Source organism: Clinocottus analis, unplaced genomic scaffold (assembly GCF_023055335.1).
Source record: "Clinocottus analis isolate CAN_PGR_092001 unplaced genomic scaffold, fCliAna1.0.p SCAF_2, whole genome shotgun sequence".
Classification (NCBI taxonomy): Eukaryota; Metazoa; Chordata; class Actinopteri; order Perciformes; family Cottidae; genus Clinocottus; species Clinocottus analis.
This window is the reverse complement of record NW_027175931.1, coordinates 14,733,768-14,805,856: the sequence shown is the minus strand read 5'-3', so window position 1 is coordinate 14,805,856 and position 72,089 is coordinate 14,733,768. Positions and strand designations below refer to the sequence as shown.

General features: G+C 40.2%; 1 protein-coding gene across 1 annotated transcript; it reads left to right on the top strand.

The window, feature by feature from the left end:
- The first annotated feature begins 13,803 nt into the window (after positions 1-13,803).
- Positions 13,804-40,160, top strand: phf12b (PHD finger protein 12b). Its single transcript, XM_068584398.1, has 15 exons — positions 13,804-14,508; positions 14,822-15,003; positions 19,583-19,655; positions 19,798-20,251; positions 21,201-21,321; positions 21,414-21,546; positions 21,644-21,808; positions 22,013-22,156; positions 22,729-23,470; positions 24,645-24,749; positions 30,562-30,699; positions 31,587-31,682; positions 36,311-36,393; positions 36,539-36,677; positions 39,012-40,160. Exons 1-15 carry the CDS (start codon positions 14,443-14,445, stop codon positions 39,446-39,448), a joined length of 3,078 nt encoding a protein of 1,025 aa, XP_068440499.1. The 5' UTR covers positions 13,804-14,442; the 3' UTR covers positions 39,449-40,160.
- The last annotated feature ends 31,929 nt before the right edge of the window (positions 40,161-72,089 follow it).

Genomic DNA, 72,089 nt, shown 5'->3' with positions numbered 1-72,089 from the left:
TCCAACCTTTATGGTGTGTTCATAAAATATTGCAAAACTAACTTTTTTGCATCTCAATTACACACAATTTGAAGTCAATTCAAAGTGTCGAATAGACGCAAATGTGCGACCAAATGATGATAATTGCGTCATTTTGTCACTTCTCTGGGTGGCGGCATCTCTGAACATTCAAAACAGTCCTGTCGAGCAGTTTTATCTGCCCCCACTTTATCCATTTTTTCTGATGGTTTGGCCCATCTAATTAGCTGCAGGTATGTAATCACCAGGAGCAGATAAATATGGTGGGATTGTCCAAAGTGAGAGGGATTTGTATCTGCTATGATTATTATTATTAATATACAAGCTTTACAAATTTAGGTCTAACCGATCTGAGGATTGGTTGATTATAGTGACCAGATACATACTGTTTACAAAAGTAAACAGTATGAACAAAAACACTGGTGAATTCGCAGAGCAGACAAAATGTTCAACATCTTAGCTTTAGAAATTCTACATCAGGGAAACATTGTCCATCAGCTTTGAATACATTTGCACACCAAGCATCATTGATGTCAACACACAGCTTGCCACTCCTCTTCTTACCAGAGTCCTGTGTTATGTCAGCGTGTTATAAAGTCGGGCCATCAAATTCAATAACTTTATTCAGGATATGATGAAAGCTGCCATAGAAAAACATAATTTCTATTTCCTTCATTGCTTGGCTCAAAGTCACATAAACTGTTCGAGAACAATGTTAGCTAATGAAGCTACGCATTAGCTTCCTAGTAGAGACAGGCTCACAATAACAAGTAAGAACTGGCAAAGGCAATGTTGCACAATTGGTTTGTTTTGAGTGGGCTGCAGACATTTCTTTTTCACTTTGAACAGAGCCTGACTCCCCCTTGATTCCAGTGTTTATATCTAGCAAGGCTACCCACAAGCCCTGACTTTAGCTCTTTGCTGAAGACTAATTGGTATGAATTTTTCCATCTCACTTTCAGAACAAAGGCAATTAGGCATGTTTTTTCAGGATGTTACTGAACCTTAAACAACATCCAATTTCTATGGGGAAGTTTTCATTTATATTTTAGAATGACATGTCATACATTCATGTCACATGCAAAGTTGCAGACGAAAGCATCTTGATTTGTTCTTGGTTTATCAGTATTAGTTTAGTGTAACAATTTTATTTAAACCATTTTTAATGAAATTCCATGCATTAAACTATCTTGGAAGCAAAAGGAAATGTTTTTCAAGGTATTATGACAGTTTGGATAATTCAGTCTAAATTCAGACCATTACCATTGTTTAAACATTTAAACATACAGTATATATTGTCCTATATGTATCCAAGCTGGTTTGATTAAAATAATAATAATTCATCTATTTTTGATTAATGTACATAAAGAAAGTACTTTATGTAAGCTCCTTCACAAAAATCTTCAATAAAAGTTGCTGTTCAAATAAAACGATGGTCACTTTGATACCGTGTCTCATTTTGCTGGATCACTTGTTTGTATTTCATAATTTTTTGGATAAGATAATTGTTGATTGCTTGCAATAGTGCGACAACAGTGGTAAACTTAACCTGTCAAAGTTGCCAATGCCCTGAGAGATAATAAGTATATAGCAATATATTAGCATTACGACTCTTAGAAGTCATACAAATAATACATGAAGCAAATCTGTTGAAAAAAATGATTTTCTCAATTTTCTGAAAGCATACCTCATTCTCTGAACTCTATACACAAATATGAACACACACAAAAGACAAAACTCCACAAATATGAAAAGTGAAATCTGCAATCAAAGTGATGTGGTGTAAAATTGTATGTTGTGTTAAAATGACACACACAAGACACACAAAAATGGCAAAATTCCTCAAATGTCCTGCAAAATTAAACATCAAAAGCAATGCTCTGTTGTCATTTCAACATAAAATAAAATTTTACAAATCATATAAATATACTTTTTTTTTAAACCATTGGAACACTGATGTGCTCAACGTCAAACAATCATTTATGTAAATGATACATGTGAATGTAAACACTGGTGTTTATGTAACGTAGTTGAATAGGTGCATGTTAAATCCAGCTGGGAAACCTATGCCACAAGATGTTCCAAATGTGTACCTGCGCTTGATATAAGACGCAAAGGACTGTGGGAAATCCTCAGAATTACGGAGGATTCTTTCAGAGGTAACGTGTCTATGGAAAAGTTAGTGTTAACTAGTTGCAAAAGTATGTAAGAGTTGAGCTGACTTTATTTGTTTGGAAAGTTATTGTCTAAAAGTATATTCACCTTGTTTTTTATTAAGTTAACTATTCGTTTTTTATGTGTTTTATTGCCAGTAAATCATGTCACTAGAGTTAGCTAGCCAACGCTAACATGATGCCGTCTTTCAAGGCAGAGCAAGTGCTGTCCACAGGAGCTGACTGTTATTCAATTCAATTCCAATGCAGTTTATTTTGTATAGCCCAAAATCACAAATACAAGATTTGCCTCGGAGGGCTTTGCAATCTGTACACATAACATCCCCGTGCCAGGACCTCACGTCGGATCAGGAAAAACTCCCCCAAATAAAGATAGTAAAAACCCTTTCACAGGGAAAAAAGGAAAGAAACCTGAGGGAGAGAAACAGAGGAGGATCCCTCTCTCTGGATAGACAGAAGCAATAGATGTCATGTGACCAGAATGAGCAATGTAAAAGAGTTACAGCATATTACATGAATATGACAAAAACTATTCATATAATTAGCGGTAGGCATGGACCACGATCCAGATAGCCACAGTCCATCGTAGCGTGCAGGACCAGTTCCAGACAGCCATGATCAATGGTGGGGGGCAGGACCAGCTCCAGACAGCCACAGTCCATGGAAACTTGAGGCGAGGAACCACAGAGGCTCCCGGAAAGGAGTAGAGTTAGTAATGTGCATTGAAAGACAATAATTTATCCAGAAGGAGAGAAAAAAGAGGAGAAAGGAGAAGGGAAATGAGAAATAGAAGAGAAAGAAGAAGAGGAGAGGAGGACTTAAGATGCCCCCAGCAGTCTAGGCCTATAGCAGCATATCTCGGTGGAGGGGGAGGAAGCCTTCTGACTGAATCACGGGGTGGATACTCTCGTGAATCTAGAGGAGAGTTGTCTGACCAAACCTCTGAAAGAAAGCTTCCTGGATCAAAGATCGGGCTCAGCCCTAACTATATGGCTAACTCTATGGCAGCGAGCAAGCATTTCACAGTCGTTATGGCAAGGACAGCTTCTGATTGGCGGATGAAATTTGAATCTCTGGGTTCAGAAATGTGCACCCCAGCCAATGACATTGTTTCTTATTTCAACGTGATTGGACTATTTGTCGAATCAGAGAACTTTGTCATTCCCTCACGTGCCATATAGCTCCCACGTATCTACGCGAGCAACATAGCTAGCAGAGACATGGTGACTTAAAACTCTGTGTTACCTCTACGCGAAACACCTCTGAATTGACGATCAGATGTTGATAAGAAGAGGGTGAAAGACTTGGGACACAAACATCCAGATTTAAAAATTCAGCAGCAAAGCACCGACGTACACCCGGGGCTTCTCCTCAAGCCTACATGCTAATCAGAGCTGGTTAGCTGGATGCTAAATAAGCTTGGAAGGATTGCTGCAGAGGTGAGTGTCAAAATCAGCAGATGCCTGTGTTATTGTTTAATGTTTTATCTTTCCCACAGCAGGACATTGTTAGATTTGGGTGGATATCATATCCGACTATAACTTTATCTAAAATACCAATTCAACCCCCAACAAGTTAGTTTGTGTGTGTGTGTGTGTGTGTGTGTGTGTGTGTGTGTGTGTGTGTGTGTGTGTGTGTTCCAGGTTACAGCCATCAAAGTGGCTCTTAGCCTTTTGTCTATGTTGACAAAGACACACTAAACATAATTTTTTGTCAACTCTGATTGTTGTCTTTTGTCTGTAGTATAAAGCCTGTTTGTATTAGATATTTTCCCACAACTTCGTCTGTCTCTGTCTTTTTTTTTTTTAGAATATTCTATTCAAAACCTCTTTTCTTCTCATTGTGGAACCCCCCCCCCCCCTCCTCCAAAAGAAATGTCACCAGCCAACAGTCCCCAGCCACCACACACAGGGCTGAGTAGATTAACACGTTAACGCGAGATTAATCTGGCAATCCTTCAACAGCGTTAACTATTTGATCATGCATTAACTGCATGTTTTGTTTTTTTGCATTGGGAGGTGCTTATTGCTGTTTGCTTTGTTCTCAACAAGTGACGTTGCTCCCGCGAACCACTTCACCTAAAAAAAAAAAAGCGCTCACAGGCCACCGGCAGCCTCCGCGTCTGGATTGAAAGTTAATCGCGCATGCGCAAAACTCCTGACTTTGCGGTCTGATCCACTATGGCAGAGCATTTTAAATCAGTATCACTTCTGGATCTTTACTCTTCTTTCAAAGAGGAGAACTTTCCTCACATTACAAGATGTTCAGTGCACTTGTTCAAGCCAACACAGACTGAACTTTTCTCACTGATTAAGAAAAACTGAACTGAAAAATATGAAAAGCACTAATTGCTTTTGTATAAAGTTAATCAATTGCTGGTCTTTTACATACATCTTTAAGGTAAGCAACAGACTGAAAATGGACAAAAGAAGGAGTGGCTTGTTTCTCACAGGGACCCTTACTACTGAACAGTACCTGTTCAGTAAAAGAATATTTTTTTTAATTAACTATATATGTATGTACGTTAACTTGTTGTTGCTCCAGAGTGCCTGTTATATTGTTCTGATAACATTACTTTAAAATAAAAGCGTACAATACACTAGTTTTTTTTAGGCCAGCAGAGAAGGCTTAGCAGGCCCTGACGGCCCACCACTTATTAAACCCTTCTTTCTTGCATCTTGGTAATGGGACCAGAGTCACTGTCCGAGGAAGACGTTTGCTTAAAATGGCGGCGCCACGTCACTAGTACAGCAAACTAACTGCGTCACTAATACAGCAAACTAACTGCATAACTAGTACAGCAAACTATCAAACATTTACAACACATATATACAAATTACAGTCACATTAATTAACCTATATAGTCTGAATCGAGTTACTAACACATCAAGAATTGATTGATTTCATCATAACATACATTACACAGGGCTAATATCAACCGTGCTAACACTTGACTATAAATCCTTTAAAACAGTTTAGCCAGCAAACAAAACACAAAATAATCTTCTGACAATGTTTTACTAAACATTGATATACAATTCATAGGTTATATGTACTTTACCGACCTGAAAAAAGAGAAATGACACACACAAACGATTTGGCTTCTGCTTTCAGCATCTTCTTAAACTATGAGAGGCTGCTTGTGCACCGACATGTTGAAACCCTAGTGCTGCACTGCCACCCATTGGGCACAGATGGTACTACACACCATAGAAATCAAATCAAATCAACAAAAATGTATTGTGTCAAATGTTGTGTGTTTCCGTTATGGTGCTGATCCATATCCATATTTCCATAATCCATAGTTTTTGTCAACATTTTGGCGAAACTGTGTTCATAAAATGTAACGAAGAACGACACATATTGTAGAAATCTAGTGGAGTGAAAATACAGATAATAGCTGCAAAATGTAACAGAGTAAAAGTCAAAAGTATGCACTATTATTTTTACTTAAGTAAAGTACAGATAGGTACAAATCTACTTAAGTACAATAAGTAGAAAAAAAACCAAGATGTCATTCAGGTACACAAACACATTTAACATGTCGCTCAGTACGTCATTAACCAGGGCCGAAACACAGCTGGGGCATCAGTGGGACCAAAAGGCATGACAAGGTACTCATAGTGGCCACTGGAGGTCTTGAACGCCGTCTTCCACTCGTCCCCCTCCCTGATTCTGACAAAGTGACAGGCGTTTCTTAAATCAAGCTTAGTAAAGATGGAGGCTCCTTGCAATAGTTCAAAAGCAAAGGAAATGACTGAGAGGGGGTACCTATTCTTCACTGTAATATTGTTGAGGCCTCGGTAGTCGATGCAGGGGCGTAGTGACTTGTCCTTCTTGCTCACAAAGAAGAAGAAAGCTCCTGCTGGGGATGAGGAGGGAGGAATGATACCAGTGGCCAAGGAGTGCTTGATGTACTGGTTCATCATCTCTGTTTCTGGGACAGATAACGAGTAGAGGCGTCCCTTGGGCGGAAAGGCCCCTGAGAAGAGGTCAATCGCACAGTCATAGGGACGGTGAGGGGGGAGGCAGGTGGCACGAGTCTTGTCAAACACCTCCCTGAGGTCCTAGTATATGGGGGGAACCCCAGAGATGTCTGCTGCATCTGTGACGAAGCCTGAAGGCTTGGAAGGCATATTAGGAGAGGCAGATCGGAGACATCATGAGTGACATTGGATACTCCACCCCACTATGGACCCCGTAAGCCAATCAATATGTGAGTTATGTTCCAATAACCAGAGGTAACCAAGAATGATGGGTAACTGAGGTGAGTCAATGACATAGAATATGTGCTGTTCAGAGTGGTTACCTGACATGAGGAGGCCTAGGGGTGGAGTTTGGTGAGTCACCCGAAAAACCAGACTTCCTAATGAAATTCAACACCTAATGTGAGTTACGTAAAGTAGGAGGATAGGTAAGACCAAGTAATGAGACAAAAACCAAAAACAATAGGCCACCTGGGAGAAGAATATTGGGATGTTGTGGTCTGTTTAGTGATAATTTAAATATGGTCATTGAATAATACTACCACACCAAAAGGCAAGTGAAGCAATCATTGTATAATACTACCACACCTGAAGGCGAGAGAAGCGGACAAAATAAACTAAACCAACCAGGGGAAAGAAGTACGAGGAGGTTTATACTTTATTTAGTGATAAAGTCATTAGCATTGATAATATGTCAGAAAAGTATCTTTGAACCTTTTGTCATGAAATTCAAGACTAAGTGCTAGACTAAAACAAAGTGGTGTAAATATCATTAAATAATAGTGAAAACGAGGACGCAGATTTAAATGATAAGACAGTCATGAGATAGTAGCCAATCCGAGGGAATGAGAAGATACGTCCAATGGGAGGAATCCAAAGACACAAAAAGAAAATAAACAAATAAAAGGCTTTTTTACTCTGGTGAAACAAAGTAAAAGCAATTTACCCACATAAAGTAAAAGCGCTAAGAGATGAAAAATGAAACATGGGATCTAACGCTCGCAAAGGGGGTAAAAAACAAACTTTGGAAGGAGATGTGAATACCTTTAAACTTTAATAAGACAGATAGAAGATATGAGAACACATTTGGAAAGAAGCATTTAAATAAAATTTAAAAAATGGAGGGAACAGAAAGAACAAGAAAATTACAAGAAATGTGAACAAAACATGACTTACTCTTCTAAAGTGTATCCAAGTGTACATTTTTGTGATAAGACAGATGAAGTGATGTGGGGGAGATGTCCTCTTCCTCCCCAGTATGCTGCCCCTCCTCTCGCTCCCCTTGTTGCAGCAGCCACACCTGCAAATACGCCATTTCACCCTCCTATCCTACCGGCACTGCCCCCGACACGCACAGCTAAAACACAGCTACAGTGATAATATAAATATTAAATTCCAGAAGATGCTTTTCATGTCGAGTCAAGTTCAGGTTAGGTTAGCGAGGTCAGTACAACACAGCTATGCAGCTGTAGTTGTGTCAAGAAATGTCCGGTTCTCAAAGGAACTTTAGTCAGACGCCTCCACTCTTCAACACCCACACCTGTTTATCAGTATATTGACACTAGAGAAGCAGACTAGACGTTGCAACTTCCTTTTCTGTGAGAAAAGATGAGAACACGGGATTCTCCTCCTCTTGACAGATTAGAGCCAATCAAATGTTACTTTGCTTATGATATGTTGATGACGGAAAATCGTGTATTAAAGAGCCAAACTTCTGGCTATTCAGGGTGTTGTTTTGTACGGTCAACTTGTGCGTTGACTCGACGACTCCCTGCTTTTTCAACTGCAGCGCTAGTTACTTTACCTGTGATTGAGGAAATAAATTACGAGAACGAGAGAAGTTATCGAACTGAATTCTTCTGGAGGCTACACCAGGCTTTTAATAATTATACACGCTAACAACGATTCGACGGGGGTGTCGAGGACCCACTTTGGCTGACCCAGGTTGTACACATCAAGTCATGGGCCTGGGGTCACTAAATAAAAAGAGAAATATAAAAGTGTTTTATGCAAGAGGGGAAACCGTTTGTGACTAGGTACAATATAAAATAATATTTTTGGGTAATTCTGGAGTATAGAAATCTGTTATTTTAACCTCAGAATTTCAGACATCACATGAATAAAATGATAAATCAAGTACCCTCAATGCCATAAGACATACAAGTAGTGAGGTTACAATCAGCAACCAGACTATGTTTATAATTTAGCACAGGGACTAAAAAGAAAAATAGAAGTGGCGTCGCCATTTAGAGAACCAACAACAAACGAAGGACAGGCACTGCACGCTGTCCTTTATTCAGGGCAGACAAAAAAAAAAGAGAGCAGATTCTTTAAAGCCTTACAGTAAAAATAAGAATAAAAAACTCTTAACTAGGTTACTGTGGGGAAGGAAACGGTGCACATGTCACCACAGCCTGCATCTATGAGAGACGTTTTCTCCCTCTCCTCAGAGGACGAAGAGGTTTTAGAGAGAATTGATAAGGCTTTATGGTCACAGGGTCCGGCCGACTTTGGGAAAGTATGGGGGGTGGAACCTGTGACGATAACTTAAAACAATAGCTTCATGTCTTTTCAAAGACACTATTCGATAAGAACATAGGCTATTGAGGGGATTACACTGGTAGTTGAATCAATTTTAAAATCAGAGGTAATTAGAGAGTGTCCAGATTTACCATGCAACTCTCCTTTATTAAAAAAGCAGGACCATCCACTGGCTGGACAATGGTGCAAGATTTACAGGCAGTAAATAAAGCGATGATACCGAGGGCCCCCTTATTACCAGATCCACATACTTTATGTAGTGGAGCCATAGAGTAAATATTTTTCGGTAATAGACTTGGCAAATGCGTTTTTCTCAATACCAATAAATGAAGACTGACAGTTCTGGTATGCTTTTCAGTTGAAAGGAAAAAAGTACAATTACACTCGAATTCCTCAGGGGTACTGTGAGAGTCGTGTTTTTACCAAGAACTGATCTAACAGACATTCCATTCAAAAATGTTCACCCCAAAAACATTGCGAAATAATGCGCAAGTAGATTACATGTAAAGTCAATGCACAGACGCAAATGGTGGCAAAAAAGCTGATTTTTCACCGGGCGGTGCAAATGACGCGTAAAAGCGTTGCGAATATTCACTTTTTCGCTCTTTCGCTTTTTTGCAGACACTGAGTTGCGAAAGCCAATCAGCATGGGGAAGCTCCGCCCAACGTCACCGCCATCCTGCCGAAGCGAATATTTGGAACGCTTTTGGTGTGAACACGGCATAAATATTTTTGTTAATAGACTGGACAGGGTGTCCAAACTTTTTTTCAAAATTATGGTAAATAATTGTTCAGAGAAGGCCCAAATTAGACCAGTCACGACTACAAAAGCAACTTTTGAGGATAATGTCACCACTGCTCCGAGCAGTACAGATCTTGATGCTGATGTGGTAAATTATTTCAACATAACTACATTCAAACAGGCTCTAAACATTAAAAAAACAAAAAACAGGTTTACTGATAAAATGTGTGGCTTGAGTGGATGAGGTGCTCTGCTGACAGAATTAACTTGTTTGATTTTGTAAGCTTGTGCCCCATCTCGACCGAGTCTAGGAACAATTCCGCTGCGTCTGTCACCAGGACCCGGCGGGCTTCAAATGCGTCCTGCAACTGTTCTCCTGCCCTGAACTAACAAGAACTCTGGTGGGGACTCTGAGGTGGCGTAATGTGATGTACGACATCACGAGGCATCGTGGTTGCATCCATGGGCTCTGGCAGTGCCTCCTTGCATACTCTCCCGGAAGAAATATGGGTCGGGGAGCAGCAGGGACTGACATCACATTCAAAGGAGTACCGGAATGCAGGGATTTACAACCCCCTTCAACAAAAAACTGGAATTATGGTTTGATTTCCTATCAGGAGAATGAGGAATGGGGCAGCAGAGACTCACTGGGGGACCATCCAGGTCAACCCCCGGATTGTGACAAGGCCAAGACCAAACCAGTTGCATTTTCTGGTCGCACAATTGTCAACTACAGTCCGTGTCACGTGGACAATGTCCCTGTGTGCTTTACTAAAGACTTCTTCCATGTCAAAAGGACAGTGAGCAGAGAGGCAGAGCGACAGGCTCAGGCACAGATTGACAAAGCCATCGTGGCCCTGTCTGAATAAACTGATAACACTGGCCTGTGAAACAATTATGATTTACGCGTCGAAAATCAAGAGACATTCTGGAGTAATGATTGCATCTACATCTGATGAAGAAAAGAACATTCTTTTAATTTGAGGGTATTGTTGCTTGTATAAGGTTTTATCCTACGAAAAGGTTTTTAATCCTAATAAAAAAAAACATCTTTCCCGAATACACAGCTTCATCCAGATATGAAACACTTTTTATTCTAAAATAAGCTTTTTATTTTTGCCCTAAATATAAAGTTTTTGATGTGATGATTTGTTTTGAAACATTTTTCTTTAAATATGGTATGAAAATATTAAAAAGTATAAAAATGGAGGAAATGTTGGAAGAAAAACATTTCACTGTTATATTCAGACTTCTCATTTAATATTACACACAAACTTGGCATGTCTCCTGATAGCCTTGAGATAGGCGAATCTGGATGTCTTTGTCTGAAAGAACGTGCAATTCTTTTGTTATTATATCATGTCGAGGCCAAACTAAAGACGTAATGTGAGATGAAGCCATAAAGACGCCATGGTGGCCTCGGTGTATCGATAACCTTAAGCTATTTAAGAAGGTCGTGCTTCGCTCATTCGGCAAGCAGACTTGAATATGCAATTAGTGAAGTAACATGTTGTATCTCTGTCTCTGTTCCTTCTTCGAAGAATACATGTATTTGTTTTAATGATTTTACTCCAAGGTGTCAAGTGAATTTTTCTAACACACATGCAGACAGATAATAATACAAAGTGCATAAAGAAAAAAACATTTAGACAACATATATTAAGAAAAACTATCATTCTGTTTTTATTTACGGCAGTCAGACAGAGTGTTTAGCATCAGTCAGACATATGAATCTAAAAGAGAGGATGGAATGGGAGAGTGGGGAGAGAGTTCAGCGTTCACACCAAAAGCGTTGTGAATATTCGCAACGCTTTTTCGCGTCATTCGCGCCGCCCAGCAAAAAAAACCTTTTCCGCAACCATTCGCGTCTGTGCACTGACTTCATATGTAATCTACTCGCGCAAATATTTCACAACTCTTTCGGTGTGAATGCACCATAACAGCCTGGTAGACGAAGCTTTTGGAAAGTTGGGTAGCGCGAGCACGGAGGCTCCAGTATCTTCTCCCAGAGGGCAGGAGGCTAAAGAGACAGTGGGAGGGGTGGCAGGAGTCTCTCACGGTCGCTTTGCAGATGAGGCGGGTGTCATATATGTCCTGCAGAGAGGGGACTAAGGCACCAATGATCCTTCCAGCTGTATTCACTATGCGCTGCAGGGGTTTGCTGTTGAAATCCGTGCAGCTCCTGCCCCATACAGTGATGGAGTTGGTCAGGATGCTCTCAATGGTGCCTCGATAAAAAGTGCACATGATGGGTGGGGAGGGGGTTATTTCTTTCTTGAGTTTGCGGAGGAAGTAGAGGCGTCTCTGGGCTATCTTTGCCAGTGATGTTGTGTTGGCTGTCCATGAGAGGACCTCACTGATGTCCACCCCCAGGAATATCAGCACCGTTGACGGTCAGTGGTGTGTGTTAAGTGTGGCCTCTCCGGAATTCAACTACAATCTCCTTAGTCTCGACTTTGTCTCTGGTCACAAGGCTGACCTCCTTCCTATAGTGGGTTTCATCATCCTTGGTGGTGAGACCAACCAAAGTTTTTGTCATCTGCAAACTTGACCATATGATTGGTCCTGTAGATTGTTTTGTGACTGCAAAACATCATACAGCACCAATCACATGGGGAAGTCTGGTGTGTGTCAGCGAGGTGAAGAGCAGTGGACTGAGCACACAGCTTTGCTGGGACCCTGTGCTCACTATAATGTTGCTCAAGGTGTTGTTGCCGACACGTACTACTTGTGGCGTTTTACAGAGAAAGTCCAGCAGCCACAGTCACACAGTCACACAGTGGGGTGTTGAGCACCAACTCAGCTGGTTAAATTTGCAGATATGGTGATAAATGCTGAACTGAAGTCTATGAACAGCATTCTCAAATATGAATCTTTTGTCTCCAAGTGGGAGAGGGCTGGGTGGAGAGTCGAGCAAACTGCATCCTCCATGGACAGTTTGGAATGGTAATTAAGACATCCGTGAAGACATAATTAAGCTCCCTTGCGCTGCGCAGTCCTCCAACACACAACCAGGAATGTTGTCTGGACCTGTTGCCTTACGGATGTTGATAGTGGAGTGTCCTCATCACGCTGGCAGCAAACAGGCACAAAGCCTAATCGTGGAGAGGCGGCGGAGTCTTGTGTGGACATGTGCTGTTCTGTGTTTCAAATCTTGCAAAGAGGCTGTTGGGGTTATTTAGCAGAGAGTTTCTGTCGCAGGTCTGTGGCACGGATTTGTAGTCTGTGATGTTCTGAATGCCCTGCCACAGGCTCTGTGTATCTTTGCTGTCTTTAAAGTGACAGGTTATCTTATTTGTGTATTCCTGTTTTGCTTTACTGATGCCGAGGAACAAGTTAGATTACGCTCTTCTCAGGCCCGTTTCATCCCTGACTCTGAAGGCGTTGTTCCTGGCCCTGTTCCTGGCTTCTAGCCTGAGTGGTGATGGTCTTTATGTATGAAGTAACAGTGTCTGTGTAATTCTCCATGTGAAACTGAGAATTTCCATTTACAGTCTTGATATGTGGTACTACAATACTGTAAAGAGAGATTTACTGTGAACCTGCTCCAGATTGGTTTGCCCAGCATCTCTCATAGTTAAGCCATTATAGACACGGGTGTCCAGAATATATATTCATGAAGATTGTGCTAAATGTTAAAACATTGTGTATAGTGTTTTGTAAAACAAAAACAAAGAAGTCTGCATCTGAATATAAAGCTGTAAATGTGCTTGTATTTAGGCAGACTCAATTCAGAGAGTTTCAGGTTGTGTGGTCTTTGTGTCTCAAATGCAGTGTTGGTGTGAAAATAATAAAGAGCAACTGTAATTAAGGGATCTGCCTTCCTTCATCACTGCCGCTCACACTCTGCATAGGCATACCTATGGTGAATGTATTTAATGACCCAAGATGTAAGACATTGCTATTAGTTGTCATTTTATTTGGTAGTAGTGCCGAAAGTTGGACGGCACTGTCTGTGACAACAGAAATTGTTTGCTTTAGGACCAGTAACACGAGATTGAAATTGCGAATAATAGGCAACAGAAGTAATAATGAAATTGCAAAAGCAGCAGTAACTTAATCCGTATCCATAAAACAGAAACACATAAAAGCAGACTGTGAAAGAGGGGTATCAGTCATTTGTTGGCAAAACGGTTATCAATACAAACAACGGTGTTCACAGAAGCAGCAGTAATAGTAGCAATCTCAGTTAAATAATACTGCGCTAGGAATGGTGGGAATGTAACAGTCTAGTAGCCAGATGCAATGATGCGTGCAATCAATTCGCTCCTTGTTACAGTGTATGCCCGCAATTGTCTATATCCGTTCCGATGCGCATGCGCGTCCGGCGGTTCGCGGTTGCGCCAACTGGTAGAGGATGTTGCTAGCAGCCTGTGTAGATGCACAGCCTTTTTCACAACAATAACATCAACCAAATTTGCATCTCCACATACCCTGATTTAAGGATTAGACGTTACGAACGCTATCGGAAACCGTGCATTGGACCGCGCCACGACGATTATCCTTCAGTTTTTTCGACTTTGTTGACAATGGGAGCGGAGGGGTTTGCAGATTTACAGGGCTCCTTTTTGCCGGAGCAGAAACAAGAATCATGGCTGGCCAGCTAGGCCGCAGATGGATTTTGTAGCTAACAACAACAATCTGTTGATATAAAATACTGCACGCAGGCTTGGCGTGGCTCGGTAAAAGTGGTACTCAGAAGCCCGTGTCACAATTGCACGATTATCGTTGATTACGGTTGTCTTATTGGGCCCACAACACTAGCTAGGGGGACCGTTAGCTACACAACCTTGACCGGTTTGCTTATTGCCTTCGTCGTTGGCTCCTGTAGCCAGCTAACGATAGCCTGCATCTCTTAGCTCGCAATCCCCTGGTTAAAAACATTTGGAAAATACATTTACTCCGGGATTTACTCGAATCGGTTAGTGTTGGGAAGGCATTTGTATTGCAAATTCCTTTAGCAACGTCTGCACCTGGATGAATGTGGGACAAAATGGAGACCCCGACGATTGTGTACGATTTGGATACCTCTGGGGGCTTAATGGAGGTAAGGTCGCTTTGCTCGAAGGCCTTCACAAAGTGAAATACTCCCTTACTGCATTGAAGTGTTTTACCGCCATATTAAGTGTTGTTGTCATTAGACCTAATAAAGTCTGCTGTCAAGCGCCTCCCGGTGAGCTAACTTAATAAAGCGGGTTGATAATGGAGGCCTCAAGGAAACTGTAATGTTAGCGCTCTCCCTAGGCTGCAGCGGTGCATTGGCACCGCTGCCATACAGCTGCTCAGTTTGCAACTCTTTTGACATGGCGTCGGTCGGGCAGCCGTGAATTTTTAAATAAAGACTTGAACAACTTTTACAGCAAATCCAAACACTGCTGGCGCCCCCGAAGTCCGAGGAGGTAGAGAAGAGGAGTCGGAAGTTGGTGAGAGACGTCCGAAGGAGCGGCAGGGCCACCAACCACGACACCTGCGACAGTTGCCGGGAGGGGGGTGACTTGCTGTGTTGTGACCACTGTCCTGCAGCCTTCCACCTCCAGTGCTGGTAAGAAGAGCTATTTAAACAAGAGAGTCCCAACGCAAAGGTATGCGTCATGCACGTAACGATGAGAGCAAACACGGATACGGGTCAGTGCCTTCGTGTCTGCGGTAAACTAACTGCATTCATACACTACAGACTGAACGCTAACTTCAGTTTCCCTGATAAAGTTAGTTGTGCTGCGGAGTCATTGTCATGTGACCAGCCACTGGAAACGTGTAGATTATGTTCTCCCCCTGTTGAGATCGTACTAGTCGTTATAGTCTCTGCTGTCAATGACATTTAAACAGTACACATCTGTGGGTCCTCCCGTATTCACTCTAAAGCCGTGCGATTGAACATATGAGGGCGGTCTCTCTTTGTAAAATTTGAATTTGAATTTACCGTGCTGCCCAGATAATGACTTTTATGCCGAATTCACCAGTAACTATACTAGTATTAAAACGTACACCGAGGTTATGTTTCCGGTAAACCGGCTGGCGAGGGAATTAATAGTGTTGTGTATTCATTTGGGTTTGGCGAGTAAATAACAACAACTGCTCGTTTAATCTATGTCGGTATCTGGTGACTTTATGTGGCTAACATTGCCTCACTCTTAGATAACGTGTGCCGTTCCGCGTAGCTGCTCGTTCAAGCAGAGCGTAATTTCAGTCGTTATTTTCTGAAACAAAAGGTGTGTAAATACGACGTGCATGTGCTGAAGACAGAAGCGGCTACAGTTAGCTCGATGTCAGTCCGCCCTTATATCGCGGCTGCAGCCAGTGGAGCCGCTGCTGCTAACAAATGGAGTCGAGACTGCCTCTGTTTACAATATGGCGACCTCCCTGCTCCTTTTTTTCTATTCCACCGCCATTTTATCAACCTCCAGCTTTGAGAAATGATACAGGCCATTATTTTTTTTTGCCATTTTCTGTGAGGGTGTACGTCAGCGTTATGGCTGTGTTTGCTGTGCGTTAGAAAGCTCGTCCCGGTGTCACGCGTCTCCTCTGTAGCTCTGCATGTCTCCCTGTTAAACGGCTGCATGCAAGATTATTTTACCTGTGGCATTTGGAAAAGTATAGCTGTCACTTGGAAGCAACCAGCAGAAACGTGTTATCCATATACGGTCAGGCCTGTGAATGACTTATTCTTCACAATAGGGAGTTAGTTACACAGGGTAACGTCCTGATAGGGAGGTTTTAAGCTGTAGTTTATAAACCTGGCTTCAGATGGGTCCTTCCTTTTATTGATCAGTCATGACATTGACCTCCTTCATACATAGGAGGCTAAGGTTGTTATTTTATTTTTTAAACTTTACTTTAAATCGAATATGCAGGATATTTTTTTTTGTATATAACACATGCATGTTCCAGTTTTTGTCATACAAATGTAATAATAGAGCTGTGAAAAATAACGCGTTAACGCACTATGATTAAATTACATGATTAATTAGTTAGTCTTTTTTAACGCATGAGCAGAATGAGCTTCCAATATACCTATTCAACTATTTCCGCTCAAATGCAGCAATATATATATAATATATACATCTGACAACTACGTGTATATATGTAGATGTCAGATGTACAATGCGGGAAGACGTGGAAGTTTCACCATAGCACAACCAGCTTAAGTCCCATCTCAACGCGAAGCATGCGTTGGTCGGCGAGGGGAGTTCATGTGGAATGCGTCAAACCAGCCTCACTGAACAACGTAGACCCCTCACTAAGTCTGCCTGTGACAAGCTGAGTAGCACAGTTGCGGAATGGATTGCAAAAAGCTGTCGACCAATTAATATTGTTGAGGATCAGGGGTTGACCAAAGTTTTGCGAGTGGCAACGGGGGACCGAGCATCAAAGCACCGCAAAGACACACAATTGTGACAAAAATCCACGCGCTGACAAAGCTGAAAAGAACAAAACTAAAAATGACTTGGCTGCTACAGAACATGTGGCGCTGATAGGGGATCACTGGACTTTTGTGAGTAATGAGAATTACCTGGGTAACCATACGTCCTCTTTTTCCCGGACATGTCCTCTTTTCGAGACCTAAAAAATGCATCCGGCAGGGATTCCAAAAACGTCTGGGATTTTGCCTCGTGTGATATTTGTATTTCTCTGAGTCTTTCACAAACTAGTTATTACGCCCTTACAAGTTTTGTAAACGGTATCTCCCTTAAGGCTGATTTATACTCGGGTTTTACGCAGAGACGCAAGCACTCAAGACACGCATTGCCGACTTTGCGTGGTCAAATCGGCCATTTTGCGTGCTTGCATGCATCACCCCAAATTTCTGACTATCCGTCAAAGCAACGCAAGCCCACAAGGCTGTGATTGGTCTGCTAACCACGTCCTTTCTGAGTCTCGCATTTCCGGTTTCATAGCATAATACCACTGTTTTTAAAAGCCATAGCAGAAACACAAACAATGGATCCTGTTGAAGAACGTTTGGCTAAAGAGGTCCGCAAATATGAGCATTTATATAACCCGTCTGACAGAGTATAAGGACACGCAGATGGAGGTGGATTTCTTAAGGGAGATATCGTTGAATGTCCTTGTGCTGGTTGACTTTAAACGGTCGTTGCGCCACCTACTATTCTGGCGTACGGAAAACGCAAGGGAACTAAAAATCAAAACAAGTCCATCAATCCGACTGCGCGGCCAGCCGGAGTTGTAGTTGCAGAAGTATAATTCAGCCTTTACGATCCACCTTCTTGCGCGAGCTGTAGAGAGAACTGTCATTGATCGACCGATCTCAGGGTTGCCAGATGCACGATAATTATCCTCCAAATACAACCATTTTGAGCCTTTGGTAAGATACTCCGCCATCACCAATCTGGCAACACTGAGCACCTCTTTGTTCTTTTTTTATGAGCTAAAGATCGCGTAGATGCACGACTGTGGAGCGGGATGAAACAATAACGGGGTTCACCTTACGGCCTATAGTTGCATTGTTTACAACAGCAGCCCAATGTATAAATAACAATGTATATATCCGTCTTTTATGCTAAATCTTTATGTTTTCACTAAAAATACCGAGAATATCGGTAATATGTGATTAATTATGATTGATCTACAGAAACCTGTAATTAATCTGAATAAAAATGTTAATAATTTCACAGGCCTAGTAAATAATTTAAGAAATTGAGATTGACATGCAGTTTCTTTGTTGAAAAGCAATTGTCAATCCAGTAGATGTGACACTGTAACATTGGAGAATCCTAAGTCTCTTAACTACATCCCTGTTTCCCTCACTTGCATATTTTTCCCCTGAAACCATGCGAGGAGAGAGAGGACACAAGGAATTGTGTTTTAAGAGACATGTGATGTCCTTTCCTCTGAAGCGGCACGTAAAGCTTTTACAGCTGGATTTATGACAGAGTTTTCTGTATGTAAACAGGATCACTGCCACTGAACTGTTTTCTGGTTTGGACAGTTTCAAGCGAGTATTCTAATGAAAATCCACTTAACATATTGATAAAAATGATCATGTAATGTTTTCAGTTGATTTAATGGTGTTAAACTGCTACTTATATTAATTTAAAAAAAACACAGTGATTTAGACTGTTGGAGTTGAGATGTTTTCTGTTAAACAAACTGCATTGAGTATTTATACAACGTGTGTGGTATTTATACTGTGTTCTGTATCCTGCCTATAGGCGCATGATCGATTTCTACCGGCGTGATACGTTTGTCTTATTTATAAATTATTTACGTCTGTATTTTTTCAATTTCATATTGTGACATCATCATTAAAAAAAACACAATATGATTATAGTTTCACTTCAACACAAGATTATTTTTTATGCTCAATTTTAGATTAGGTTATACTTAAATGATACAACTCAATAAACTTGATACTCGGGAATGAATGAATGAAATGAAAAGTACTTTATTAATCTCCAAGGAGAAATTTTTTAAATGATCAGGATCACATGACTGAATGGAAAGGACAATACATGTTGTAAAACCTGTTCTCTCTCCAGCTCTCTCTGATTTTTATTATAAACATAATAAAAGTTTAGGGACATAACAGATCAAGAAAAGACCCTTTTTTATAAATGAAGAAAGACTGTGGTCCTTTTTGTTGTTCAGACCTACAATGAACAGATATTTGAACCAGATGGGGAATAAGAAAACAGATCAAATATATAACTTGAGTTTAATCTGTGAGCATCTTGAAACTCCAGCAATCAGTCCGATCAGCTGTAGGGTCTAATCAAATAATTGATGAACAATTAAGGCGCGTGTCAAGCGTTAAAACACTTCCTGGAAGCCCACTATCGTGCCTTCTCGATCATGGCGCCTCGCTCCTGAGAGCAGATTAAGAGCTTTGGGACGGCTGTCAATATGGCGAGGAGCGAGGAAGTGCTATATACCCATAGTGTTAAATAAGCTTGTGTAAATAAAATAAAATTTTTCTTACAGGATTGTATTCCAAATCGTAATTCAAATCCAAATGTTCCTTCTCACTTGAAACTAGACAACAGAATTGTGAAGCGTGATATAAGGACTGCATAGATTAATGTTAAATGATGATGTATATTGATTTTGTCTGCATTGTGTATGAACCAGGTCACTTATTATTGTGTTTTACCTTCTTACCTCAGCAATCCACCTTTAAGCGAAGAAATGCTTCCCCCAGGGGAATGGATGTGTCACCGCTGCAATGTTCGAAAAAAGGTGAGTGGCAGGTCTTTTCTCTCTCTCTGTTCCCCCACCAATGTTACTGTCATGCTGCTGGAATAAATGTAGAGAAAAGTGTTTGTGTGTGTGCTATATGGACTGATACATCTGTCTTTTGGTCTTTGTTTGCTGCCATCAGAAGAGAGAGCAGAAGGCAGAGCTGATCAACGGCCTTCCGGAGAAATCTTCCTCCAGGCGCTCTGTGTCCCCGGCCGTGGAGCTGGACCTCAATGCCGGACCACTGCGGCTCGACGGCCTGCCTCCGGGGGCCGGGGCAGCAGGTCCCGGTTTACGAGTGGCCCAGGTACGCCTCTTGGATCGCAGGACCAGCAGCAGGCCGAGCAGCCGGCCCGGAACGCCCAACTCCAACACTTCGTCCACCCCAACCCCCTCAGAGGAGCACGACGGGGAGGAGGAGGCAGCTGAGCCAGAGGATGAAGTGCTGGGCTCAGAGCTCGAGGGTGCAACGCTATCCACGCCAACTCCACGCTTACTCAAAAGGCCCTTTCAGCTGCTAATAGCAGCCGCTATGGAGAGAAACCCTACGCAGTTCCAGTTGCCCAGTGAGCTCACCTGCACCACTGCACTACCAGGTCAGTCACAATGACTTCCTTAACATTTACTGTAAAATGATATGAATAAATTACTTTAGGGTGAAGGCAAAAGGTTGTTGCAAGGCCTGGTAACTTTTTAACGTCCATTAATAACTACATAACTACTATTGGAGAGCTGCTAATTTGTCATGAGAACTTGTGTTTCGCAAACAATTTTATTTTCAATGGATTGGTTTCATAGCCAAAGATTGGGAAACTCTTTTAAATTAAAAAAAAAACAAAAACATTTTTTATTGAAAGTGTCACATTCCAGAAACCAAACTGGAAGTAGATAATGCAAGGTGTGGAAAGTTAATATTAAAACGTGGGGTGTAGGAAAAAAGTATTCATAAAACAAGGAATCGTTCAACAACAACAACCTTAAAGCTGCCTGAGAACTTGTGTCCTAACAAGCTATAGCGTTACACTACATCTATAAAAACGAACCGGGTAGCTGTGAACTTTTCATCAGACCACTTTAAAGATGCCGAGTAGTACCTGCTGTATTCTGACGTTTACACTTTAAATAGAAACACAGGTTTTATATTGTGACGTTCACTGGGAATAAAACTTTCAGCTAAATGGCAATCTCCCTCCAGCTTACCCTTATTTAGTTTTTTGTAGTAAAATGAGGAGGTATCGCAGAGATACCTCCTTATTTCAGCTCCACCAATCAGCTGCTCCTCCTATTGTGAAGCTTTCAAAGAAAGCAACAGGAATACATAGAACAGTGTTCTGACTACAGTTCAACTCAAAGTTTTTGAGAAACAAAATCCTACTAATATATGTACTGCATTGAGAATCAAATTTGAATCGTGGAATACTTACTGAAAGAGTCACACCCCTAAAAACAACAAAGCACCTGGATTATAAAGTGAGTTGGGATTACATTGAGTACTTCAGATGTCTGACACATGATGACATAAAGGTATCTGGTTTGGATTTCTAGGCAGCAGTAAACGGAGAAGAAAAGAGGAGCTACTTGGGAAGCCATTCAGGAGGCCTCAACATGAGCTGGATCCCAATGGTCTGGTCCCTCTTCCAGTCAAAGTCTGCTTTTCATGCAACAGGTTAGTAATAGATTACATGATTTGCATTATTATTTGCACAGACCTGAAATGTCTCATGTCTTGTATTGATTTCCTTGTATTTCCTCTCACAGGAGTTGCAGGTTGGCTCCACTGATCCAGTGTGACTATTGTCCTCTTCTGTTCCACATGGACTGTTTGGACCCTCCACTCACAGCTTTACCTGCTGGCAAATGGATGTGTCCAAACCATATTGAGCACTTAGTGGTAAGATGCATAGTCTTGGCTCAGAGCTGAAACAACTTTTTTTGTCTTTCCAACAAAATGCTTAGTTTTCAATTCCTACTGTTTGTCTGATGTGCAGCTGAATCAGAGGAGCCTGAGCCTGTCTAGCCACTGTCAGCTATTTGACCATTTCCAGGACAGGATGTCCCAGCATGCTGTCAAGTTGGACTTCCTCCGTAGAGTCCATCGGCAGAACGCACCCAACCGGCGCACTTCCCACCAGCACAATAAGAAGACCATCAAGGTAAATGAACTACTTGATGGTCGAGAGCGTTGTGGTGGAGGTAAAGGATTTATATCACAGCATCTGTAGTTGAAATTTGAGCATAAATGTACTTTGGGGGCAATCAATATGTTCGATGTCCTGTTCACCCAAAGACATCACAATGTTAGGACAAGTTTAGTTCGAGCATTTTCGTTATTTCTTCCAATCATTGTTTGGACTCAGGTGCCAGATGCCATCAAGTCCCAGTACCAGAACCCTCCCCCCATCCTGACTCCTGCAGGGGTGCGCCAGTTGGAGCTGGTTTGTAGCGGTGTGCCTGACCACCAGCCCTCAAAGCACCCTACCTCAGAGATTGAGCAGCAGGAGGTAAGCGGACTACAACGTGGCACAGTTTGTTAAACAATCAGTCGAACAAGAATCGTCTGCAGCAATGGCTTGTATCTTGTATGCTCTGTGTATTTGAAAAAAAAGCCTCTTCGTAATTTTGGTAAGTGTGTTGCTAAATCACTGACAGTCATGAAAAATGTGGATCGTGGGCTGGATGTGGAATGATCATCTCCATGCAGGTAGAAACATTCACTGCTTATTTGATTTCTGCTAGAACAGTGAATGAAACAAATTTTAATAACAGAAATATCGCTTAAAGGTGATATTTGCCTTGATTGTGGATTCAGGTCTCTTCAGGTGCACTTTTTAAAAGTCTGAAAAGCCTTTGTTTCAGAAGTTCGAGAAGTTAGGCTAACCTGCAGTTTAACACACACCTTTCAAACAGCAAACAGGGATAAAAAGGCCCAGAGTCGAGGGAAAATTTATTGAGCTTCAATTTCTTTCCTAAATCAGGATGTAGATTTATTCCTGTGTCTCCTTTAGAAATATGGTTGTAGAAAGACTTGATGGCTTCTTCCTCTGTTAAAACCTTGTTCTGGTGTGTTAAACAGTGGCTTCAGGACGTCATCGCCCTCCAGTGCAGCATCATGCGACACCTATCCATTAAGCAGAAGGCTTCATCCACAGCAACCACCCTGTCATCAGTACCAGCGTCTGCAGAATGGGTTTCTGAGCAGAAAACCACTGCTAAATCATGTGTAACATCTGAGGACATAAAAACCTCCTTTGAAAGGACTTCTTCTCCCGACTCCGGCTCTAAATACTGCACTGCACCTGATGACCCCCAGGGGGCATCTCTTTCAAGGGACAAGCTTGCAGTGCTGGGCATTTGTAAATGCAACACACCACCATGTCAAAACTGTAGGAAACCCAACGGACCTAGAGCAGACGAGTGTCAGCCACCCAAAGTCAACGGACCTGTAGACTGTAACAGTACATCAGTCTCATGTAGGCAGGCTGAGTTGCAGCACAGACTGAAGCCAACCACAACACCCCCAGTTCCAGCTTCTGCCTCTGGGTCAATGAACCACATAGGAGCAGAAATGGTGAAAAAGGAGGCTGAGACTACCACGAAGGCCTGTGCTCAGAAAAACTGTCCCACTGCCCTGACAATATGGCCCCACAGTGGGCAGCAGAACCACAGGAGCCAGGCAGTGCTCCAGGAGGAGTGTATGAGCATTGATGAAAAACTCACCTACTCCAACATCAGCAGCAGTCGCTCAGACACTCCAACTAAAAGCAACCAGGAACGCAACTCAACCAAGCTGGGGGCGTCATCCTCCCCCACTCAAGGTACACACTCCTGAACCAATAAACTGCTCACTGATGATTGGCTTCCCAGGTTCATTTGAGGTTCTTTGGGGATCATTGCAAAAAATAACATCTCTTTTGTTTATAATGTGTATTTTATTTTCACTCATGTTGAACGTTTTTAGTAATTCCATTGCAGTTGTTTGGGAGGAGGTTATGCCCTCATTGTCAGTACCTAAAGCTAGATAACTTGGAAGTGTGTAGTTCTCCTCTGTAAGAAGCATATTGCTATATATGCTCCATGTGGCTTCCGGACTCAAGAAACGCTAAGATGTAGAGTCAGAGGATGTTTGGGGAATGCCGAGAGAAATGATTTGAGACCGCCATGCTTCTGATAACATGAAATATCTCAAGAACAAATTTCCCTTAGCTGTGTCAATTGTCATTGTTGTTCATATAACTTTTTTAAATTTAATTTAGGATAGTTGGCAAAGGTAGAGTTACTCACAGGAACCAGCAGACTATTTAAATAATTTTGTCTGACATATTTCATCTGCCTAGTTAAAATATGGAAAGCAAATTCATGTAGGGCAAATGAAAAAACACCTCAAACTACACTCCTCATTTGTTAGCACCTACTCAGGATGTTAATATTAGTTTGATTAAGTGTCAGTAGTTGATGTGCTTGATGTCATTTTTTGTGTTGGAAAGTTAGTCTACCCATAGCAGCAAGTCCCAGGCTTAGGTTGTCTAAAAGACTTTGTCTTTTGATTGCAGCAATGCAACACATTATCCTTTTGTAGAAAGTGTTGCTGTGGTCATTATTGCAGCCTGTTGGCTTGTTAAAAAATGTCTACTATACATTGCTTGCCACTTTCACTGAGATACTTTATACCTGACCATTGCCCAAAAGCTCCCTCTTGGGGTCAATGGCAAACATTTCACAGCTGTTTCACGTTCCAACAAAACATTGTGTGATATAAACAGTGGGAGAAGAAAAAACAAATGGAGTTGAATGTGCTTCAGTTCAATTTAGAGTTAGGAATAGGGTTTTCTTTTGTACACAAACACTTTTAAATAGCATAATATGTAGTTTGAAAAAGGTGGTTCTACTTAAACTTAAAAGTTCCCATCCATTTAGTTGTTAATGTACAAGTCTCCAGATCTGCCTCAGCTGTTTGATCACAAGCCATCCCAGCATCTTTCTCCTCTACAGACATAAAGGCTGGTCCTGAACTGGTGGGCTCACTGCTGCCCAGCACTCTCTCCTCCATCACCAACCTGTCTAGCTGCATGAAAGATCGAAAAGATGAGGAAAGAGGTAAGTTTGTTCACTCAATACTGACATCTGACCATACTGAGCCATTGTGGTATTCTATAAATGTCATGCTGTGATGAAGCAGAGTAAGTTATCTATTTTAGTTTTTTCTTACCGTTATGTCATCGTTCTTGTAGTCAGAGCAGAGAAACTATTGTTATTCGAATGTTTATTAGGGCCCGAGCACTGACGTAGTCAGAGCGGAGGACCTAATGAAATTCAATCGTTTATTATTAGGGCCCGAGCATTGACGTAGTCAGAGTGGAGGACCTAATGAAATGCAAATGTTTCTTCTTCTTATTATCATTATTATTATTAGTAGTAGTAGTAGTAGGGCCCGAGCACTTACGTAGTCAGAGTGGAGGACCTAATGAAATTCAATCGTTTATTATTAGGGCCCGAGTCAGAGTGGAGGACCTATTGAAATGCAAATGTTTCTTATTATTATTATTAGGGCCCGAGCACTGACGCAGTCAGAGCGGAGGACCTAATGAAATTCAATCGTTTATTATTAGGGCCCGAGCATTGACGTAGTCAGAGTTGAGAACCTATTGAAATGCAAATGTTTCTTCTTCTTCTTCTTCTTCTTCTTCTTCTTCTTCTTCTTCTTCTTCTTCTTCTTCTTCTTCTTCTTCTTCTTCTTCTTCTTCTTCTTCTTCTTCTTCTACTACTTCTTCTTCTTCTACTTCTTCTACTTCTTATTATTATTATTAGGGCCCGAGCACTGACGTCGTCAGAGTGGAGGACCTATTGAAATGCAAATGTTTCTTATTTATTTTTTTCTCGTTATTGTTCCTCATTGCATGGAGAAAAGAGGTGCTCGGGCTAAACTTAATTATTAAAAATTTTCACACCAATCAGACTCGGCGAAAATACCAATCTGATTTGGGTGTCCGACAAAAGCCGGAAAAAACAGCTCGCTAGCGCCCCCTTTAGATGTGAAAGCCAACAATGACCAATTGACTTAAAATTTGGCACACATGTCTGGGTGGGACTGCTCTACGAAAAAGTCAATTGTGGCATTACGCTCCGCCGACTTTGATTTTCCGCCATTTGGAATTTTGTGAAAAACGCTTTATTTCCAAATCCTCCTGAACGCCTGGTCCAATTCTTACGAAACTTTTTGTGGATCATTATTGGTTCGATGTGATCAAACGATATAATCAACTTTGTTGATAACTCATTGTGTTTAGAAGATATGCACCAATTAACCTCTTAGGGGTGTGACTTAGTATGTCAATCCATATAACTTCCAACTCACTTGGCCTACCCTCACAAAAGTTGTAGCATATGTCAACATCATGTCCCTTAACGTACCCAAATTCTTTCAGAATATTTAAACGCTAGAGGACGTTGTAATGAATCGCTCAATTTTGGCTTTTTCCTTGTTTCCAGGCGTCGTAATTTATTGCACTTCTCCTAGCGATTAAATACGATTTATTTCACATTCGGGCAATATGATGTTTAGACCTTTGCAGGGAAAAGTTAAGGATTTAAAAAATATCAAACTATGTGAATGCAGAGCACATTCCAAGAGACACCATTTTCCATGAAAATGGAAGTTGTTTTAACTCAGCCGTACATTATGCAATCTGCTCCATATTTCTCATGTTATGACCTCCTGACCCTCAAGACATCCATATGATAATTTTTAATCCCGGTCATAGCGCTATCTATGGCATCAGGAAGTTAAATGTTTTCTACTTGTATACCCTCCTTCTCACAGATTAATCAGATCCCTCTCAAAATGTGTCAGAAGAGACTGAAGACATTGATAATGCATCTCCTTGAATATTGTCTGTATCCGTTGAACAGCGTCGGAGCGTTGCGGGAGTTTGATTCTTCACCGTGAACGAATAAACCGATGTAATTCTACTCCACATGATCTGATCCGTTCCAGATTTTACATGTTTGATGTCCAGACACACATTTCCAGGCAAAGATGTTAACTGATATGACTTTAATGCTTTAAAATGGCTCTTCGGCTCGATAGCCCCCCAAATATGTAGTTCGCTTATGTGACTTTAATACTTCAAAATGATAGTGCCCCCAACAAATGTTAATTCAAGCCGCCCCATCTCCAATTTAAGCAGCCCCTTTCTCATGTGTTACATATGCCTTACAAGTTTTATCTATGTAGGTCAACTGTACCTACATGTAAAAAAAAATTTTTTAAATTCCAAGAACCCTTTAACTAGTGGACAGTCCCAAAAGATATGCGTATGATCTCCTGTTTTTCCACATTTTCTCCAACATAGTGAAGCCAGTGGATCATTTCCAATGAAGAGATTACAAGAGGTGTGTGGAAATATCTCATTTTTAATTTCCAGTCAAATTCCTTCCACAATTGGCTGTTGATTCCTTTATGGCATGAGCTGCACAGATCTTCCCATGTGTTGTCTTCAATTATAATATTTAATTCCAATTCCCACTTTTCTTTGATGTTCAATGTATTTAGCGTCTTGTCGGCTATAGTAAGCCTTCTATATATGTGGGAGACATGGTTTTTAGTTGAAAAGCATTAATAAAATAGTCATCCATTACATTAGGATTTCTTCTGATTAACTGTCTGTCTTTATGGTTTGTACTATAGTGTCTCATTTGATGGTACCTATACAAGTCCTTTGATGGAAGTGAATATTGCTCTTGCAGCTGAGAGAAGGATTTAAGATTTGGTATGCCCAAAATCTGCAACTGTTTTTTCCAGAACGTTGGACAGAAATGGAAGATTTGAAATGGGCCTGTAGTTGGAAAAAACTTCTGGATCCATGGTGTTTTTCAGGCACGTGCACAGATAGACCCCTAGTGGTGCTCAAGCACCTGCCCTTTTGCCCTGGATGAGAAAAGTGCCCTTTCTGATGGAGCCCAATTACTCTCTCTGTCATCAATTCCCCCCAAATACGTTTTTGATATTTGACGGGGCGTTTATTTGCGTTCTTGTGAGAACTTCGCTTCACAGGCTCCGCCCCCCCCCCAACCTCTGGTTCTTCTCTGACCCACAGCATCAGACAAACAGGTACTGACGGTGTTTGTGCAATCCCCCGACGTTGTTAAACTAACCACAACATTAGCACCGTTGACAACATTACGTCGCAACTGGTCCGACGTTTCCTAAGAAAACATATTTTAAAAAACTCACAAAATTCCGTGATTTCAAAGCCTTGTTTAGCTGTTTGCTGACATTTGTCATGTTTAATGAAATACGGATCCGTATCAGATCGGCGAGGAGGTCAATACGTGGCTGGAATGACTACCCATTATCCAATCAGAACGCTCGTACTGTCGTTGCCAGATAAGTAAATTTTATTTATAAAGAAATTTTAAGCTAGCTGCCTAATCCTGCCATGAAAAGCAGGTGGAAGACGGCATTATTAGTGTAATGCTTCTTATGCTTCAACTCTGTCAGAAAACAATAAAAAATAATAATAAAAAAGTACATGTGTACTGGTTTGTCAGCTTTATAGAGATTGTGTAAGTTACTCTTGATTATTATGCACAACATTGATTTATCTCATTTACAAAATTTGCAGCATAATGCCAAGAAAAGACAGACTCCAAAAGCAGAAGGACAGGGAACTACAGCAAGCAGCTCAGGGTAGCAACTCTCTTTTATCTTGAATCAGGCCATCAGCTAAAACAAATGAGGGAAAATCAGTAACCCTACCTGGTCCATAGGAGCCCATCAAAGATGAGGAAGGACAGACAGAGTGTAGGAATGAGTTGTGTTCAGGGGCAGCAACTGAGGAGATGAGTCAAGAAGAGGGTGAAGTGACAGCAGCTCCCTTTACATCAGAGCAAGAGCATGTGGAGGAAAGAGCTGTTGATGAAAGCGAGGATGCAATTTCAAAAATAGCCACCATGCCATATCCTACAGATCCGTCCCATGTTAAAGCATTTCACATAAAGTGCAATGAGAGCTACATTGCTATGTGCTGCAGTCTAGGGCCCTGTCAACCAGAATTTGTTTTCCACAAAAATGCTGAAGGGCGACCGCATTGGTTTACTGGAAATGTGTGGCTGGAGTATTCTCCAAGTTCAGATACAATGCATTGTTTCAGTTGTCACCTTTTTCTACCTGAAGATAAATATAAAAACAGAAAGGAGTGGAGAAATGGCATCAGAAAGTGGAATACTGCTCTTGAAAAAAAATCAAGCAGCACTCTGTCACAGAGGTCCACATGACAAGCATGGTGACGTGGACCAATTACAAAAAAAGGCACTACAAAATTAATTTGATGTATCGGATGTAAAAGGAGTGGAAGCCAGAGAGCGAGAGAGGCAAACAAACAGAGATATTGACCAGGTTAATAGATCTTACAGTGTATCTCGGAAGGCAGGGAATAGCATTCCGAGGTGATAATGAGAGTAACTCAAGTAACAACCGTGATAACTTTCTGGAACTCGTGAATCTATTTTCCCGCTATGATAGTGTGCTGAAGACGCATACAGAAAATATTGGAAGAGTGAAAGTCACCAAGAAAAGGCCCCACGTGTCACTCCTGTCAAACAGAAGCCAAAATGACCTGATCACAGCACTGGGTACATACATCAGAAGAGAGATCCAAAGAGAAATCTAAGAAGCTGAAATGTACTCTATTCTCTTGGATGAGACCAACGATGTTTCCCACAAAGAACAGGTGTCATTTGTGGAGCGATATCTACATCAAAATCAAATAAAGGAAAGATTTATCGAAGTTTGCAACATCGTTTTAACAACAGGCCAGGAGCTGGAGAATACTGTAGTTTCCCTTCTAAAGAAGAATGGTCTGGAGCTGAAAATCATGTATGGCCAGGGCTACGATGGAGCAGCCAACATGTATAAAGGTCTTCAAGCCGGAATACGCACACTCAATGAGAGGGCCCTCTATGTGCACTGCAAAGCACACTGCCTGAACTTGGTCCTGGTGGAAGCTTCAAAGTCAAATAAGCACTTTGTGACCTTTTTCAACCTTGCGTAGAAGCTGTATGCCTTTTGCAGTGGATCCTCAAAGCGCCATGCTGCTTTAGTTAGATTACAGCAGTCACTGTATACAGAGAGACACATTGTGGAGTTATTCTTTTTTTTTTAATTTAATTTGATAATTTTATTTAGTTTGTCAACACAAATAAATACGAGTTGAAAATATCCTACTGTTTTTTATTTATTATTATTTTAATTTCATAAATAATTTTGCCGATGGGTGGCCTTTTTTTTTGTTTGAGCACCTGCCCCCCAAAATGTCTGTGCTCGTGCCTGGTGTTTTTTTTTTTTTTTTAGTAATGGTCCGATGACAGCAGTTTTTACCGCAGATGGAATAGGTTTATGATCTTGGTGATTAGTGGAGAGATGGCAGAGGTGTTTGTCCTTAGCAGAGCTGATGGAAAAGTGTCCAGAGTAGGGCTTAACGATTTGGGAAAATAATCTAATTGCGATTCCCGCCCCCCCAGCCCAAATATTGCAATTGCAATATACGATTATAGCACTGCCCCCACACACAGGCTTGTACAGTAGGCAGTGGTAGTTAAATCCAGGTGGCGACTTTTTTTTTGGCCAGGCAGTGTATATGTATGTATGTATGTATGTATGAAGCAAGGACCCACTCACCGCTGCGAGCAGCTTTAATTCATATATATATATATATATATATATATATATATATTCCTTTTATTGTTTGTTTTTACCATGTTGTGCCTTTTTTGAAGCACTATACAAATAAAATATTACTGTGTGTGTGTGTGTGTGTGTGTGTGTGTGTGTGTGTGTGTGTGTGTGTGTGTGTGTGTGTGTGTGTGTGTGTGTGTGTGTGTGTGTGTGTGTGTGTGCGTGCGTGCGCAGGGATTGAGCTGGACAAATTGGATGCAGAGATGATCAAGCTCCTGGCTTGGCAGAGGATTCAGCAGCTTTTCCCTCCCAAAGTGCCGCCTTCACCAGCCACCGGCACTGCCCTCAAAACCCCATCACCCTGCCCTGACAGTAAGACACTAACTTAGCTCGGACACTGCTATTTGTTTGTTTTAAAATTAATTTTCCTGACGGGTTGGGAGTGGATTTTATAAGGCCGCCAAATCATTTTGCATTACTGCTTTCATATTTTATTGAAGACTTGTATCTTCAGTACACCTTTGATCCAGACTTGTAATTGTAGCCTGATTATAACCGTGAACCCTGTATGAAAGGCTTGTGTATATTTTGTTTGTCTTAATGCATTTTAACACCAAAGACAACAAACTAAACAAAAATGCAGAATTTTGTCAATTTTTCTGTTTAAACCTTTCATGTTGTTTTTTTACTATGATAATCCTACACTTAACTCTATACACTCACCGGAGACGGGCTTGTTATTCCATGTGTGCAAAATTGCATTGCAATGGTTTTTATCATTCATGACTGGACTGAATGTGTTTTATTGTTATGTTTTACATAGGCAATTAAAGGCTGAATGGTCACTTTGTAATTGTCAGCTTATAATACCCCCATGACTTTATAGACAGTGAGCTCCATTGCCTCCGTAAGAACATAAATGTTCAAAGTTGCATTCATCAAACATGGCCCGCAATAATCCACCTGTATGATAATGTCTTTTGTAGATTCAACGATTTCCGAGTCGCTGTTTGAATAACCACACTCTTTATTTAAGGGGACCCTAATTTATTAATTCAATTTGCTTATTGTTGGAACAGAATTACATTGTCTGGCTGCAATAGATGAAAGATTTAGATTCTGTATTAAAAGGCTATAGATAGATGGCCTTGAATTTTGAAACTGTCGAATAATTTATTTCGTAGAAAAACAACATGAAAAACAACACTGCTGGTTTGAATGTGTTTCCAAAGTTCACAAGCTGAATCTCTTCCTACCAGGTCAGAAGAAGGTGCAGGCCAGAGCTGTCTTCTACCCTCTGACAGGAAAAGGAGGAGCTGTCAGCATGTGCTATAGGACGTTATACATAGGATCAGGTGAGACATGCCGACTGTATCACAGTGGCAGTGCTCCCGCAGAGTGGTATTTTAAGGTGTACTGATGTGTCTACTTTAATCCCGGTGCCTGAATGGTGAGTAGGGTTGAGTATCAAATCGTCAAACACTTTGATGCCAACTGAACTGGGTCTGTAGCACCAAATATAGAACACTCTTAATATAATAACTAAGAAAGTACGTGGGGCCAGCTTCATGCTTTTTTTTTTTATTCTTCTAAATATTATTTTCTATATTGGTCTTTTTGGAGGTGCTTGTACACTGAAAAAAAATTGGAGTGCCATTTACTTAAAAAAGTCTAAGTAACAATTTCCACACATAAATTGTAAGTAATTTTCACTCACACAATTCTTGAGTAAAGTTTACTTACTACTAAGAATGTTTTTTCAACCAAAATGTTCAAATAAATTTGAACTGAAAATTACTTAACATTTACATAATAACATAACATTTACTCAGCCTTTGAGAGTAATCTTTACTCAGCCTTTAATAGTAATCTTTACTCAGCCTTCGAGAGTAATCTTTACTCAGACTACACTGAAAAACATTTTGAGTGAAATTTACTTGACAAAAGCTCGGTAACAATTTCCACACAGAAATTCTGAGTACCTTTTACTCATGCTTTATAATGCTTAAGTTAAAGTTACTTACTAGTAATAATTGTTTATTATCCACCATTTAAGTAAATTTTACTTGCTAATTTCATTCGTAAACATAATATGTACTCAGCCTACAATAGGCAGCGGGAAGTCGTTTTCATTCGTCTGATCTGTCCTTCAGAAACTCTCATCCTTGTTTTTTTCTTTTTTGTTTTTTCTTTTTTCATCCAATTACTTGGCTGCTTTTGCATCTAATTACAAAACCCCAGTAAAAATTATTGGGTGTTTCAGGGTTATTTAACTAGCGTTTTTTTTTTTTCATTTGAGAATGAAGTCATATTTACACTAAATGTCTACGACTACCCTAAACCACTATTCAAATGTGAATTAGTTGCATTATATATATATATATATATATATATATATATATATATATATTTATATTTAAATACATTGTATTATTATTATTATTTATTTAGTTTTTTTATATTTGTAACATAAAGCTTCAACAAAACAGAAAACAGCTTCATTCAAAGTACAGCACTTTTATTTAGCAACTGAAAGAGGTCATTGTTGACAAACCAATACCAACATATATACATTGCCAGACAAAAACATTAACAAGCAAATGTGTCAGCTCAAAAATATTTTAAAAGGCAATTTGATCTCTCTGATTACTCTTACCACAGAAGGCTTGAAAGAGATCATTTACAGATACAATGTTACATACAACCCAAAATTGCAAAAACACTAACATCACTTGCTTTCCTTTAAAATGTGAACAAAACTCAGTGTTTCAAAGTCTCACCAGTCTGAAGAGCACTATTATTTTGAAACAGGTACTACCTGAAAACACTTATACTACAAGTTTGTTGTGTAAGGCTCTCACCTTGGGAGACATTTTCAGAACGTTGAGCTCAAGAGCTTCCGAAATACTTTGAATGTGTATTTCAGTTTTGCTGGATAACTTAAGTTCATTGCATAGACAAATGCCATGAACAGAAGGCAAGCATTTGCCAAACCTTTACAGTCTTCCAGAACTTTTTGCCCTTCTATGACAATCAACACATTATCAGGAGTCAAGCCTTCCTGTGCTGCATCTCCATAGATGACAAGGCTCTTCATGACTTGTTTGGCATAGTCTTCTTCAATGGCATCTTTAGGGACACCCTGTCAAAAACAATGTAATCAGAGGTCAATAGACTACACATATTTTCTATAATGTTCCTGATTATGCAAGACAGATATTTCACTCGATTGAAGTTGCCAATTAATAGTCTATGGATACAATAATGCAAAATAATTAAGATGCTTACAGAAAGACATTTGTTTAGTGCTGGGTTAGTCGTTAGGTAACTAATACATGCAATGTTGGTTCATTTTGTTTTACAGAAAAGTAGGACATACAATTGCATAAAACAATGGTGGGGAAAACCAAAAACAATATGTAATGTGTTCAAATATGTCATGGATATCTATTTTCTGTGTATATGAGCCTAATATAATTTGACCACAATTATCTAATTCTTAAACTTCATCAAGCGGAGTGAATCCAGCATCGGCCTTATTGCAACCCCTTCTCTGGGGCAGAATATCATCAAGACTTTTGAAGCGCTTCGCTCCAGATGAACGGTCCTCATTCTTCTGAACTCCTCTTTAATCTGAAACAGAAGATGAAAAAAAAACAAACAAACAATTAATACAGCAGTCCTCCAAGTAAAATGTACTATTGAGCAACAACACAAACTACAGCCTCCAAAATGACAATATTTTAACCAATGCCTCTGTCAAACAGCTTCAACTAAAGAAATAACACGTAAATATGCGCGACGAATCATTAACATACACAACATACCTCGCTGGCTCCACACAACCGAGAGGGAAATAGCTCCACTCGGATAACAATAATCTTCGACAAATCAACATTTTGTTGTTACTTTAACTTATATATTTGAGCGGAGTAAAACTTCTACCACTACTGATGTCTTCAGGAGCTTGTCACAACTAAAAGCATCCCAACACGAACATCAACTTAAATAGGGTTCCTATCAAGTGTAAATACAAACAGAATCAATATTCAAGAAACAAGTTGTACACATAATAATATGTAAACAAGCCTATTAAATAATTACATAAATAATATTCATGGCAATTAAATAAAGGGTTAATTAAACATATCACCTACCCCAGTGGCTTTCGACTGTGAACTTTCTCTGTACAGGGTAAACTTGTCCTTTCCCAAGTTTCTTCTTGTGACGTTTTACTGAAGAAATTCTTCTCTGACGTGAGTGACGTCATCCCTTGAGCGTGCGCAAAGTTGCCAGTTTTACTTGTATTAGCAAGTAAATGTTACTTCGTTGTGTCAGGTTGTTCAGTCAATCCAGTACTTTAGTGACAATTACTTGGTGTTAATGATGAAATGTACTTATCAAAATAGGGATTCATAAATCAAACAAACACAAAGTAACACATTAAATAAATGGTGACATTTCAAAGTAAAAGGACTGAAATACAAATTTATTGTAGAATTCACTCATATAATCAAGGCCAAAAAGTCATTTTTTTCTTTATGTGGATGTGAGATTTCCAACCTTCACGGCTTGTTACACGTTTTAACTCTGATTCCCAACATGAATGATTTAGTCATATTGTTGCTTTATGCATTATAACGCAATATGTACATGAATTAATCAACTGAGTTGTTATTTACCATCACAAACTGGTAATGCATGCATGACCGGCAAGTCTGTCTCATATTTCATAAAGCTCTCAAACTACAAGTATATAAATACGCTATGGAAAAACAACCTACAACGCTGATTGGCCTGATTGCTGGAGTTTCATACCAGAGTAAAGACGATCACAGAATAAACTCAAGTTATATATTATAGTGTTTTCTTATTCACCATCTGGTTAAACTATATGTTAATTGTAAGTCTGAACAACAAAAGGACCGTAAACTACTTTCTTTAAAGATTTGATCGGTTGTTTCCCTCAATAACTTTTATTATGTATGTAATTAAAATCAGAGCGGGAGAGAGGAAACACTTTTTACAACATGTATGGTTATTTTATAATGTCACAATTTAAAATTTCAAAACATACCAACATAATATAGTAATAAATTAATTAATAAATACGACTCATTCCGCTGTTAATTGATCCTGCGTATAAGCAGGACAACACAGTATATAAATACTCAATGCAGTTGGTTTTACAGGTAACAGACTACATAGAAAACATCTCCACTCTGACACTGACGATAACTGTGGCTTTATTAATATAAGTTGTAGTTTGAAACCATTAAATCAACTGAAAACATTTTTATCAATATTTTAAGTACATTTTTATTGGAATGTTTACTAAAAACGGTCGATACCAGAAAACTCTGTTTCACTGATCACAATTGCAGACAAACTCCGTCAGCTGTTAAAACCCACACACATCTGATCCCGCTGTGATCAGCGGTCAGTCAGCCGCAGTCATCAAAAACCGACGTGGCTTCACGTGACGCTTCAGAGGAATGGACGCATCATGTGTCTTAAAACATATTTCCTCGCGTCTTCTCTCCTCGCTTGGTTTACTTGCGTCTCTCCATGCCTCCCTGGTGGGAGGGACTAAGACGCAAGGAAAGGATGCAAGTGAGGGAAACAGGGATGCAACTTATAGACTTGGAATGCACCCAATATGTCTTAGAAAGAAAATAAGAATCTGTAAAAAATTTGAATTGGGAATTGGCTAAGAAAGAAAAAAGGGTGCAGATCTTGAGGAAGGGCACCTTAGAAGGCCTTGCTTCAAGTTTTCTTCACTAGAAGGGCACCTTAGAAGGTTCTGCATCAGGTTTTCTCCACTAAAAGGGCATCCTAGAGGGCCCTGCATCACTTTTTCTCCACTGGAATGGCACCCCAGAAAGCCTTGCATCACGTTTTCTCCATTGGCATTCATTCTTAGCCATCATTAGACTTGTACACACAACTGTAACTTACTAATACTCTGAATGTTTTTGCAAAGGTGCTGACATGGACGTGTGCCTTACAAACTATGGTCGTTGCAACTACATATCGGGGAAACACGCCTGCATTTTCTATGATGAGGTATGGGCTTCTAAACTGTTGTACTGCCTAAATGTAGACATCCGTTATTGTTCTCTACCATAATTCTGCACCTCTGCCGATTACACATATTAGGTTTTGTCGTTGGATATAGTGTTAATGGATTCTGTGTGTGTGTCCTTTTCAGAATACCAAGCATTATGAGTTGCTTAATTACAGCGAGCACGGCACCACAGTGGACAACGTCCTCTACTCATGTGACTTCTCAGAGAAGGCCTCGCCATCTCCACCAAGCGGGCTGGTGGCCAAAGTCCAAGGCATCATACGTTAGTACATCTCATTCTCACACTCCGAAAATTCATAGAATGTGCAGTTTGGAGGGTCATCAGTGATGCTGTCGAATAATTGTGATGCAAAGAAGATTTGAAGTGTGCTCTTTCGGTGTCAAAAAGCACAGCTAAAACTGTCCACAGGACCTTGGGTTAAAAACGGGATGATACTGGTGTTGCAAGTGTTATTACACACACACACACACACATACATACACACTCACACCGAAGAGGTAACATGTTTGTTACAGCGGGAGTGTACCAACTGGTATCGACTCAGCTTGTTCAGAGCCTCGGCTGAGGTGGTAGCTATAAAAGTACCAGGTACTACCCACGACTTTTGCTCATGGAAAACCAAAAAAGGCGGCTTAAGTAGAGACGTGGCATACTATGCTGATGAAATGAGACTTAAGTGTTGGCTTGTCATCTGTATTGCCACTTACTGCCATCATCTAATGCAGAGGTGTTAAACAATTTTTCACCCCGGGTCACATCAGCACCATGGTCTACCTCAAATGGCCGGTTTGTAACTGTAACACTGTATGAATTGAACTACTATGCTGAACATACTGTTAAATAACTGTCTTTGTAATTGATTATTGTTTATTCAAATGTAAAACATATTGTACATGCATTTATATAAATGTAAAAATTAGGGCTGGGCAAATTAACACGTAACTGCATTTCTTTTATTATTTTGCATTAAGAGGGTCTTATCACTGCCGCACACAGGTACTGCACTTTGAATCTCTCCCAGACGGCGTAGTTCAGACATGGGCATCTTACGGTTCTCCCATTCCGGCCCATAAGAGGTCAATCAGAAATGAAAAATAAATAAATAAGATGCACACCATGAATGCAGTACAACGACACTGCTTTTACTTTGAAGGCGATTTATGTGCTTGCTTTCGTAGCCTCAAAGACAAGCAGTGTTGACGACTTGCAGATTTGAGCCTGACAAGAAAGCACGTATTGTTATGTAGTTTCTGTTCTCAGAGAGCAGTGAGTGCTGCCACGAGCCGCTCCGCCTCACAAAGCTCTCATAGGCGGTTAGTCTTTCAGCAGGATCGTGCTACAGTCTACGGGTCCAGATTGAACATTAATCGCACAGGTCTGATACACTGTGGCAGAGCACTTAAATTTATTATCACTTCTGGATCTTTACTCTTCTCTCAAAGAGGAGAAGAGTAAACTTTCTACACATCAGAAGATGTTCAGTGCACTTGCTCAAGCCAACACCGACTGGACTTTTCTCACTGAGGAAGAAAAACTGAACTCAAAAAATGATCAAAAGCACTTATTGCTTTAGTATGAAGTTAATCGATTGCTGGTCTTTAACATACATCTTTAGGTAAGCAACAAACTGAACATGGACAAAAGAAGGATTGGCTTACTACTACCTTGTTGTTCCCAGAAAAATATATATTTTTTCTTCTGGTACCTGTTCAGAAAAAAAAAAGAAAACAGATTTATATACTATATATATATGTGTATGTATGTTAACTTGCCGTTGCTCCTGTTATATTGTTCTGATAACATTACTTTTAAATAAAAGAGTGCAGCACACAAGTTTTTTACTTCATTATTGAATTTGGTGCATAATGTTATTAATTGTGATTAATTGCAGGAAAATTATGCGATTAATCAGTTGTATTTTTTAAACTTTGCCCAGCCCTAGTAAAAATTAATGTAAGCTAATGTCTTTGTTATTATAACATAATTTAATTTAAGGTTAAGAAACCCACATTACTTTGTCAAAGATCAAACTTAAAACAGAAGAAAGTAACAAAAACAAAGATCAACCGCACGTTATTATATTAACTTTGTTCAAAGCTTTTTTTTTGACGGTTGAGAAAGATATAACTCTGGTCCAAAAAATAATTGTGAGCTAATAAGAACATGCATGTGGTCTGGGGCAGTGTTCTCAATTGGTCTGGCTGCAATACATCAACACCTTAATGACAAGCCAGGACCCGAATTAAAGAACATTTTCAACTTCTAAAATTCTTTTAATAAAAAATACGGTGCAGTTTGAGCCTGAGATAGTACAGAATCTCACAGTATGCCAACACAAAAAAAGCTAGCTTGAAAGATTCCCTTTTACATTCAATTAAAAACCTCAGCCTTTTTTAACTCACTCAGTGTTTTCATGCACAAACATAAAAAATTATGTAAAATTATTGTATTGACATTGATGTTGTGGCAGCCTTGCTATGACGATTAGCTAATAATTTGGGGTGCTCCATGGGGGAGGGCTATCTGCAGTGGAAAAATGTAATCTAGAAAAGTACATGGTACTAAAAGCAAGTTCTCCCTGTGTTCTCGGTCCAGGTCGCAGTAAGAAGCAAGAGGATGACGACGTTCCCAGCTCTGTGATGGGTTTGATGCCGGCTGGTGGAGTGATGACCAGCCAGCCTCAGGGCAGCTGCGAGCTGTCCTGCAGCTGTAAGGCGAGCAGTTCCAGCCTGATCGGAGGCAGTGGGGCAGGTTGGGAGGGCACGGCCCTGCTTCACCATGGCAGTTACATCAAACTGGGGTGCCTCCAGTTTGTCTTTAGTATTACAGAGTTCGCCAGTAAGCAGCCCAAAGAGGAGCAGACCACAGCGCCTGCCACCAGCTGCAACAGCAACAGTGTGGCTGGCACCACTACCATCACGCAACCCCCTAACACTGCCACAGTAATCAGCCCCTCCAGCCAGGATAAGACCAACACTGAGACTGACCCTCCCTACCAAGTGCCCGTACTGCGCTCAGATCCTATTCCATAACCTGCACAGGAAAAACACACCCACCCTCCTTTTGTTTTGCACCTTCCGAGTCACAATGAAGGGAAAGTTGCACAGCTGGTTGGTCAACAGGGAAAAAGTTTATTTTTTCATTTTTAATGGTTTATATCTTTGCATGAACTTGAAGTATTATTGACAATCTCTTCTGTTTTTTTAATGACTGACCAGTAACTCTGTTCACTTTATACCGTTAGGACTTTGAGCAAACATTATTTACCAATGCTCAACTTTTCTTTTGCCAGTATATTGGTCATGTATGGTGTAACATTATTTTGTCAGTCAGCTCATTTAGCACAATCCTATTATTTTGTAGTAATGAATTCCATACATTCTTTCTTTTGCTGCTTTTGCACCATAGGTAGCTATATATGTATGAAAACATACTTACACACTATATGTATATATAATGTAAATATATATAATTCAGTGCTTCTCAATTGGAGAAACATTGGATTTCATGTAGATTTACCATTTTTTGGTTTTTAACTGTACAGTTCATTCAATTTGTGATACTGTGTAGAGTACCAGAAGTTTTGTGTTGAACCTTGTTCTTAGTCTGTACTTTCCGCTGTAGTCAATCTGTAAATACCATCTTGTTTTAGCACTCATTTTAACATCTCGTGCTGCTTTGTATACAAGCACTCTGTCTGTAACTGATTGTCTGTTCAAACATGTAAATACAGAAAGATTTTCTAAGAACAAACCCAAAATATTTGTCTGTTGTTTTTGCAGCTTTTGTGAGGTCAGTATGGACTTTCAATTCTCAGCCCCAGAGTATTCCCAGTATCCCAGAGTATTGGAAGTGTTTCGGGAAAGGCTTGTGATTAATGTCATGTTGATTTTTTTTTTTTAATTTTTAATTTTTGTTTTTGGACAGCAGCTTAATTTACAAAGTATACATCAGCACTAGTGTAGTATTCAATTTATACTATTCAGTTTTACAAATGACAGAAACAGTAACATTGAACATTTTGGGAGAGTGTACACATAAACAGAGAAATACAGATAAGGGGGGGGACTAGAGAGAGAGAGGGGGAAAAAGGTCGGAGAGGTTTCCTAAACTAGAGCAGCGTCACAGGGTCATTCATTCATTATCTCCACAGAATCTGTCCGTACTGGTTTTGCATATCTCACCCATTTGTCCCAGAGTTGAATAAACCTACTTCTCTGAAGGCGGAGGGAGAAGATGATCCTTTCCATAATATAGATGTCATTTACTATGTCTATCCACTCCTGTATCGTGCGGGGCTCAGGAAGCAGCCAGCGTCTAGTGAGTGCTTTTTTTACAGGTGGTTATTAAAATGCCAAACATATATTTATCTCGACGCCCTGCTTGAAAATCAAATTTTTCTAAAAATAAAGTTGAAAATTCCAGGGGCATGTCAGTGTTAAGTATGACTTTTAATGTCTTATGAAATTCCGCCCAAAAAGGCCTTATCACAGGGCACTCCCAAAATATGTGCCAGTGATTTGCTTCATGAGCCCCACATCGTCTCCAACATGTGGCATCGCCTCCCGCGAAGCGTGCCTTCTGCTTAGGTGTAATAAAGAAACGAATAACACACTTCCATGCAAATTCCCGCCATATATGAGAATTAGTGCATTTCCATTGGAATTCGCACACATCTAACCAGTCCTCATTTGATATTGAGAGGTTACCATCTCTTTCCCACTTTTCCTTTACATATACTGGAGTATGGTATTTTTTCGTCATAAGGCCCTTGTAGGATTTAGAGATAATACCTTTATTTGATTCGTTTTGGTAGGCATCAAGAAATATTCCCAATATTGGTTCATCAAGGTCTATTGTATTTCTAATGTTATGTTCAAAATGGTTGCGTATCTGGAGATATCTATAAAAATCGGATTTTTCAAGACAATATTTTTTTCTTAGGTGTTCAAAGTCCTTTAGTTGTCTGTTTTCTGTCAAAGAATAGAATGTCGTTATACCTTTTGGGATCCAAGATTTAAATCTATGATCCATTTCATTTGGTTTGAACCCTGGGTCGTAGGCACACCATTGAAGTATTTGTAGTTTTTGATCTAGTTTATATTCTCCTCTTATCATGTTCCAGATTTTTAAATTGAATTTGATCCATGGGTTTTGCAAATTGTCTATAAGTTTTCCCAGGTTTTTGTGGGCCAATACTGCTTCAATTGGGGGGTCCTTCATAATAGAGAGTTCGATATCTTTCCATCTGGCACAATAAGATGGGGTACACATGTTAATTAAGGGTTTAATCTGGACAGCATAGAAGTAATCTTTGAAGTTGGGTAAGGCCATTCCTCCACCTTCTTTTGGAAGTTGTAGAGTTTTAAATTTAATCCTTGGTTTTTTTCCTTGTCAGATAAATCTTGAAATTATTTTATTCAATTCAGAGAATTGTTTCAGGGGAATTTCTACAGGGAGTGCTTGAAATAGGAACAGATATCGTGGGAGAATGTTCATTTTTACAGAGTCAATTCTATGGCTTAATCCGAGGAAAGAAATAGAGTTCCATCGATGTATATCCTCTTTAATTTTTGTTGAGAGTGGAGTGTAGTTTATCTCTGCCAATGTTGAGATATCTCTTGGTAGGTGTATTCCTAGGTATATCAAGGACTTCTGATCCCCGTTAAGGTGAAATTTTTCTTTAATGTGTTTAGGAGGTGTACAATTAAAGGCCAAGATTTGTGTTTTTTGCAGGTTTAATTTATATCCTGCATATGTGCCAAATGTTTTAACAAGTTCATTAATTCAAAAAAGGAGTTAGAGGGGGTACTTAAATAGATTAGGATATCGTCAGCATACAGCGCCACTTTGTGATCTGATCCATTTATACAAATGCCTTTGATGCTTTCTGTCTGTCGTATCCATTGCGCAAGAGGCTCGATATAGAGGGCAAAAAGCAGTGGAGAAATTGGGCATTCCTGTCTTGTTCCACGCTCTAATACAATGGTGTCTGAAAGATGTCCATTTATTTTTATCCAGACTAGGGGTTGAGCATATATTGTACGAATGCCTTTAATAAAGTTGTTGTGCATGCCGAATCGTTCCAGGACTTTATATAAGAAAGGCCAGCTCACTGAATCAAAGGCCTTTTCAGCATCCAGACTGACTAGGTAGACTTCAAGATTGTTCTGTTGGATGTGATTTAGTATGTGCAGCGATCGCCTGATGTTATCGTGGGTTTGTCTTTGTGAGATAAAGCCAGTCTGATCGTTATGTATAATTTGGGGGAGGATCTGTTCTAGTCTTTTGGCCAGGATGGCTGTATATAATTTATAGTCAACATTCAACACTGAGATTGGTCTATAAGATCCACATTCTAGTTTATCTTTTCCTTCTTTGTGAATAACAGAGATCACCGCCTCACTCCAAGATGGAGGCATCTTTGCGTCTTTTAGAGTTATGTTGCAGGCCCTAAGAAGGTTTGATATTAGCTCAGATCGAAATGCCTTGTACCACTCTGAAGGGAGGCCATCTGGACCAGGTGATTTATTAGCCTTAAGCCTAGAGATGGCGCTGTTTAGTTCTGTCCCAGTTACCGCTGCTGTTAATATCCGATTTTGTTCTTCAGATAGTACAGGGAGATCGAGAGAATTGAGGAATTCGCTAATTTTTTGTTCGCCGTATAGTTGTGGTTGTGTATATAGAGATTTGTAGTATTTTTTAAAGGCATTTTGCAATTCATCTTGTTTATATTGTATATTTTTAGAAACCGAATCTCTTATTTTGTATATTGTACTATCCGCTCGTTGTTTTTGCAGCTTTCTTGCTAGAAGCTTTGTTGATTTTGAGCCCGACTCATAAAATTTTTGTTTTGTAAATATCATCTGTTTTTCAATTTCCTGTGAGTATAGTAGATTTATTTCATTCCTAACTTTCTTAATTTCTGTCAACAAATTTGTTTTTTGTTCTCTTTTATGTTGTGTCTCGAGATCCTTTAATTCTTTATTAAGGTTTAGTAGCCGTAATTGTTTCTCTTTCTTATCATGGGCACAGAAAGATATAATTCTTCCTCTGATGACTGCCTTTAAGGCATCCCATACTATAGCTGAGTCAACCTCCCCGTTATCATTTTCTTCCAGAAACATTTTTATTTCTTTTCTCATTTGGGTCTTAAATTTCGGGTTGTTTAAGATTCTTGTATTAAACCTCCACAATGTTTTCCCTACTTTATCGCTAACATGCACAGTGCAGGACAGAGGTGCATGATCAAATAAGTCAATACTACCAATATCAAAACTGTGCATTCTATGGCGATCTCTCTTTAGTACAAAGAAATAGTCTATCCTTGAGTATGTATCATGGGGGCATGAGTAAAATGTATAGTCACGGCCTGATGGGTAAATATTTTTCCACAGATCTACTATGCCCAGTTCTGTCATTAGAACACTAATTTTCCTATGCAACGACGTAGTGGTCATATTTTTTGAAGAATCTAGTTTTGGGTTAAGACGGATGTTCCAATCTCCACCACATATGACAATTCCTGGGGCTTCTATCATTAAATCAAATATCTTTCTGTAGAAACCAAAATCACTTCCAGGGGGTGCATAAATGTTACATAAAGTTATTGTGACGCCATCTATTTTCCCAGAGACTATTATATATCTCCCCTCTTTGTCTGTTACTTTTGAAAGTAGTTCAAATGATACTGTTTGTGATATTAAAATTGCTACGCCTCTCCTACGGCCTGACTTATAAGAAGAATGTCATGTTGATTTGAAAAGGTCAGGTAACGAGGAGAAAGTATAAACGTGCTTGTTTCTGTCACGGACCGGCTCAAAACATCATGGAGAGGACCCTACATAAAACATTTTTCTTTACCTTTCGATTTTCTATTTATTGCGACTTATAGTCAGAAGACTATCGTGCTTGGAAGAGTTTGTGTTAGTGTTATCAATTATAGAAGATTTGCATGGCTGATTTCTGCAACACTTTCTCCCACTGCATTTCAGAATGAGAATATTGGACTAAAATAATTAACTTTCACTTTGACATAATTCCCAGACCTAATGCGTACTGAGTCCCTATTTTCAACAACAAAAACATAAGATAATCATTTATTAGTTCTGCAGTGGGGAAATTACAGGATTACAGGAGCAGTGTCCACAAGAGAAATATAGTATTTAAAATCAAGTAATATGAATAAATTAAAACAGTATACAACAGCAATATTAACTCTACAGACATAATATCAAAAAGATAGGACATTGCAGAACTGTCTGCAACTACAACTCCGACTGGCCACGCAGTCGGATTGGCGGACTCGTTTTGATTTTTTCCCCTGCGTTTTCCGTACTCCAGAACAGTAGGTGGCGCAACGACCGTTTAAGAGTCGACCTGCACACCGACGTTCAAAAAGGCCGATTTGACCACGCAAGGTCGGCCATGCGTGTCTTGCGTGCTTGCGTCTCTGCGTAAAACCCGAGTATAAAGGCTGAATTATACTTCTGCAACTCCAACTCTGGCTGGCCACGCAGTCGGATTGACGGACTCGTTTTGATTTTTAGTTCCCCTGCGTTTTTCATACTCCAGAACAGCAGGTGGCGCAGCGACCGTTTAAGAGTCGACCTGCACACCGACGTTCACCGATATATCCCGCCAGCAATTCACCTCCATCTGCGTGTCCTTATACTCCGTCAGACGGGTTATATAAATGCTCATATTACTGGATCTCTTCAGCCAAACGTTCTTCAACAGGATCCATTGTTCGTGTTTCTGCTATGACTTTTAAAAACAGCGGTATTATGCTATCAAACCGGAAATGAGAGACAGAAAGGATGTGGTTAGCGGACCAATCACAGCCTCCGGGCTGCGTACGGCTCGTGTAGCTTTGACGGATAGTCAGAAATTTGGGGTGACGCACGCAAGCACGCAAAATGGCCGATTTGACCACGCATGGTCGGCCATGCGTGTCTTGCGTGCTTGCGTCTCTGCGTAAAACCCGAGTATAAATCAGCCTTTAATCGGCCTTAAATCAGCCTTCACACAACGGATCAGTGCAGCAGCGCGCGCACTCACAGCGAGTGACCGACCGTCCTCTGCTTGTAGAAAAAAAAGACGCCGGGAGTGTAATCTATAGATACTTTGGATACAGTGCAGACTGTGAGGGAAAGCCCACTGACACGATAGACCCGTCTGTAAAACCTGCTTTAAAGCATACAAAGGGAGGTAACACGTCAAACGTGGCTGAGCACCTTTCAAGCAGACAGCCCGAACTTTTAAAAGAGTTTAACAAGCGACAAGTAAGCAAATGTGATTATAAACATGAAAAACCCCAAGCTCACCCATATACAGCCACGAGTAGCATTAGCCTAGTTTGACTACAAGCATTTATGATCATGAGGTCAGAATGCACACAAAAGTGTACCAAATAAAACACAATTGATGCAAAATGGTGACATGCTGGTGGAACCTGAGGGTGGATCTTGAACTAATTAGTTCAAGATTATTAAATACATTTTTCAATAAAAGGGGAGAAATTACCCCTTAATTAACAGTGGTAGGCGATCAGGATGTTTGGATTTTCGCCATTTTCTTTCCGATGCTCACAGAGTGGCTCTCGGCGCGCACTGAGTCAGACAACCACGAATCTTCAATTTCCGACCCCAGAAGACTCTTCTCCATCTTCTCCAACCTCCTGGACCCCCATACCCTCCTCCGTCAACCCTTCAACCGAGCCACTTTGTTGTCCATTTCACAAAAAAGATAGATGACATCCGCCCCTTATTCACCACTCGACCTTCTTCTACTACTTCACCTCCATCAACTCCGTCCTCCCCCATGCTGTCCTCCTTCAACACCTTGTCTCCCAATCAAGTTCTCTTGTTGGTGACCTGCGCCCGTCCAACCACCTGCCCTCTGGACCCCATCCCATCTCACATCCTCAAGTCCATCGCTCCTGACCTTCTTCCCTTTCTCACCCATCTCATCAACACCTCCCTCGCAACCGGCTGTTTCCCCAACTCTATGAAGGAAGCAAGTGTTAACCCTCTCCTGAAGAAAGCCACGCTCAATCCGTCTGAAGTCAACAACTACCGACTTGTCTCCCTTCTTCCCTTTCTTTCCAAAACGCTTGAACCCGCAAGTCTGCTGGATGGATGGCCCTAATAAACTGATCTCGTGCAAGCTCGCTTTGTACTCCGGGGGGCATATGGCTGTACCCTCGGCGTGGTAAGCTCTCCACATCGTTGGCGAATGCCCGTAGCTGCTCCCCTGGTTTCCTGCAAAGATTGTTCGCAGTAATTCCGGCTGCACGCACTGTCCAAAACGTCTGTGCAGGGACCCCACCAGTGGGTGGTAGTCTCGCCTTTCTCCAGGGCTCAGCAATAGCAGACACGATAGTACATCGTCTGTGAGACACAGCGCCAGCTGCAGGGCTTTTGTCTTTATGTCAAAGCCATCCTGACCATAGCCTCTCTCAGGCGGTCCCGCGCCTCACCGGTTGCTGCTATGAAGCTCCTCGACGCGCCATCTGTCCACCCAACAGCTCCTTCCTCCATGCTTCTCTCTTCCTCTTTCACCTTCGTTCCCTAGTCGGGGTTCATCGCGATTGGGTGAGCAGCGTTGTCTGTCGACAACCGTTCTTCGCCTGCGGAGCTCGGGGTAAACTTGACCTTCCGGCCTGTTCCCCGGCAGGGGATCACTGCTCGCTGCTAACTCACCAAACTTACTCGTTGGCGGGGCTGGTGAACGAGAGACTTGATGCCGGAATACCACCGTGATCTTTCCGCCGATCCGAGAGGTTTCTTGTTCCTGCATGGACGCCCAGCGCTGCACTGAGTGAATGCCGCTGAGCTGGCAGCATGCGGCTGAATACTGGCTTCGGCTGAACAGCGATGTTGAGATCGGACTCTTCCCGACAGCCCGACGTCAGAATATGACATAGTTTCGGTTACCAATAACCAGATGTAAAAGGCAGAGGAACATTTCCTCCCTTTGCGTCTGTTTAGAGCTGGAATGACAACTGAGGAGCAAGCAGAGCGAGCCAACTATTTCAAAGTTTGACAGAAACACTGTGACTAGGCTCAATCGAGATGAGCCAGTTCTGCGCAATACATGCTGGTTAGATTTGTGTCCGGCTTCATGTTAATGGGGTGTGGCTTAATGTTGATGGGGTGTGGCTTCACATTAAAGAGGTGTGGTTAACTAAAGTTATTGGGTTGTGGATTTACGTTTAAGGGGACGTGGCTTAATGTCAACTGGTGTATACAGAAATTGTTAATGGTGTTTGGCTAAATGGGGTGTGGCTTAATGTTAACAGGGTGTGGCTTCACGTTAACAAGTTGTGGTTTCAAGTTAAAGGGTTGTGGTTTTAAATTAAAGGGGTGTGGCTTCACATTATCGGGTGTGGCTTCACGGTAACAAGTTGTGGCTTCATGTTTAAGGGGTGTGGTTTCACATTAAAGGTGTGTGGTTTCACATCAAAGGGGTGTGGCTTCACATTGACAAATTGTGACACTTTACGTCACAGGGGTTTGGCTTTAGGTTAATGGGGTGTGCCTTCATGTTACCGGGGTGTGGCTTCACATTAACAAGTTGTGGCGTCACGTTAAAGGGGTGTGGCTTGTTAAAAATGTCCAAGATTCCCAGTTGCTTGTGCTAAGAACAAGTTCAGAATTCAATTAGTTGTAATATAATGGTTTAATTTAACTTTTTAATTTAAGTTTCTTTCCTGTTTTCCAGTAGCTGAAGTCCTCACTCCGCCCTCCTGTGTTTACTGACAAAATATTTGACCCAGAAGAATTTGTTATTCAGTTCTACAGGTTAAAGTGCGATAGGAATATTTTTAGCGACAGTCATCCTCCAGAAATCCCATGCATGTAAAGTCTCTCTACCTCTGCAGCAGTTCAAATGCAAATCGAATCCCCCTCCTGTCCTGATAAGCACAGAGGAAGATTCCTCAGTGTTTCAGTCCCCTTCGTTCCTAAAACACTCAACCCCTGATCTGTGTGGCTTCACATTAACTGAGTTTGGCTTCACATTAACAGGTGTGGCTTTACGGGGTGGGTGCACCCATATCCCTGGCAGAGGTCACTAAGGCAGTTAAAGAGCTCCTTATTGGCAAGGCGCCGGGGGGTCGGCAACAGTGCCCATGGACTGGTAGACCGGGGTGGTGGTTCCCATCTTCAAGAAGGGGGACCGGAGAGTGCGCTGCACTGTTCAGCCTCCCGGGAAAAGCTTATGCCAGGGTGCTGGAAAGGAGGCTCCGACCGCTTGTTGAACCTCGGATTCAAGAGGAGCAGTGCGGATTCCGTCCCGGTCGTGGAACAGTGGACCAGCTCTTTACCCTTGCGGGACTACTGGAGGGATCTTGGGAGTTTGCCCAACCAGTCTACATGTGCTTTGTGGACTTGGAGAAAGCTTTCGACCGGGTCCCTCGGGGGGTTCACTGGGGGGTGCTGCGGGAGTATGGGGTGCCGGATCCGTTGGCACGGGCTATCCGGTCTCTGTACGCCTGCAGTAGGAGTTGTGTCCGTATCCTCGGTATTAAGTCAGACACGTTCCCGGTGGGTGTTGGCCTCCGCCAGGGCTGCCATTTATCACCGGTCCTGTTCGGGACGGAGGAAATCCGGTTCGGGGGCCTCGGGATCGCCTCTCTGCTGTTTGCAGATGATGTGGTCATGTTTGCTTCTTCGGACCGTGACCTCCAGCATTCGATGGGCCGGTTTTGCAGCCGAGTGTGAAGCGGCAGGAATGAGAGTCAGCGCCTCCAAATCCGAGGCCATGGTTCTCTGTCGGAAACCGGTGGATTGCTCCCTCCAGGTGGGGACAACATGCCTGCCCCAAGCGAAGGAGTTCAAGTACCTCGGGGTCTTGTTCACGAGTGAGGGTTAGGTGGAGCGGGAGATCGACAGGCGGATCGGTGCAGCTGCAGCAGTAAAACAGGCGCTGTACCGGTCCGTCTTGGTGCAGAGGGAGCTGAGTCGGAAGGCGAAGCTCTCCATTTACTGGTCGGTCTACGTTCAAACCCTCACCTATGGTCACAAACTCTGGGTCGTGACCGAAAGAACGAGGTTGCGGATACAAGCGGCCGAAATGAGCTTCCGGGCTCAGCCTTAGAGATAGGGTAAGGAGCTTGGACATCAGGAGTCGCGCCGATACTCCTTCGTATCGAAAGGAGTCAGCTGAGGTGGTTCGAGCATCTAATCCGGATGCCTCCTGGACGCCTCCCATTAGAGGTTTTCCAGGCACGTCCAACCGGGAAGAGGCCCTGGGGAAGACCCAGGACACGCTGGAGGAATTTTATCTCCCGGCTGGCCTGGGAAAGTCTCGGGGTCCCCCAGAACGAGCTGGAAAATGTTGCGGGTGAGAGGGAAGCCTGGGTCGGTCTGCTGGGTGTGCTGCCACCGCGACCCGACCCCGGATAAGCGGCGGAAAATGGATGGATGGATGGATGGATGGATGGCTTTAGGTTAACAGGTGTGCCTTCACGTTAACAGGTTGTGACTTCACAATAACGAAGTGTGGTTTCACTATAACAGGGTGTGGCTTCACAGTAACTGAGTGTGGCTTCAAGTTAACGGGGGTTGGTTTCACATTAAAGGGGCGAGGTAACAGGGTATGGTTACGATAACAGGGTATGGTTCCACGTTAAAGCGGTGTGGCTTTCCGATAATGGGGTGTGGCTTCACAATAATGTGGTGTGGTTTCACTATAACAGACTGTGACTTCTTGTTACCGGGGTATGGCTTTACATTAATGTGGTGTGGCTTCACATTAACGGGTGTAGCTTCATGTTAACCAGGTGTGGCTTCGCAGTAACTAAGTGTGGCTTCAAGTTAACAGGGGGTGGTTTCACATTAAAGGGATGTGGCTTCACGGTAACAAGTTGTGGCTTCAGGTTGAAGGAGTGTGGCTTCACAATAATGGGGTGTGGTTTCACATTAACAGGGTGTGGCTTGACAATAATAGGGTGTGGCTTCCAATTAAATAGGTGTGGCTCCACATTAAAGGGTGTGGCTTCACGTGAACAGGGGTGCAGCGCCACATTAACCGGGTGTGGCTTCACGTTAACGGGCTGTGCCTTCACATTAAATGGGTGTGGCTTTACAATAACGTGGTGGGGCTTCATGTTAATAGGGTGTTTGTTACTTTTATTGGGTGTGGCTTGATGTTGAAGGGGTGTGGCTTCACGAATACAGACTGTGACTCCTTGTTACCAGGTTATGGCTTCACATTAACGGGTGTGGCTTCACGTGACAGGGTGTCTTGACAGTAAGTGAGTGTGGCTTCAACAGCGGGGGGTTTTACGGTAACAAGTTGTGGCTTCACGTTGAACGGGTGTGGCTTCACAATAACAGGGTTTGGTTTCTCATTAATAGGGTGTGGCTTCACAATAATGGGGTGTGGCTTAATGCTTCCAATTTAACGGGTGTGGCTTGACATTAACTGAGTTTGGCTTCACATTAACAGGTGTGGCTTTATTTAACAGGTGTGCCTTCACGTTAACAGGTTGTGGCTTCACAATAACGGAGTGTGGTTTCACGATAACTGGGTGTGGCTTCACATTAAATGAGTGTGGCTTTACATTATTGTGATGGGGCTTCATGTTAACGCGTTTGTCACTTGTATTGGGTGTGGCTTGATGTTAAATGAGTGTTGCTCTACATTAACAGGGCGTTGTTCCACAATAAATGAGCAATTGCAGCTTTCAGGAAGTAGAGTGATAAAAGCATCAGGTATTCATTAAAATATCATACAACTTGTATGCACTTCAGAGACACTTTCTTAATCGAAAATTAAAAAATATGAATTCTGTTCAGCATGAAACGTCGTTTAAGAGCATAAAAATTAGGAAATAAAGCTTTCAGGCAGTATAGTGATGAAAGCATCAGGTATTCATTAAAATATCATACATTTGTGGGTAAGCTGTTCTAAGAAACTTTCTGGATCGAAAATGAAAAGAAAGAATTGTTTAAGAAAATCTAGTTTTAAACTCTGTTCAGGCTGAAATGTTGTTTAAGCACATAAAAATAAGTCAATGCAGCTTTCAGGCGGTATAGTGATGAAAGCATCAGGTATTCATTAAAATATCATACAACTTGGAGGTCTGCTGTTCTGAGACACTTTCTTGATGGAAATTTAAAAAAATGAATTCTTTAAGAAAATCTAGTTTTTAACTATGTTCAGCCTGAAACGTCGTTTAAGAGCATATGAATAAGAAAATGCAGCTTTCAGGCTGTGTAGTGATGAAAACACTAGGTATTCATGAAAATATCATACAACTTGGAGGTCTGCTGTTCTGAGACACTTTCTTGGTGGAAATAGAAAAATGAATTCTTTAATAAAATCTAGTTTTCAACTCTGTTCAGCTTGAAACATCGTTTAAGAGCATACAAATGAGGAATTGCAGCTTTCAGGCAGTATAGTGATGAAAGCTTCAGGTATTCATGAAAATATCATACAATTTGAAGTTCCGATGTTCCGAGTCACTTTCTTGATGGAAAATTTTTAAAAATGAATTCTTTTAGAAAATCTAGTTTTCAACTCTGTTCAGTCTGTCGTTACAGAGCATGAAAAAGAGTAAATGCAGCTTTCGGGCAGTATAGTAGCCCGAAGCTTCAGGTATTCATTAATAAATCATATAATTTGTAGTTCCGATGTTCTGACACACTTTCTTGATGGCAAATTAAAAAAATGAACTCTTTCAACTCTGTTCAGCCTAAAACGTCGTTTAAGAGCATGAAAATGAGTAAATGCAGCTTACGGGCAAGTATGAAAGCTTCAGGTATTTAAGAAAGTATCATACAATTTGTAGTTCCGATGTTCTGAAACACTTTCTTGATGGAAAATTTAAAAATTTCAATTCTTTAAGAAAATCTAGTTTTCACCTCTGTTCAGTGTGAAACGTCGTTTAAGCGCATACAAATGAGTAAATGCAGCTTACGGGAAGTATGAAAGTTTCAGGTATTCATGAAAGTATCATACAAATTGGAGTTCCGATGTTCTGAGACACTTTCTTTATGAAACGTTTTTAAAAAAGAATTGTGTAAGAAAATCTATAGTTTCAACTCTGTTTAGCAAAAAACGTTGTGTAAGAAGAGCATGAAAATGAGTAAATGCAGGTTTCGGGCAGTTTAGTAATGGAAGCTTCAGGTATTCATTAAAAGATCATACAATTTGTAGTTCCAATGTTCTGAGACACTTTCTTTATGGAACGTTTAAAATAAAGAATTCTTTAAGAAAATGTAGTTTTCAACTCTGTTCAGTGTGTAACGTCGTTTAAGAACAAACAAATTGAGTAAATTACGGGAAGTATGAAAGCTTCAGGTATTTAAGAAATATCATACAATTTGAAGTTCCGATGTTCTGAGACACTTTCTTGGTGGCAAATAAAAAAAATGAAATGTTTGAGAAAATGTTTTCAACTCTGTTCAGTCTAAAACGTCGTTTAAAAGCATGAAAATGAATAAATGCAGCTTACGGGCAGTAGTGATGAAAGCTTCAGGTATTCATGAAAATCATCATACAATTAAAAGTTCCGATGTTCCGAGGAACTTTCTAGATGGAATATTTAAAAAAATGATTTCTTTTGGAAAATGTAGTTTTCAACTCTGTTCAGTCTGAAACGTCGTTTTAGAGCATAAAAATGAATAAGTGCAGCTTTCGGGCAGTATAGTACTGGAAGCTTCAGTATTCATGAAAAGATCATACAATTTGTAAGTCCGATGTTTTGAGACACTTTCTTTATGGCTAATAAAAAAAAATGACTTCTTTGAGAAAATGTTGTTTTCATCTCTGTTCAGTCTGAAACGCCGTTTAAGAGCGTAAAAATGAATAAATGCAGCTTTCGGGCAGTATAGTAATGGAAGCTTCAGGTATTTAAGAAAGTATCATACAACTTGAAATTCCGATGTTCTGAGACACTTTCTTGATGGCAAATAAATAAAATGAATTCTTTGAGAAAATGTTGTTTTCAACTCTGTTCAGTCTGGAACGTCGTTTAAGAGCATAAAAATGAATACATTCAGCTTACGGGCAGTAGTGATGAAAGCTTCAGGCAGTGGTTCCCAAACTCAAGAATGCAGAGGCCCAATTTAAAATCTGAAAATCTTCTGGGTCCCACCCAAACCGTGCCTTATTTGACATTGTTTTATTTGGCGGTGCCTTAATTTTGTTGAATAACGATAGGCGGACAAGAACAGCCGTTTCGAGCGAGAGCCTTATTGTTTTATTAATCTGTTCGTTCAAATTGTTTGTGCTTCATCAATTAATGTTTCACATAACTAACACTAGAATTGTTCAAATAATACTTAAACTGAGAAAAAGATGTGCGTTTGGTATCTTATCAATTATCAATCGTTTTAAGTAAAATACAGAAATTTGCAACCCTAGTGTTTTGACCAGGTCTTAGGACAGGAAAGAGCGAGACTACTATCCAACTTTGAGTTTGTTTTTTTATATTTATTTGGGGATGGGAGGACAGCTTCAGGAGCCAACAAGGACAAAATAAAAAACAAAACACCTTTTGATGAAAATGCCATCAAACTCCCTACTTCCCTGCTCAATATATACAAGTGTCTGCTCTAAACTTGTTGTGGAAGTCACAAAAACGTGTGAACATAAACTCCATGGTGTCTGGGTTCATAGTAGTATCTGTAGTCCCACAACAGCCTGAATGAAGCCGCTATCAGCGCTCTTTCCGGGTGACCGGCAGCAGTTTGATTCGCTGATTGGCTGATGCAACTATTCCCTCCCTCCGTCGTCATGGGGACGCACCATGACGACGACAAATACGCGCCGCCGGACGGCTCCAGTCCCGCCTGTCATTACATCTTACCCGGATACAAAAGATATATTTTTCTGATTGGCTGTAGCCCATTTCTTTCTTTGAAATTTTCTTTGGCTGATGAGTGGCTCCTCACGGAGAGTGGGGGGGGTGTTTGATTCCTCCGCGGTGAGGGCAGCGCGACTAAGTCATGTTTGCGCGTTGCAGCACATTAAATAGCCTGGAGTTTTTTTTTCAGCGTGAGGAATACGATGTGTGGCGGAAGGGCGTGATTTAAGGTCGAAATGAGTGACTGTCACGCTCAATGAGTGACACTTGAGAGCCCTGCATACATAGTTTATAAATCAGTTTTCTTTTTTCTTTTACTGGTACTTTTCAGTAATAAGGGTCCCTGTTAGGGACAAACCACTGCTTCTCTGCTGACAGCGGCGGATTTGCGCATGCGCGATTCATGTTCAATCCAACGATGAGCTTGCCGCGCGAGCCTGCGGGAAGGTAGACTGAGCGCCTGTGAAGCTTTGTGAGGGGAGCGACTCTGCGACCCGCGGCAGCTGAGAACAGAAACTACATGACAATACGTGCTTTTACGTCAGCAAATCGTCCAGTGAGGCTGCGGAAGTAGAACCTTAATAGATCGCCTTCAAAGTAAAAGCCCCCCCTTTTTTTTCAAAATTAAAAACGTTTTATTTATTTATTGTAAATGGCCTCTCGCGGCCCACCTGCAGTACCTTCGCGGCCCACACTTTGGGAATCACTGGCTTCAGGTATTAATGAAAATCATCATACAATTAAAAGTTCCGATGTTCCGAGTAACTTTCTAGATGGAAAATAAATAAATAAAAGATTTCTTTTGGAAAATGTAGTTTTCAACTCTGTTCAGTCTGAAATGTCGTTTAAGAGCATAAAAATGAATAAATGCAGCTTACGGGCAGTAGTGATGAAAGCTTCAGGTGTTCATGAAAATATCATACAATTTGTAATTCCGATGTTCTGAGACACTTTCTTGTTGGAAAATTAAAAAAAAAAGATTTCTTTTGGAAAATGTTGTTTTCAACTCTGTTCAGTCTGTACAGTCGTTCAAGAGCATAAAAATGAATAAATGCAGCTTTCGGGCAGTATAGTACTGGAAGCTACACTATTCATTAAAATATCATACAATTTGTAGTTCCGATGTTTTAAGACACTTTCTTGATGGAAAATTTAAAAAAAATGATTTCTTTGAGAAAATGTTGTTTTCAGCTCTTTTCAGTCTGAAACGTAATTTAAGAGCATAAAAATGAGTAAATGCAGCTTACGGGCAGTATAGTGATGAAAGCTTCAGGTATTTATGAAAATCATCATACAATTAAAAGTTCCGATGTTCCGAGTAACTTTCTAGATGGAAAATTAAAAAAAAAAAAAAAAGATTTCTTTTGGAAAATGTAGATTTTAACTCTGTTCAGGCTGAAACGTCGTTTAAGAGCATAAAATGAATAAGTGCAGCTTTAGGGCAGTATTGCAATGGAATCTTCAGTATTAATTAAAATATCATACAATTTGTAGTTCCGATGTTCTGAAACACTTTCTTGATGGAAAATTTAAAAAAAAAGAATTCTTTAAGAAAATCAAGTTTTCAACTCTGTTCAGTCTGAAACGTCGTTTAAGAGCATAAAAATGAGTAAATGCAGCTTACGGGCAGAATAGTGATGAACGCTTCAGGTATTTAAGGAAGTATCATACAATTTGAAGTTCAGATGTTCTGAGACCCTTGATGGAAAATTTTAAAAAAAGAATTCTTTTAGAACATCTTGTTTTCAACTCTGTTCAGTCTGAAACGTCGTTTAAGAGCATAAAAATGAGTAAATGCAGCTTACGGGACGTATAGTGATGAAAGCTTCAGGTATTCATTCAAAGATCGTACAATTTGTAGTTCCGATGTTCTGAAACACTTGCTTGATGTAAAATTTAAATTAAAAAAAAGAATTCTCTAAGAAAATGACAGACATGTCCGACGCGTTCCATCCGCGATCGAGGGTCACTCGTCTTTTATTTCGTCCAAACGATATTGCCTCCGCCCACGGGCCCGCACCTTGCCTCGCCTCATCCCCGCCCGTCTGTATCTCACCGACCGTTCGGATGCCCTCGGCTTCGACGTTACCTCGCGTACGCGTCGACGGAAAAAAGTTTTAAAAAAAAAAAGAAAAAAGGAAAAGAAAAGAAGAAAAAGAAACATACTAAACTAAAAACTGTCTCCGGTGCCCAGTGTTTACATTTTTTTATGGAAAATTCAAAAAAAAAAAATTCTTTTGGGTTCTCTCCGGGTTCTCCGGCTTCCTCCCACAGTCCAAAGACATGCTGCAAAGGTTAAATGGACTCTAAATTGCCCGTTGGTGTGAATGTGAGCGAATGTGCCCTGTGATGAACTGGAGACCTGTCCAGGGTGTACCCTGCCTTCGCCCCTTGACAGCTGGGATCGGCTCCAGCGCCCCGTGACCCTAATGAGGATAAGCGGTTCAGATAATGGATGGATTGATAGTTTTCAACTCTGTTCAGTCTGAAACGTCGTTTAAGGGCATAAAAATGAATAAATGCAGCTTTCGGGCAGTATAGTAATGGAAACTTCAGTATTCATTCAAAGATCGTACAATTTGTAGTTCCGATGTTCTGAAACACTTGCTTGATGTAAAATTTAAATTAAAAAAAAGAATTCTCTAAGAAAATATAGTTTTCAACTCTGTTCAGTCTGAAACGTCGTTTGAGAGCATAAAAAAATGAGTAAATGCAGCTTACGGGCAGTATAGTGATGAAAGCTTCAGGTATTCATGAAAATCATCAGACAATTAAAAGTTCCGATGTTCCGAGTAACTTTCTAGATGGAAAATTAAAAAAAAAATGATTTCTTTTGGAAAATGTAGTTTTCAACTCTGTTCAGTCTGAAACTTCGTTTAAGAGCATAAAAATGAATAAATTTAGCTTCCGGGCAGTATAGTAATGGAAGCTTCAGTATTCATTAAAAGACCATACAATCTGTAGTTCCGATGTTCTGAAACACTTGCTTGATGTAAAATTTAAAAAAATGAATTCTTTAAGAAAATCTAGTTTTCAATTCTGTTTAGTGTGAAACGTCGTTCAAGAGCATAAAAATGAGTAAAAGTAGCTTACGGGCGATGAAAGCTTGGAGTATTTAAGAAAGTATCATACAATTTGTAGTGTGTGTGTGTGTGTGTGTGTGTGTGTGTGTGTGTGTGTGTGTGTGTGTGTGTGTGTGTGTGTGTGTGTGTGTGCGCGCGCGCGTGTGTGTTCTGTGTCGTTGCTTGTAACACTGGTGATGAATGTAAGAAAAAAACAATACAATGCAACTGTCTTGTCATGTCTTTATTTGTATCAATTATTTATTTATTTTTTACATTTAGCATACGGGATGACTTGTAATACAACGTAAAACTCGGGTCGTTTCGACCCGAGGACGACGCCGGGGCTCACGGGTCATTCTGACCCCGGGGACGACGACGAGGCCGGGAGCTCGGCTATAAACGAGGGTCATTCAGACCCCGGGGACGCGGGCCGGGAACTCGACGATGAACGCGGGTCATTCTGACTCCGGGGACGGGGGCCGGGAGCTCGACAATAAACGCGGGTCATTCTGACCCCGGGGGACGGGTCCGAGAGCTCGACGATAAACGCGGGTCATTCTGACCCCGGGGACGGGGGCCGGGAGCTCGGCGATAAACACGGGTCAGTCTGACCCGGGGGACGACGGCGAGGGGAGGGCTCGGCGATGAACGCGAGTCATTTTGACCCGAGGGACGAGGCCGAGGGCTCGCTCAAACTCGAGGGTCGAACAGACCCCAGGGCGACGGAGAGGGCTCGGTGGAAAGACGCGAGTCGTTTTGACCCGAGGACGACGGGCTTTAGGGATTCATACGTACATGCATGCATGCATGCATGCATATGTATACACTGGTAGTGGATCATTTTATGACCCTGAGACCGCGATACACACAAATACATAAACACTCGAACGTGGGTCTTTTTGACCCAGAAGGCAACAGGAGGGTTAAGTAATTAATGTGAATACTTTTGACAACGCTGCTTACGGGCAATATGAAAGCTTAAGTATTCACGAAAGTATCATATATTTTGAAGTTCCGATGTGCTGAGACACTTTATTGATGGAACGGTTTAAAAAAAAATAATTGTTTAAGAAAATGTGGTTTTCAACTTCGTTTAGTCGTGTATGAAAATGAGTTACTGCAGCTTACAGGTATTCATGAACATATCATACAATTTGAAGTTCCAATTTTCTGAGACACTTTCTTGATTGGAAATTTAAAAAAAAAAGAATTCTTTAGGAAAATCAAGTTTTCAACTCTGTTCAGTCTGAAACGTCGTTTAAGAGCATAGAAATGAGTAAATGCAGCTTACCGAAAGTATAGTGACGAAAGCTTCAGGTATTCATGAACATATCATACAATTTGAAGTTCCGATGTTCTAAGAGGCTTTCTTGATGGAAAATTTTAAAAAAAAAAGAAATCTTTAAGAAAATCAAGTTTTCAACTCTGTTCAGTCTGAATCGTCGTTTAAGAGCATAAAAATGAGTAAATGCAGCTTACCGAAAGTATAGTGACGAAAGCTTCAGGTATTCATGAACATATCATACAATTTGAAGTTCCGATGTTCTGAGACACTTTCTTCATGGCAAATAAAAAAAAAAGAATTCTTTGAGAAAATCTTGTTTTCAACTCTGTTCAGTCTGAAACGTCGTTTAAGAGCATAAAAATGAGTAACTGCAGCTTACCGAAAGTATAGTGACGAAAGCTTCAGGTATTCATGAACATATGGTTTGAAGTTCCGATGTTCTAAGAGGCTTTCTTGATGGAAAATTTAAAAAAAAGAATTCTTTAAGAGAATCATGTTTTCAACTCTGTTCAGTCTGAAACGTCGTTTAAGAGCATAAAAATGAGTAAATGCAGCTTACGGGAAGTATAGTGATGAAAGCTTCAGGTATTTAAGAAAGTATCATACAATTTGAATTTGCGATGTTCTGAGACACTTTCTTGATTGGAAATTTAAAAAAAAGAATTCTTTTAGAAAATCTTGTTTTCAACTCTGTTCAGTCTGAATCGTCGTTTAAGAGCATAAAAATGAGTAAATGCAGCTTACCGAAAGTATAGTAACGAAAGCTTCAGGTATTCATGAACATATGGTTTGAAGTTCCGATGTTCTAAGAGGCTTTCTTGATGGAAAATTTAAAAAAAATAATTCTTTAAGAAAATCAAGTTTTCAACTCTGTTCAGTCTGAAACGTCGTTTAAGAGCATAAAAATGAGTAAATGCAGCTTACGGGAAGTATAGCTATGAAAGCTTTCAGGTATTTAGGAAAGTATCATACAATTTGAAGTTCCGATGTTCTGAGACACTTTCTTCATGGCAAATAAAAAAAAAAGAATTCTTTTAGAAAATCTTGTTTTCAACTCTGTTCAGTCTAAAACGTCGTTTAAGAGCATAAAAATGAGTAAATGCAGCTTACGGGAAGTATAGTGATGAAAGCTTCAGGTATTTAAGAAAGTATCATACAATTTGAATTTGCGATGTTCTGAGACACTTTCTTGATTGGAAATTTAAAAAAAAGAATTCTTTTAGAAAATCTTGTTTTCAACTCTGTTCAGTCTGAATCGTCGTTTAAGAGCATAAAAATGAGTAAATGCAGCTTACCGAAAGTATAGTGACGAAAGCTTCAGGTATTCATGAACATATGGTTTGAAGTTCCGATGTTCTAAGAGGCTTTCTTGATGGAAAATTTAAAAAAAATAATTCTTTAAGAAAATCAAGTTTTCAACTCTGTTCAGTCTGAAACGTCGTTTAAGAGCATAAAAATGAGTAAATGCAGCTTACGGGACGTATAGTGATGAAAGCTTCAAGTATTTAAGAAAGTATCATACAATTTGAATTTGCGATGTTCTGAGACCCTTGATGGAAAATTTAAAAAAAAGAATTCTTTTAGAAAATCTTGTTTTCAACTCTGTTCAGTCTGAATCGTCGTTTAAGAGCATAAAAATGAGTAAATGCAGCTTACCGAAAGTATAGTGACGAAAGCTTCAGGTATTCATGAACATATCATACAATTTGAAGTTCCGATGTTCTGAGACACATTCTTCATGGCAAATAAAAAAAAAAAGAATTCTTTGAGAAAATCTTGTTTTCAACTCTGTTCAGTCTGAAACGTCGTTTAAGAGCATAAAAATGAGTAAATGCAGCTTACGGGCAGAATAGTGATGAACGCTTCAGGTATTTAAGGAAGTATCATACAATTTGAAGTTCAGATGTTCTGAGACCCTTGATAGAAAATTTAAAAAAAGAATTCTTTAAGAAAATCAAGTTTTCAACTCTGTTCAGTCTGAAACGTCGTTTAAGGGCATAAAAATGAGTAAATGCAGCTTACGGGCAGAATAGTGATGAACGCTTCAGGTATTTAAGGAAGTATCATACAATTTGAAGTTCAGATGTTCTGAGACCCTTGATGGAAAATTTAAAAAAAAGAATTCTTTTAGAAAATCTTGTTTTCAACTCTGTTCAGTCTGAATCGTCGTTTAAGAGCATAAAAATGAGTAAATGCAGCTTACGGGAAGTATAGTTATGAAAGCTTCAGGTATTTAAGAAAGTATCATACAATTTGAATTTGCGATGTTCTGAGACACTTTCTTGATTGGAAATTTAAAAAAAAGAATTCTTTTAGAAAATCTTGTTTTCAACTCTGTTCAGTCTAAAACGTCGTTTAAGAGCATAAAAATGAGTAAATGCAGCTCACGGGAAGTATAGTGATGAAAGCTTCAGGTATTTAAGAAAGTATCATACAATTTGAATTTGCGATGTTCTGAGACACTTTCTTGATTGGAAATTTAAAAAAAAGAATTCTTTTAGAAAATCTTGTTTTCAACTCTGTTCAGTCTGAATCGTCGTTTAAGAGCATAAAAATGAGTAAATGCAGCTTACCGAAAGTATAGTGACGAAAGCTTCAGGTATTCATGAACATATCATACAATTTGAAGTTCCGATGTTCTGAGACACTTTCTTCATGGCAAATAAAAAAAAAAAAGAATTCTTTGAGAAAATCTTGTTTTCAACTCTGTTCAGTCTGAATCGTCGTTTAAGAGCATAAAAATTAGTAAATGCAGCTTACGGGCAGAATAGTGATGAACGCTTCAGGTATTTAAGGAAGTATCATACAATTTGAAGTTCAGATGTTCTGAGACCCTTGATGGAAAATTTAAAAAAAAGAATTCTTTTAGAAAATCTTGTTTTCAACTCTGTTCAGTCTGAAACGTCGTTTAAGAGCATAAAAATGAGTAAATGCAGCTTACCGAAGGTATAGTGACGAAAGCTTCAGGTATTCATGAACATATGGTTTGAAGTTCCGATGTTCTAAGAGGCTTTCTTGATGGAAAATTTAAAAAAAAGAATTCTTTAAGAAAATCAAGTTTTCAACTCTGTTCAGTCTGAAACGTCGTTTAAGAGCATAAAAATGAGTAAATGCAGCTTACGGGAAGTATAGCTATGAAAGCTTTCAGGTATTTAGGAAAGTATCATACAATTTGAAGTTCAGATGTTCTGAGACCCTTGATGGAAAATTTTAAAAAAAGAATTCTTTTAGAAAATCTTGTTTTCAACTCTGTTCAGTCTGAATCGTCGTTTAAGAGCATAAAAATGAGTAAATGCAGCTTACGGGAAGTATAGTTATGAAAGCTTCAGGTATTTAAGAAAGTATCATACAATTTGAATTTGCGATGTTCTGAGACACTTTCTTGATTGGAAATTTAAAAAAAAGAATTCTTTTAGAAAATCTTGTTTTCAACTCTGTTCAGTCTAAAACGTCGTTTAAGAGCATAAAAATGAGTAAATGCAGCTCACGGGAAGTATAGTGATGAAAGCTTCAGGTATTTAAGAAAGTATCATACAATTTGAATTTGCGATGTTCTGAGACACTTTCTTGATTGGAAATTTAAAAAAAAGAATTCTTTTAGAAAATCTTGTTTTCAACTCTGTTCAGTCTGAATCGTCGTTTAAGAGCATAAAAATGAGTAAATGCAGCTTACCGAAAGTATAGTGACGAAAGCTTCAGGTATTCATGAACATATCATACAATTTGAAGTTCCGATGTTCTGAGACACTTTCTTCATGGCAAATAAAAAAAAAAAGAATTCTTTGAGAAAATCTTGTTTTCAACTCTGTTCAGTCTGAATCGTCGTTTAAGAGCATAAAAATTAGTAAATGCAGCTTACGGGCAGAATAGTGATGAACGCTTCAGGTATTTAAGGAAGTATCATACAATTTGAAGTTCAGATGTTCTGAGACCCTTGATGGAAAATTTAAAAAAAAGAATTCTTTTAGAAAATCTTGTTTTCAACTCTGTTCAGTCTGAAACGTCGTTTAAGAGCATAAAAATGAGTAAATGCAGCTTACCGAAGGTATAGTGACGAAAGCTTCAGGTATTCATGAACATATGGTTTGAAGTTCCGATGTTCTAAGAGGCTTTCTTGATGGAAAATTTAAAAAAAAGAATTCTTTAAGAAAATCAAGTTTTCAACTCTGTTCAGTCTGAAACGTCGTTTAAGAGCATAAAAATGAGTAAATGCAGCTTACGGGAAGTATAGCTATGAAAGCTTTCAGGTATTTAGGAAAGTATCATACAATTTGAAGTTCAGATGTTCTGAGACCCTTGATGGAAAATTTTAAAAAAAGAATTCTTTTAGAAAATCTTGTTTTCAACTCTGTTCAGTCTGAATCGTCGTTTAAGAGCATAAAAATGAGTAAATGCAGCTTACGGGAAGTATAGTTATGAAAGCTTCAGGTATTTAAGAAAGTATCATACAATTTGAATTTGCGATGTTCTGAGACACTTTCTTGATTGGAAATTTAAAAAAAAGAATTCTTTTAGAAAATCTTGTTTTCAACTCTGTTCAGTCTAAAACGTCGTTTAAGAGCATAAAAATGAGTAAATGCAGCTCACGGGAAGTATAGTGATGAAAGCTTCAGGTATTTAAGAAAGTATCATACAATTTGAATTTGCGATGTTCTGAGACACTTTCTTGATTGGAAATTTAAAAAAAAGAATTCTTTTAGAAAATCTTGTTTTCAACTCTGTTCAGTCTGAATCGTCGTTTAAGAGCATAAAAATGAGTAAATGCAGCTTACCGAAAGTATAGTGACGAAAGCTTCAGGTATTCATGAACATATCATACAATTTGAAGTTCCGATGTTCTGAGACACTTTCTTCATGGCAAATAATAAAAAAAAAGAATTCTTTGAGAAAATCTTGTTTTCAACTCTGTTCAGTCTGAATCGTCGTTTAAGAGCATAAAAATTAGTAAATGCAGCTTACCGAAGGTATAGTGACGAAAGCTTCAGGTATTCATGAACATATGGTTTGAAGTTCCGATGTTCTAAGAGGCTTTCTTGATGGAAAATTTAAAAAAAAGAATTCTTTAAGAAAATCAAGTTTTCAACTCTGTTCAGTCTGAAACGTCGTTTAAGAGCATAAAAATGAGTAAATGCAGCTTACGGGAAGTATAGCTATGAAAGCTTTCAGGTATTTAGGAAAGTATCATACAATTTGAAGTTCCGATGTTCTGAGACCCTTGATGGAAAATTTAAAAAAAAGAATTCTTTTAGAAAATCTTGTTTTCAACTCTGTTCAGTCTGAATCGTCGTTTAAGAGCATAAAAATGAGTAAATGCAGCTTACCGAAGGTATAGTGACGAAAGCTTCAGGTATTCATGAACATATGGTTTGAAGTTCCGATGTTCTAAGAGGCTTTCTTGATGGAAAATTTAAAAAAAAGAATTCTTTAAGAAAATCAAGTTTTCAACTCTGTTCAGTCTGAAACGTCGTTTAAGAGCATAAAAATGAGTAAATGCAGCTTACGGGAAGTATAGCTATGAAAGCTTTCAGGTATTTAGGAAAGTATCATACAATTTAAGTTCCGATGTTCTGAGACCCTTGATGGAAAATTTAAAAAAAAGAATTCTTTTAGAAAATCTTGTTTTCAACTCTGTTCAGTCTGAATCGTCGTTTAAGAGCATAAAAATGAGTAAATGCAGCTTACGGGAAGTATAGTGATGAAAGCTTCAGGTATTCATGAACATATCATACAATTTGAAGTTCCGATGTTCTGAGACACTTTCTTCATGGCAAATAAAAAAAAAAGAATTCTTTGAGAAAATCTTGTTTTCAACTCTGTTCAGTCTGAAACGTCGTTTAAGAGCATAAAAATGAGTAACTGCAGCTTACCGAAAGTATAGTGACGAAAGCTTCAGGTATTCATGAACATATGGTTTGAAGTTCCAATGTTCTAAGAGGCTTTCTTGATGGAAAATTTAAAAAAAAGAATTCTTTAAGAGAATCATGTTTTCAACTCTGTTCAGTCTGAAACGTCGTTTAAGAGCATAAAAATGAGTAAATGCAGCTTACGGGAAGTATAGTGATGAAAGCTTCAGGTATTTAAGAAAGTATCATACAATTTGAATTTGCGATGTTCTGAGACACTTTCTTGATTGGAAATTTAAAAAAAAGAATTCTTTTAGAAAATCTTGTTTTCAACTCTGTTCAGTCTGAATCGTCGTTTAAGAGCATAAAAATGAGTAAATGCAGCTTACCGAAAGTATAGTGACGAAAGCTTCAGGTATTCATGAACATATCATACAATTTGAAGTTCCGATGTTCTGAGACACTTTCTTCATGGCAAATAAAAAAAAAAGAATTCTTTGAGAAAATCTTGTTTTCAACTCTGTTCAGTCTGAAACGTCGTTTAAGAGCATAAAAATGAGTAAATGCAGCTTACCGAAGGTATAGTGACGAAAGCTTCAGGTATTCATGAACATATGGTTTGAAGTTCCGATGTTCTAAGAGGCTTTCTTGATGGAAAATTTAAAAAAAAGAATTCTTTAAGAAAATCAAGTTTTCAACTCTGTTCAGTCTGAAACGTCGTTTAAGAGCATAAAAATGAGTAAATGCAGCTTACGGGACGTATAGTGATGAAAGCTTCAAGTATTTAAGAAAGTATCATACAATTTGAATTTGCGATGTTCTGAGACACTTTCTTGATTGGAAATTTAAAAAAAAATGAATCCTTTAGGAAAATCAAGTTTTCAACTCTGTTCAGTCTGAAACGTCGTTTAAGAGCATAAAAATGAGTAAATGCAGCTTACGGGACGGATAGTGATGAAAGCTTCAGGTATTTAAGAAGGTATCATACAATTTGAAGTTCAGATGTTCTGAGACACTTTCTTGATAGAAAATTTAAAAAAAGAATTCTTTAAGAAAATCAAGTTTTCAACTCTGTTCAGTCTGAAACGTCGTTTAAGAGCATAAAAATGAGTAAATGCAGCTTACGGGCAGAATAGTGATGAACGCTTCAGGTATTTAAGGAAGTATCATACAATTTGAAGTTCAGATGTTCTGAGACCCTTGATAGAAAATTTAAAAAAAGAATTCTTTAAGAAAATCAAGTTTTCAACTCTGTTCAGTCTGAAACGTCGTTTAAGGGCATAAAAATGAGTAAATGCAGCTTACGGGCAGAATAGTGATGAACGCTTCAGGTATTTAAGGAAGTATCATACAATTTGAAGTTCAGATGTTCTGAGACCCTTGATGGAAAATTTAAAAAAAAGAATTCTTTTAGAAAATCTTGTTTTCAACTCTGTTCTGTCTGAATCGTCGTTTAAGAGCATAAAAATGAGTAAATGCAGCTTACCGAAAGTATAGTGACGAAAGCTTCAGGTATTCATGAACATATCATACAATTTGAAGTTCCGATGTTCTGAGACACTTTCTTCATGGCAAATAAAAAAAAAAGAATTCTTTGAGAAAATCTTGTTTTCAACTCTGTTCAGTCTGAAACGTCGTTTAAGAGCATAAAAATGAGTAAATGCAGCTTACCGAAGGTATAGTGACGAAAGCTTCAGGTATTCATGAACATATGGTTTGAAGTTCCGATGTTCTAAGAGGCTTTCTTGATGGAAAATTTAAAAAAAAGAATTCTTTAAGAAAATCAAGTTTTCAACTCTGTTCAGTCTGAAACGTCGTTTAAGAGCATAAAAATGAGTAAATGCAGCTTACGGGACGTATAGTGATGAAAGCTTCAAGTATTTAAGAAAGTATCATACAATTTGAATTTGCGATGTTCTGAGACACTTTCTTGATTGGAAATTTAAAAAAAAATGAATCCTTTAGGAAAATCAAGTTTTCAACTCTGTTCAGTCTAAAACGTCGTTTAAGAGCATAAAAATGAGTAAATGCAGCTTACGTGAAGTATAGCTATGAAAGCTTTCAGGTATTTAGGAAAGTATCATACAATTTGAAGTTCCGATGTTCTGAGACACTTTCTTCATGGCAAATAAAAAAAAATGAATTCTTTGAGAAAATTTAGTTTTCAACTCTGTTCAGTCTGAAACGTCGTTTAAGAGTATAAAAATGAGTAAATGCAGCTTACGGGCACTATAGTGATGAAAGCTTCAGGTATTCATGAAGATATATAATTGGAAGTTCCGATGTTCTTAGAAGCTTTCTTGATGGAAAATATAAAAAGAAATGAATTCTTTACGAAAATCAAGTTTTCAACTCTGTTCAGTCTGAAAATGAGTAAATGCTGCTTACGGGAAGTATAGTGATGAAAGCTTCAGGTATTCATGAACATATCATACAATTTGATGTTCAGATGTTCTGAGACACTTTCTTGATGGAAAATTAAAAAAAAAGAATTCTTTAAGAAAATCAAGTTTTCAACTCTGTTCAGTCTGAAACGTCGTTTAAGAGCATAAAAATGAGTAAATGCAGCTTACGGGAAGTATAATGATGAAAGCTTCTGGTATTTAAGAAAGTATCATACAATTTGAATTTCCGATGTTCTGAGACACTTTCTTTATTGGAAATTTAAAAAAAAAAAGAATTCTTTAGGAAAATCAAGTTTTCATCTCTGTTCAGTCTGAAACGTCGTTTAAGAGCATAAAAATGAGTAAATGCAATTTACGGGCAGTATAGTGATGAAAGCTTCAGGTATTTAAGAAAGTATCATACAATTTGAAGTTCGGATGTTCTGAGACACTTTCTTGATGGAAAACTTAAAAAAAAAATCTTTTAGAAAATCTTGTTTTCAACTCTGTTCAGTGTGAAACGTCGATTAAGAGCATACAAATGAGTAAATGCAGACTACGGGCAGAGGTTCAAGTAACGAAGTACAACTACTTCGTTACGAAGTACAACTACTTCGTTACTCTACTTAAGTAGGAATTTTGAGTATCTATACTTTACAGGAGTATTTATTTGTCAGACTACTTTTTACTTCTACTCCTTACTTTTTCACGCAAATATCTGTACTTTCTACTCCCTACTTTTTAAAAAATAGCCTCGTTACTATTTCATTTTAGTTTGTTTTTCATTCCGGTTAGCCAGATAAATCGCGCCATCCGAATAGAGTGAATTTGATTGTGGTTGGAAGAGAAGTATATACCTTTCCGACACCCTATTGTTTTTTTACGCGATGCACCTGAACATGACACGAATCAACCGTTACAATCACGTCACTCTCAAGCAAGGACAGCAGAGAAGCCGATTGCAAATATGTCCGTCTCGGAGAACGCGCGACGAGAAATACGCGCCGCCGAATATCTGTTGTGCCGGGAGGGACAGTCACGTTCAATGCGTGAGACTTGAGAGCCCCGATATTTCCGTCTCTCTGCTCCTCTCTGCCGGCGGTTCCCCGGTCGCGCGAGTTTCTCCAGCGACTGTCTCTTTGGGGTAAATAGGATGTCTATACAGCTGATAGGTTTACAGATGCGCTCCATAGCGGGGAGTTTAAAAAGGAACCAACGCGCCTATGACTTTTTTTTGGCTGGTATGGACTTTTTTCAACATACATATTACAATACTTATAACTAGTTATTATCATGTCTTCCGCTCCATGAAATGCATGTTAATGCTCAGTAGTACACATATGGTACTTTAATGTATTGCATTGTAATAAAATGTGATCATTTTCAATGGGCATATATATATGCAGCTGAAACAGGTAGCCTAGTGCATCCCACATTTTTCAATATACCATTTTAATACAACATTATGGCCTTGAGAAAAATGATTGTTTTGGGGGGAGGTGGGGTAGTGCACTATAGGCCCCTGAGACGCGGCTTAAGAAATCGTACTGAATGGGGAAAAGAAATTCCCCTTACATTACTTTTACTGTTTTACTTTTAAGTAGTTTTGAAACCCAGTACTTTTATACTTTTACTTAAGTAAAAAGCTTGAGTTGATACTTCTACTTTTACCAAAGTATTTCTATATCCTAGTATCTATACTTCTACTTAACTCTCCTGTTGCCTTCTGGGTCAAAAAGACCCACGTTCGAGTGTTTATGTATTTGTGTGTATCGCGGTCTAAGGGTCACAAAATGATCCACGACCAGTGTATACGTATGCATGCATGCATGTACGTATGAATCACTCAAGCCCGTCGTCCTCGGGTTAAAACGACTCGCGTCTTTCCACCGAGCCCTCGCCGTCGCCCTGGGGTCTGTTCGACCCTCGAGTTTGAGCGAGCCCTCGGCCTAGTCCCCCGGGTCAAACTGACCCGTGTTTATCGCCGAGCTCCCGGCCCCGTCCCCAGGGTCAGAATGTGCGAATAAGGACACTATGAAAGGGGTGTACTTATAAGCTGTATTTATACACAATTTATTCACATCTGCGTAATCGCGCGGTCGGCTTCGTTGGTGCGCTCGCGCTGATCGAAGGTTCTTTAGCCAAGACGCGAGACGTCATTTCGTACGTGTCCAGAGTGTAAAGCCCTCTGAGAAGTTTACAAAAAAAAGAAAATAATAATGATAATGTGTATTTGTTATTCTGAGCTATTCAAAATAAACTGAATTGATTCAAATTGAAATGAGGTGTCACAAGTTGTTATGTGCGAATAAGGACACTATGAAAGGGGTGTACTTATATGCTTGGTGTGCTCGCGCTGATCGAAGGCTCTTTAGCAAAGACAGATTGACCCCGTAGGACATGGGGTGTGCGAGGAATGAGTGAGGACAACACGAGGGTTAAAAAAAAGAATTACTTATGAAAATCTAGTTTTCAACTTTGTTCGGTCTGAAACGTAGTTTTAGAGAATACAAATGAGTAAATGCAGCTTACGGGCAATGATGAAAGCTTCAGGTATTCATGAAAACGTCATACAATTTATAGTTCCGATGTTCTAAGACACTTTCTTGATGGAAAAGTAAAAAAAAAAGAATTCCTTATGAAAATCTAGTTTTCAACTCTGATCGGTCTGAAACGTTGTTTTAGAGCATACAAATGAGTAAATGCAGCTTACGGGCAGTATAGTGATGAAAGCTTCAGGTATTCATGAAAACGTCATACAATTTATTGTTCCAATGTTCTAAGACACTTTCTTGATGGCAAAGTTAAAAAAAAAAAAGAATTCCTTATGAAAATCTAGTTTTCAACTCTGTTCGGTCTGAAACGTCGTTTTAGAGCATAAAAATGAGTAAATGCAGCTTACGGGCAGTATAGTGATGAAAGCCTCAGGTATTCATGAAAACGTCATACAATTTATAGTTCCGATGTTCTAAGACACTTTCTTGATGGAAAAGTTAAAAAAAAAGAATTCCTTATGAAAATCTAGTTTTCACCTCTGTTCGGTCTGAAACGTCGTTTTAGGGCATAAAAATGAGTAAATGCAGCTTACAGGCAGTATAGTGATGAAAGCTTCAGGTATTCATGAAAACGTCATACAATTTGTAGTTCCGATGTTCTAAGACACTTTCTTGATGGAAAAGTTAAAAAAAAAGAATTCCTTATGAAAATCTAGTTTTCCACTCTGTTCGGTCTGAAACGTCGTTTTAGGGCATAAAAATGAGTAAATGCAGCTTACGGGCAGTATAGTGATGAAAGCTTCAGGTATTCATGAAAACGTCATACAATTTGTAGTTCCGATGTTCTCAGACAATTTCTTGATGGAAAATTAACCCTCGTGTGGCCTCACCGATCCGTACACACCCCGTGTCCTGCGGGTCAAACTGTCCAATTTCCTTTCATCTGGAGCCTTCGATGCGTGGGCGCTCACACCACTTGCAAACAGCAGAGTGTTGATAATGCACTCGGGTCATTTTGACCCAAGGACAACAGCAGGGGCTCGGTGACACACAAGGGTCATTTAGACCCAAGGAGAACGGCGGAGTGTTGATGATACACGAGGGTCATTTCGACCCGAGGACAACGGCAGGGGCATGGTGATACTAAAGGGTCATTTTGACCCAAGGACAACGGCAGGGGCATGGTGATACTCAAGGGTCATTTTGACCCAAGGACAACGGCAGGGGCTTGGTGATACTCAAGGGTCTTTTCGACCCCAAGACAACGGCAAAGCGGTTCCAACTGTAGCACCCCCGAGCACGAAGGACCTTGGGAAGGCACTTCTCTGAATCAGTTCGGGGAGACTTGAAAGTTTGCTGCAACCCGACTATCCTATCCTATCCTCGTGCCCGCAGGATGTCGGGAAGGCACTTTTCTAAATCGGCCATTTTGTTTTCGCTTCTTCGGCTCGTGCAGCTTTCGCGAAAAGTCGAAAGCACTCGAGTTTGCCGCGCTCCCACTGATACGGCCGTCGCGGTTCCGACGATCCCGGCGCCGAGCTCGCGGGACCTCAGGAAGGCACTTTTCTAAATCGGCCATTTTTTTTTCGCTTCTTCGGTTCCTGCAGCTTTCGCGAAAAGTCAGAAGCACTTGATTTTGCTGCGCTCCCACTGATACGGCCGTCGCGGTTCCGACGATCCCGTCGCCTAGCTCGAGGGACCTCGGGAAGGCACTTTTATAAATCGGCCATTTTGTTTTCGCTTCTTCAGCTCCTGCAGCTTTCGCGGAAACTCGGAAGCACTCGAGTTTGCCACCCTCCCACTGATACGGCCGTTGCGGTTCCGACGATCCCGTCGCCGAGCTCGCGGGACCTCGGCAAGGCAGTTTTCGAAATCGGCCATTTTGTTTTTTCTTCTTCGGCTCGTGTAGCTTTCACAGAAAGTCGGAAGCACTCGAGTTTGCCGCACTCCCACTAATACGGCCGTCGCGGTTCCGACGAACCCGTCGCCGATCTTGCGCGACCTCGGGAAGGCCGTTTTTGAAATCGGCCATTTTGTTTTCGCTTCTTCGGCTCGTGTAGCTTTCGCAAAAAGTCGGAAGCACTCGAGTTTGCTGCGCTCCCACTAACACGGCCGTCGCGGTTCCGACGATCCCGTCGCCGTGCTCGCGGGTCCTCGGGAAGGCACTTTTCTAAATCGGCCATTTTGTTTTCGCTACTTCGGCTCCTGCAGCTTTCGCGAAAAGTCGGAAGCACTCGAGTTTGCCGCGCTCCCACTAATACGGCCGTCGCGGTTCCGACGGTCCCGTCGCTGAGCTCGCGCGACCTCAGGAAGGCACTTTTCTATATCGGCCATTATGTTTTCGCTTGTTCGGCTCGTGTAGCTTTCGCAAAAAGTCGGAAGCACTCGAGTTTGCTGCGGTCCCACTAATACGGCCGTCGTGGTTTCAACGACCCCGTCGCCGATCTCGCGCGACCTCGGGAAGGCAGTTGTTGAAATCGGCCATTTTGTTTTCGCTTCTTCGGCTCCTGCAGCTTTCGCGAAAAGTCAGAAGCACTCGAGTTTGCCGCACTCCCACTAATACAGCCGTCGCGGTTCCGACGACCCCGTCGCCGATCTCGCGCGACCTCGGAAAGGCAGTTTTTGAAATCGGCCATTTTGTTTTCGCTTCTTCGGCTCGTGCAGTTTTCGCGAAAAGTCGGGAGCACTCGAGTTTGCCGCGCTCCCACTAATACGGCCGTCGCGGTTCCCGACGGTCCCGTCGCCGAGCTCGTGCGACCTCGGATAGGCAGTTTTCGAAATCG

Coding starts and splice junctions, on each gene's coding strand:
- phf12b (XM_068584398.1), top strand. CDS start 14,443: ATGTGGGACAAAATGGAGACCCCGACGATTGTGTACGATTTGGATACC. Junction 20,252..21,200: donor CTGCACCACTGCACTACCAG/GTCAGTCACAAT, acceptor TTGGATTTCTAG/GCAGCAGTAAACGGAGAAGA. Junction 21,322..21,413: donor GTCTGCTTTTCATGCAACAG/GTTAGTAATAGA, acceptor TTCCTCTCACAG/GAGTTGCAGGTTGGCTCCAC.